Source organism: Ambystoma mexicanum, chromosome 10 (genome assembly GCF_040938575.1).
Source record: "Ambystoma mexicanum isolate Mex_15411 chromosome 10, UKY_AmexF1_1, whole genome shotgun sequence".
Taxonomy (NCBI): domain Eukaryota; kingdom Metazoa; phylum Chordata; class Amphibia; order Caudata; family Ambystomatidae; genus Ambystoma; species Ambystoma mexicanum.
In genome coordinates, this window is record NC_090932.1 from 1,090,848,301 (window position 1) to 1,090,920,389 (window position 72,089).

Sequence of the window (72,089 nt, forward strand, 5' to 3'; positions counted from 1 at the left end):
AGTAAAAAGGGACTGTTGTTATTGGATGGTAATTGGTGGGAACTGTGGGATCTAATGTTTTTTTTTTTTTTTTTAGTAAAGGTGTGACCCAGGCTTCTTTGATGCTGGCTGGGACCAGATTGGTATTAAATGAGGCATTGACAAATTTGGTAATGATGGGAGTGAGTGCATGGGCACATGATTTGACTATCTGGGCAGGTAGAGACTCCTTTACAATTTGAGGCTTTTTAGTTTGGAAATAGTATCCCAAACTAGGCTTGGGAGACTGGGGTGAAGGAGAATAGAGGGCAGGTATTCACAATGGGATTCGCAATATGATTATCACTGGATTTTTTTTGGTGGCTAGAAGTTGTTTTTTAGTGGTGATTTTGGATTGGAGGAGATTGATTTTAGCCGCTAGGGCGTCTTGCATGGTGGTGCACCATTCTTTACTGGAATCGATGGTGTTGGTGTCAGGCGTGGGGTTTTCCAATTCCCTCAGAATGGAAAACAGTTCTTTAGAATCAGACGATGCTTCGTTGATACTATTATTATGTGCTTCAGCTTTGAGGTTAATGATGGCTGTTTTGTATTTTTTGTTGGCCATGTATAGAGTATTTTCCGACTCTGCCGTTTCTTTTGATTCCTAATGTGAGTCTCCCTATTTGGAACTGGGTGTCTTGCTGGCTGTGGCAACAAAACCAAACTGCGCTTATTGATGGGGTCTGCCAATGCCGAAACATCCCTTGGGTTACTTGTGTTGCCCTGCAGAGGAAGCAGTCGGAGTTCTAGCAGTTAGGGCTCAGCCTCAGACTGACCTACAAGGCCATGCCTGAAGGGCTGGGGCCCGGGCAGACAAGCCTCAGCCTCGGACTGGCCTATAAGGCCATGCCTGAAGGGCCGGGTCCCTGGCAGACAGGCCTCAGCCTCGGACTGGCCTACAAAGCCATGCCTGAAGTGCCAAGGCCCAGGCCCAGGCAGACAGTCCACAGCGGGCCAGTTTTGTAGGCCAATGTTAGACAGTTTATGGACCTAGTACGCAATGCACTGATATTGCTTTGTCAATGGGCTTCAAAATGCACCATTTTCCATCGCAGACGTTCCCAAAAATGAGCCCCAGGTGCATCTCAAACATGTTGTGCTCAAAACTCATGAATTACAGTTTGTCAATGAATGTTAGCCACAAAGAGTGTAGCAGTCCGTTCGTGTTCGGCCACGGTGGCCCCATTGGTGATGTGATATGATATGGTATTTAAGAATAAGACTGATTTGCATATGGCTGGTCCTATTTACTGAAGGCAGACAAGTGAAAACATGAAGGAAGGGAAGCTGCACAGAGCAGTGTCAGTGGGTCTGATTAATTCATGTTCTTGCATCCACCACTTGCAGGTGTCAATGAAAAGGAGGGGCTGGGAGAGGCAAAGTAGAGGAGGAAGGCAAGGGAAGGAGGGACCAGGATGTTATGATGGTTGCTTGTAGTTACCTTCTTATTATGAGCTGAATCACAAGCCCAGGCCCTTCCGTCGGGAGACCTGGAGGTCAAAGGGTAAGGATGGAAGCTGCCCACGCTCTTCTCCAAAGAATCATTAGGGGTTTCTGTTTGGAGTCAAGTTCGCTACCGAGGGATTATTACAAGTTCCGCCCTTTTTCCCTCACAGAAGTTGGCAGGCTGCTGCGATTTACCTGGCATATCACTAGAGCGCATAGCAAGCATACCACAGCTGGGTTGCTAAGAAACCTTTTGTTGTGGTTTCAAAGGCAAGTCACGTCCAAAGGTGAAAGGTATGTCGCTGTGCAACCTCCATTCCGGAATCCCAGGCAGGGACTATCATTAATGGGCGTCGTGTAAAACGAGGTAATGCCACTATGTACTCTGGACTTAGGGGGATGGGCAAGGGACAGGGCTAAATACTCCCCCATTGTCCTTTTGCTGTCGGTCTTCATTTGCTAAAACAGATTCCTTAGGACAGCTACAAAAATGGCGGACAGACATTTCTCAAAGATGTTTATCAATCAAACATGCTCCCTCCCTGATTAGGGGTTTTGTCAAAAGTGAAACAAAAAAATCTTCCCTAACACAATATTGCAACGGGCATACTGTGTTGCTCATCTTCCTCAGCGACAACGCCATGAATTCCAGTAAGATAGCTTGGTGGGTTAATGACCATCATGTAGTGTTTTTATTTGTACAATACGCGAACAGATTCCAATCTGTCTAGTGTGATAGCTCATGGAGTTAATGTGCCTGCTGCTTATATCTTTAAATGATCTGACCATCACAGGTTCCTATTTCAGTACAAGGAAGTTGATGGAAAGAGTTGGTATACATGTAGACAAGTGGTCTTCAAGCTTTTTAGGCCTGGGCTCTCCCCCAAGCAAAATGTGTGCAGGCCAGCCCCCCCCCCCCAAATACCAAATGGACAGTAAGTCCAAATGGCTATGAACTATTGCGTTCCGTCACCACACCTTACTCCCAGTATAGTCCCTGGGCTCCCCCACCAGCTCCCATCACAGTCTCTGGGCTCCTTCAGCCCACTCCTACCCAGTCCCTGGGTACTCCCCACCCTGATCGCTCCCACCACTATCCCATGGCTCCCGCCCATCCTGCTCCCACCACAGTCCTTGGGCTCACCCACCATGCTCCTAGCACAGTCACAGGGCCAGTGGCGGCTGGCAATTTTTTAAAGTGGAGTGGCTTAAATATTTCCCCCAGATATGCCAAAACCAGTCAAGGGAATTCGGGGCGAATTTTTTTAAAAGAATGGGTTGGAGCATACTTTTTACAAAAATTTGCCAAAACTCAAACAATTTGCAATTGGCAGGCATTTATTTTTTACTGGACATCTCTAATAGATGTCCAGTAAAAAGATACCATTCCTGTCCCCTGGGCCCCACAGTGCCTTACACAATCAACATGATTATGTGTGTATGCAAGGCACTGGGGGCAGTGGCGTAATGCAAAATTTGGGGACCCTCTGCGAGCAATGCTGAGGGCCCCCCAACTCGGCAACAAATCACGGGTCACGCCACACTCTTGGCCAACCTAGATTACCATGATTGTGCAATACGCACAAACATGCTGCTGTAGGGGTATACCGCAAACAGCACTAGGAGAAAGATGTGTTTTAATGCATACTTTCAGAGAAATATTTGCTAAAAAGCCAGCGTGTTTGCAATTGTTTTGTAGGGTAACACCAATCCAACAATCCAATACATGCAAGTCACCAACAGTGCACAGGAACATTACTGCTTTGCTATTAAAAATGCCATACCACAATGAAAACATGTCCAACTGGCTGCACAATGTAGACCAGTGTAGACATGTAATAACATATTATAGTGAAGCATGCCAGGCCACATTTAGACATATCAAGACTGGTTGCACCAAAATGCCAGTCGAAGCAATAACACTTATCATGGTTATTTTATCACAGATGCCCAGAAAAATATGCAATGCCGCAGTAAGAAATGTCTAGACTGGCAGCACCCAAATGCATAATGCCTCATACACAAGTACTGGACAAGGAAGAAAAGGGCTAGGAGTAATGAAGATTACCAATAAGTAATCAAGGCATTAAACACAAGTAGTGGCGCAACACTATTGAGCTGACTGGGCTTCAGCACTCCCCCCACCCCTGAAATTTTGGGTTATGTTGACTCGACCTGGCTGACCTGCAGAGCAGTTGCTGGACAGAACAGGACACAGATATTAAACAGCACCTGGGTTTCGCTGTTAACAAAGACCCAGCAATTACTAATGTAAAGCATTTCACTGTTAGTACCTGCATTCAAATGCATAAATTTTTAGGCAATTGAAATCGTGATGTGGTTTAGTACTTGCATGCCAGGGGAGTGATTGGAACGGTAGAGACGGAACAGGAGACCGCTAATTCTCACAGCAGTCCATAATTGGGTGCTTTCAGACTTAAAGGAGAGAATGCTTGTAACATTGAAGCTGCACTAGAATAGTCTCATTAAAATGTGTACAGAAGTTAGATGCCCCCACACAAATAAGATTGCCCCTCCTCTACCGCCCGTGAAGTTAGTGCCTCTCCCAACATTTGAAGGGTTAGCCCCCCCGAAATGTAGGTTTTGTTGTGCCCCTGAACACAAGCACACACATCATTCACCATATACACACACGCACGCCCAGCCATCCATACATTTAAGTGTGTACCCTTTCACCGTAAAGGTACAGGCAGCCACCAATACATTTAGGTGTGCACTCTTTCACCACACAGGCACACCCAAGCAGCAACCCATGCATTTAAGTGTGCACCCCTTCACCACACAGGCACACCCAGGCAGCCACCCGTACATTTGGATGTGTACCCTTTCACCGTACAGGCACACACACCAGGCACCCACCCATGCATTTAAGTGTGCATCCTTTCACCATGCACTCACAGAAGCAGCCACCTATACATTTAAGTGTCTAGGAATCTCAAATCTATGTGTGCTCTCTCGCCCCTTTTCTACCAGTTTGTGAAACCTAGACCTTTTCTCCCAGTATCTAGGAATCTCAAATCTAGGTGTGTTTTCCCATTGACTGCCATCTGCAAATCCTACGCCCGCCCACCACCCAGGAACACCCAGCAACCAATGAAAGCAAGTAACGATAGCCAGGTCACTGCCCAAGTTAACTAGGAACCCATCACTCACTTCCCATATCCAACTGTGCAGTGCTCTTCCAATGCGTAGTATCCCACCAGCACCCCGCTTAGACCGTCCATCCATAGATAGAGGAACACCAGAACCTATTCCACTAATTGGACAACCACCCATAGAGGACATCCAGCTATCACATCGCAATAGGATAAGAGTCGAAACCAACCAAACCACACAAGGCCCTACAGGCGAGCTACCGCCCCTGTAGCCTCAATACCCTAAACATCCTACTACCAAGGACCACAAAATGCCCAGACACAGAGTTGGATGCAACCAAAGAGAATTGGAACAGGGAACAAACCATAAAGAACCACACCCTCACACTCCTCCAGTAGAAACTGTCACGAATACAGAACGCATCCCAACAAACACTACAGCCAACAGAACAACATCATGAGAAGAGAAAAATCCCTATATCTTACAGCGTACCTTGCATCAACTACAGCAACTCGATACTCCAATGCCACGGACAGTTCCAGACACGCTGAAAACCAACTGGAACCCTGCAAACAATGAAGGGAGGACCCCAGAAGAGAAAGGGACAACACCAAAGCCCTCACTCAGTACATCACAAAAACACAAGGGCTCTGCCAGCAACCCCATCAAAACATAGAAGATGACGAAGCAGAAGAATTCATCAACCCAACCATCAATCTAACAGACCGCCTCAATGATGAAACAGACTTCACAGATCACCAGTCAATCTACGACAACAACACAGAAGCACTCCAACTAAACAACCACAATACAAAACAAGGATCAGAAAACAAACCTAACCACATGAAAAAGATCCATTGCAACCTAATCAATGCTAGATCAATGTCCAACCATGCAACAGAGATTTACGAACTCCTGTGTGACATCGGTTTCCACATCTTATTCATAACCGAAACATCGCTAGACGACAATTACAAAATTACACTCCATAACTGCCTCCCAGACAACTTCAAGTGCTCACAAGCAGACAGGAAAAACAAAAGAGGAGGAAGACTGATGATAGCATACAAGGAACACCTGAAAATTGAAACTGAAGAACCAGTAGACATTGAAAACTGCAAATCCCAAATCCTTCGCCTAACAGCAAACCCAAAAACAAATCTCAAATTCAGCCTGGTATACAGACCACCGACATACGATGCAACGTTCGTGGGCGCCTTCACTAAAGCCATCACCAACCTAGCCATAGAGCAGGAACACCTGATAAGCCTTGGAGACTTCAAAGTCTGGTTTGATGAAAAAAACGCTAACACACAAAAATCACCAGCCAAACAACTGAAGACAATAAACAACATCAAGTAGCCAAAGGAGCAACTCACGCGGTGGGACATACACTAGATGCAATCTTCGCCAACAACATCCTCATCACCACGGCACCACCAATACAGATCCTCTGAAGTAACCACCTCATCATCCCCTTCGTGATCACGCTAGCCACATCAACAGCCAAACAACCAGACAAACTGCTGACTATCATGAAAAGAAACTGGATGAATATCAAAAATAGTAACTTAGTAGGACTACTTGAAATCAACAAACCACCGGCAACGACTCTGGATGAAGTTGACCTTGACAGAAAAACACACAACTACTGCACAAATGGATCACCAGAACAATAGATGAGATCGCCAAGGAAAAAGCTTTCACCCCATCGTGCAAGAAGCAACAGCAAAATGGTTTGCCCCGCTACTCAGCTACATAAAAGGAAGACAAAGTACTTGAACTATGGAGGAAAAATAACAACCCGGTGAAGAAATTACAATTCCAACGACAAATCCACTCATAGAAAAAGTAAATCCATAAGGGCAAAAAGAAATACTACGACAACAGAATCACCAAAGCCACAAACACCCAAAAATAACTTTTAAATCATAAACAAAATGAGAAACCCCCCTGGCTGCAACAACACACCGATACCTTCACTGAAATTATGCAACTACCTTGCAGACCACTTTAAACACAAAATCAACACCATCCAACAGATCATACATAGCAGACCAAGCAACTACAACATGCAACCTACCCTGCCATATGAGCATCACCAGAACAAACTCAGAAGCTTCGCCCAAATATCAGCGGAGACATTCGTCAAGCTACTAAGCAATAGCAACAAAGCTGGCTCCCCCATGGATCCCTGCCCCCTTCCAGACATACACAAACTAATCCTCACACAAGGAACACACATGGAATACTACAGAAACCTTTTCAACCAATCACTTTCAACAGGTAAAATACTGAAATCATTCAAATCGAAATACATCAAGATGCTCCTCAAGGACACAGCAGGAAATGTGGGGGACCTCTCCAACTACTGACCCATCTCATACATCCGTACCCAGCGAACCTACTCGAAATATACGTCTATAGAATAACACAAGAATTCATAGCAGAACACCTACTGCTGGCTCGAGCACAAGTAGGCTTCAGACCAATGAGAGGAACGGAAATGGCACTGCTCTTAATCTGGTACGATCTAAAGGCTAATGCAGACTCAGACAATAGCACAGCTCTAATACTTTTGGATCTCTCTGTAGCATTTGACACAGTCAATCATGATATCCTCATCGGGAGATTGGCGGAAATAGGAATCACCGGCCTAGCACTACTATGGATTAAATTGTTCCTAACAAACAGAACAGAAACCATATGTATAAAACCTTTCAAATCCCCTCCAAGGGGATCCACCTGTGGAGTACCACAAGCATCCTCCTTATCCCCATTGTTTTTCAATATATACCTGACGCCAATAATCAAGCTCATTAAAAAACACGGCCTCACATGCTACTCTAGAGGAGGAGCTAAAAGCCTCCACCAGAAGTCCCGCCCCTAAATTGTCTATCTGTTGGGAACCAGAAATAGTGACAAAGGCGTCACCTGTAATGATGCCTAAACCACAAGCAGCCTTCGAGGCAAAGTATCCATTAAGGAAACCATTCTTTATGTATCCACGGAGAACTGACAGCCTCCTGGGAAAGATCCCTGAAGAGCATGTGAAGACAGATGAAAGAAGAGACTGGTGACATCACATGAACCAAAGTAACACACCTTAGAAGAAGATGACAAGGAGAAGATGACTAGATCATAAACAATCTGATGACGAAGTGAGGATCGAGTACATTTTCATATATGGAATGATGGTCACATGTGTGAAGAGCACGGAAGAAAAAGACAACCATTTTATAATTGTACAGATGCAGTAACACAAGTAGACGTAGTAATCATAAGGCTGGCTATGTAGTGAATAGATTGCGGCGATGCGCCATGGTATATATATATATATATGTATATATATATTCAATGAAAAAACGTTGTTAAAGGGACGGTATTGTTAAGTTGCGCTACTAAAAACCTATCAAATTCAGTGAAAAAACTTTGTTAAAGGGACGTTATGGTTACAAGTAAAAGTGGAAAACCCCTGAAATTCGCCAGTTACAGTAAGCTAAGCAACCATAACTCGTGCCACCACCGTGCACTGCTAAGAATAACACCCATTACATCAAAGATGACATCACAAATATGATTGATGACATCACATGTGCATTTAATTTTCATAGGAAGTCCTTACAAGGGGTTGTGAATGTAATGTTGGCAAAAAAGTGTCAGGGGTTATCTGGAGATGTGTGATGAACTACATACTTGATTATGCAATGTATTACTCCAAAGTACATTCCATTGCAGTGTTGTTTCTAGAACAGGAACCCACTCATACAGAAACATAGGCATTGGCTGCAGCATACACCATAGAGATGTACTATTTCTAATTTTCCCATGTTTGATAGTAAAACGGTGAATGCTTCTGTATCACACTTTTGCATACTGTGAAACATATACTAAGTAGGTATGCATCACTTACTACATACACAAAACAAGGGACCACAATGTATACAAATATGGGGCTTATACAGAGAGAGTAAAGTAAGTAAACAAGAGGCAGTATCAGGAGCGATTTGTTTTAGTTTCCACTCATTCGGCGCATGTGCTGTTTAATATATTAAGGTTTCCTCCTTTGCTTTTTATTCCAGGTGCATGAAGAATGTAGGTCCACAAGGGTTTTGGTTTTCATTTCTTCCAAAGTTTATTCTTCTGAGTCCATCCAGTGATGGTGTTTAACAAGTGGTGCCGACACGTGTTTCGACCTAAAAAGGTCTTTTTCTAGGCTACAAATTTAGTTTTTTTGTACATAATATTGGGTAATTATATGGCGAGTGTAGGAACCCCGGTTGGGCATCCACCATTTGTGATTAAATTGACATGGTGCAATTTATTTAAAACATTTACGTGAGTGTGAGGCCATTCCCAGTGAGGTGACATAGTGTCCAAAATAACATTGTATTTATACAGGGTTTAGTATCCATATATTCAATTGCAAATTTAATACATGTTTGGTATTTATAGACCGTAATTTGGTAATAACAATGATTCATGATCAAGAGGTAGAAAAGGAGAAAAGAAAATGTATGCAAGATTGTTAAAAAAGATCCTGGATTAGCATTGTTTATAGGCTGGCAGCATCTATATAGGTAGGTCTCACCTGGTAGGTGATTGTGTGGTCTGTCATCATATATGTTAACTGCAAGTGAGTCAGGTTGGCCCAGTTGGTCCTGGGTTTTAAGGATGGTGGGGGCTGCAGTCCGTCCTGTTGTATAATCTTCATAGGTCAATGCCTAGAAAGTTCCAGCGACCGGAACGGTGGATACCGGCCCAGCAGCCCAAGTTATCAGCCCAAGCAAAGCGAGTGTGGATAACAAGGTCTCTGGACCATTATCCTCCCATTGCAGCCCCTGAAATGGGGATGAAGGCCATTAGCAACCTAGGTTCCCAAAGCGGGAACCCGGGTGCTAAAAAAGAGGATTTTTCTTCCTACACCGGGACGCCTGTGGCGTCTCGGTGTAGGAAGGAAAATCCTTTTCCAAGATGGCCATCATGGAAAGGAAAGGCGAGGGTTCCATACAGGGCCCTCTTTGCTTTCCATGGCAGCCTGCAGAAGGCAAAAAAGAGAACCCTATGACCATATCACCACAAGCAAATTTTTCTTCCCTTTCAGATCTATCCTCATTTCCAATAACTTTACCACAAAGCCAGTCCGAGGTGGACATGGCCACTTTAACCCTTTGTTTTGTCCCTTGTGGTCATGGCCAGTAGCCAGATTGTCCGGATCATGACCTTATTCCATGACCCGGACAATCTAGCCACTGCCCATGGCCACAGGCTACCCCTCAGTCACTAAAGGTATACCGCTATTTTTTGTAGCTACATTATGGACAGCACGGACAGCAATGGACAGCAGCGAAGTCCGCGAATCCAAGATGGCGGGCGTTTCCAAAAATCTGACGCACTTCATGCTCTTCACCGTCCAATCAGAAAACACGTTGCATGTCCGCAAACATGATGCAAGCCGATTAACCAATCGATGTCCTGTCCGCAGAGCGAACAGGGAAGTGTGTCCACAGAGCGGACATAGATATCACACATTTTTTGTGACCTACTTTTTGGTTGTTTTAAAAAAAACGACTAGATGGATTTTCACCAAATTTACAAAAGCACGCTTTCGGGACCAAGCCGCTGCTCCTGCCTCAAATTTGGTGAAAATCTGTCCAGCGGTTTGGGCTATAGCCGTAAGCAACGTTTTTTGGGGGGAAAAGACATTTTGCGAACCCCCCCTATAACTTTCCCCCCTGGACCAAACCTCACCAAATTTTGCAAAGAAATTCAGAGTGGGCCATATACTTTTTTTGCAAAGTTTGGTGTGGATTCGTCCAGGGGGAGCGAAGTTATAAGCCACCCAAAAAGTGCTCTTCCTATGGGTTTAGCAACTTAACCATAACTACACGCCCACTACTGTGGCCGTGTTATATATATATATATATCCTATGCATATATATATATATATATATATATATATATATATATATATGCATAGGAATCTGGAAGTTTCACATCATATTTGGGCAAACTGGACCCCATAAATAGAAGGGCTGAAAAGTGTGGCGCAGCAGAATAAGCCTGGCTGGAGATGGAGGAAGAATCCAGGAGGCCTGCCTGGCCCAGTGTCAAGGGATGAGGCAGCCAAGAAACTAGTTAATTATCATGGAAAGATACAATGAACGAGAGGCAAGAGCTGAGATCCTGGTAAGGTGCGGCAGAGGACAATGAGTGCCAAGTTTTATTGGTTTAATACCATTAAATACAACAAAGAAGTTCAAAATGTGGTCTCCAGTCATATGGTCAGATGAAAATAGACTTTGGGCAAGCTACACCAAGACCAGAAGTTAAGTCATGCTCACATTCCCTTTTATTCCCAGGAGCAGTGATACCTGCAAGGCCAAGTTCAAAAGATTATTCTCATGGTAGACAGCTTAAGTGATGATGGATGATGGGCTAATTGGGTGGGGAGGCATGACTAGACCAAACCCAGCAGCATCTGGGATACCTGCTTGCATGCTGCTAACGAGTGGAATATTCCAGAAGGGTAAAAGTGTGCCAACCAATTATAAAAGGCCACGTACCAAAGAGCCCTATAGTTTAGAGAACCTATGAGATGTTGTGTATTTGATGATGCTCACAATGACTTTAACTAGGGGTGGGCAGAGTTGTCCACCTGACGGTAGAGACCGAATCACAACACCAACCCCCATAAAAAGTATATCTAGATATCCCCATTACCCAATCATAGTCTCACATATGCTTTCTCAGTTTGCCATGTAATGTGACATCACTGATGACACATTCTTAGTGTATAAGTGTGTTTTTAATGAAATGTGCTGAGATCATACTGTCAGAGATCCGATGATGTCCATTGTACTCCCTGTTTTAGATAATTGTTATTAAAACAGACCAAGTCTTTTGCCAACTTCCTGAGTCGGTTTTATTATTGATGTTTGAGTAATTTCTCCATCCCCATCCACCCTGTAAAGGGTTACCTAGTCTTAAAGGGCCTACTGGTTCACGTGGCAGCAGAAAGGGGATGGTTAAAAAGGCCCATCGATAAGTAGGTCGGAATGTTGGACACCCTCTGCCATCCAGCTGGAGGGACGCAAACCTTTCTGCGGAGAACAGCCGATATAGACAACTTGCAAGTAAAGAAGATACCGGTGGGACGGACCCTCTTTGATGAAATCCCTCCTGGATTCCACAGGCGCTGAGCAGACCAAAGGTGACGGTGGCCAATTGGAGAAGGGGTCGATCCTGAGAGTCCGGGGCCGAAAGATGAATGATGAGTCGATTGAAGAAACTAGCAAACTGTGAAAACGGGATTGTGGTACCACATAAATAAGCAACGGAGGGTTGGTTGATATAAGACGAGGAGCATCAAGGGGAAAAAAGTGTTTTGGACGAGCCCATAGCCCTAATTCAAGGAATTCTAGAAGGAATTGCCTCAAAACCCAAGTGGATAAACTGGGCTGCGCACAGATAGATCTGTGAGAGGAGACGATTCAAACTCCTATCGGGCTGAGAGAAGAGGTGTATATACCATGGTGTGCATGTAAATAGTTGACTAGTTTGTTTGTTTGTCTTTATATTTTTTGTTTTTAAAATGTGTTGAAGAGCGACAAAGATAGGCTGTGTTAATTAGAGAAAAAGGTCATTATTTATTCCAGGTTATTGTCAGTGCCGACCATAGTGTAGATTAAGAATATTGAGAAGTAGAGGTTTTGACCGGCAGCTGTTGGTGCGTGCTTATATTTGTTATTTTTCTAAAACGTATTATGTGTAAAATCACTGTAAAGTATAGACAGTCAATTGAGACGTAACATAATGAGAGAAGTTACACCACTGATGCACATGTGCAAAATAATACCGAAACATATGCCCAAGATCAAACAGTACAGTGCAGAATGGGTAAAAGGCACAGCAGATAGGATGTTCATGCTGTCGCCACAAGGTAGATCATTGACAAAGGCAGCGTTACAACACATGACCACAGTCTTGCAGGCAGCATATATATGAAAGAAATTGGAAAAAAAGTTGGCTATTCTAGAGTTTTGGAAAATGTACCAGGAGGATCGGGAAAATCCACCCCCTGAGGAATGGATGGTTAACCAGAGCAGGGAGGAAGGTGTTAAGCCTTCTGCCCCCCTTACTCCACGGAAAGTAAATGGCGATAGTACGGAAGATGCAGGACTGTGTCCGTTATATGAACCACCCGCTTATGATAGTGACGATAGTCAAGAAGAGACTAAAAGAAAGCAAGACATATTTAAGATCTTGCAAGGCAAGGAAGAGAAAAGTGACCGACCAAAGGTATCTTTAGATATAGAACGAGAGATTAAAAGATGGAAAGGAGAAAAAGACAAAGCTAATGAGATTATGCTTGTACAGAACAAATGGATGGGTGGACAGATATTATTAAAACTCGATGGGAAAAGCCTTGAGGAGGTTAGGCAAAGGTAAGGCCAAGACAAGCAAGATAAAAAAAGACAGGGAATGAGAAAGGAGATTGATGGAAGATGAGAACAAGAGAAAGACTGGACAAAGATGAGAGCAGATGTATCAAGAGGAACAACAAAAAAGGAAGAAAGGGCAGGTGAGCAAAGAAAGTATGACAACAGGCAGAGAGCACTTGAAGAATTAGATAGGCAAGAAAAGAAGAGAGAAGTGGAAGAGGCTCAGAAATTGAAGGATAAAATAATGCAAAGATAAAAAGGAGAGGAAATGGTAGAGTATACGAACACAGGGAAGAAAAAAAGACAAGAATAGAAAATGGTTAGATGGGAAGCGAAGAAAAGAACGGAATTAGACGAAGAAATGTATTGAAAAAGGAGGCAGAGGAAACGCTATATTGAGCATATTCGAAAGGGGTTATTGAAACCATGTCTAGCAATACCATGGGGCTACATAGAGAAGTTTTTCCCATCACAAGGGGTAATGACGGGACCATCTGGGGTAAACCTTGATGATAATTTTGACATAGGAAGCATTGGAGATAGGATTGATAAAGTTTATCAAGGAATGAGGGCAACAGGTGAATTGGGAAGCAGAGGAAAAGAGGATCAATCTTTAATTGACCGGTCACAAGGCAAAGAAAGAAAGCCTGTTTAGTCTCGACTATAGAGCCTTGTCTTTGGACAGGCTAACCTTTAACAGAGATGAAAAGGATGATAGCCGTACTAGTTTGGGACTAGACATGTCAGACAAAGAGACAGAAACCTTCCGTGGGGAGGAGGGGGAAAGTGCATGTGGTCCTGAAGGATGCATACTGCCAGACAAGGAAATAAGATGGGCTAATCTGGAACAACCTAAGGATAGGATGCCAGATCCCGTAGCATATGAAGAGCATCCAGAAGGATGATCACGTAGTGAGAAAAAATTGCCACCATATGTGAGAAAGTTAAGGACATTGCCAGGTAGAAGGCATTGTGGAACCATTGTCCCTCCTATAGATAGGCAAACAATCAGAGCTGATTGTGATTTTTGGTTCACACAATTCCCGTTATTGAAGAAGGGAGGAGATAGGCCACAGTATATTCCATGGCCACAGATGGATAAGGATAATTTAAGATGTAAACTCCCTAGTTTAAAGGCGGGTGCGGGAACATGGATGTATGAACTAGAAAAAATGACAGGAGGAAACACACTAGCCATAGGGGACATTACGGGACTCCTAGCAGCCATTCTCGGTGAGCAGACTAATGACATTTGAACATGAGCAGGCAACTCCAGTGTCACAGTGCAGAAAACATCTCATGATGGAACGCCATTTAATAATTGTAGAGCAGACATTTGGAGAGCTCTTAGGGTACAGTATCCTGACACATCAGATATGGGTGCAATTATGGCACGTAAGATGCAAGAAGGTGAAGATCCACTTGCTTACATTGAAAATATTCAGGAACAGTGGACTTTGGAAACTCGTGAGCGATGGGGGAAATCAGTGGCAGTATTTTACCACATTTTATGTCAGGGACTACCGGAGCAAGTACAGCGAGACAGCTCAAGAAATTAGTGCGAATAGAAGCAAGGCCTTGAGAAGAGATACAGTTGACTATAGTGCACCACTATCGACTATTTCAAGAGAAAAACAAGAAGAAGGACGAGGCTAGGTAGCTTGAGGACCCAAGTTAGTTCAGAAGAAATTGTCAAAATACACCATAGAAGGTGCAGTATTGATAAGTGGAGAAGGGCTGGGAATTCAGCAACAAGCTATGGGTGCATCACAGGCAAATAATCAATGCCAGATGGACCAAGGAGGAAATGGGTTCATGCCAAGAGGCCAAGGAATGGGCTTCAGAGGGAGAGGTAATTTTCAAAATAATCAGAGTGGCTTTCAGAATATGAAGAATGATAACCAGAATATGCAAGGAGGGTTTAATCAAGGAGGGCAAGTTAGAAGAGCAACTCCTATATGTTGGACGTGTGGTATGGCAGGGCATATTGCACGCATGTGTGGAAGCCAAGGGTATGTACAGAATGGCCAATTTGCAAGAGGGGGACAGCTTATCCTCCATCATATAGCCCACAGGTTAGGAATGGGCTTGTACAAGATCAGACAGTGTGTCAAGCACAAGCGCCGCAAATACAGCAAGCACCACAAATACACCAAACACAAGAGCCGCAGCAAGCACCATTGAATCCACCGCAAGGACAGTCACAGCATGCACCCATGCAGATACAGCAGAATGCGAACACAGGGCAGTTATTGACTCCTAGAATAGGAGGTGTTTCTGTGGTGGGAAGAAGTCCTTTCACAGGTACAGGGATGAGCATATATCCACAATAGGACAGCTCACAGGGCAACTTGATTTCAGTACTATCGGTGACACCAGACCCCCAAGAGGAACCAAGTGTTGATGTGTCGATAGGAGGCAAATCTTTTTCTTTTTTGGTAGACACTGGTGCAACTCACTCATGAATACAAGAGGGAAAATTTCCCTTATCGTGAAATGCCATGAATGCTCAAGGGTTCTCTGGAGCTACAAGTAGAGTTCCTTTTACTAATGAATTACCAGTCTCAATAGGAGAATGTGACATATCTGTTCCATTATTGTATTCACGGCAGATACTGGTTAATATTCTGGGATGAGATTTAATGACAAAGTTTAATATGACGATCTCCTTCACTGATGATGGCATAGTGTGTTCTACCCCAGGGATACACTATTTAAATGTGGGCAAATTTATTATGGCATTTACAGGGCATATGGCCCAGTGCAGAGTGTCAATGGTACCTGAAGTCTTCCATTATGGGGTACGCATTCTGTTAAGATTGTTACCCGGCTTAGTGGGAAAGACTATGAGAATACCTGATGAGTTTTTATTCAGACCATAGATACATATGGACGAAGGGGGAGGGGGGTTTACAGGTTCCTCTAGAACTAGTTGGAGTCATAGTAGGAGGGGAATTGGCCATGCTCGAAGGATTTGACAAGGACACGCCATGAAGGACAGTCATTGCCATTGAGGAAGAGTAAAGACTGACTGATGTCACTGATGACAATATGTTTAGAAATGATCCAGCAGACATTGAAGTAATATTTGAAATGAACATCACCAAGTGGATCAAAATAGAGAAAAGAGAGGTCCCACAGCGAATGATGATAGTGCGACAGCGTCCAGTATATTTTGTCGAGGACTTAGATAAAGTACCAACCTCGTTATGGACTACAGGCCCCTATGACGTAGGCCTATTGAAGGGGGTAGCAGAAGGTAAGATTAAACAATTTTACCTAGAGCAAGACAGTATCTCAAGTCTCGATAGGCGGATGAGGGTATTTTTAAAACTATTTCTGCACTAATTGAACAAGGTATCTTAGTGATGTCAGATTCACTGCGCAATACCGCTGTGTACCCTGTGAAAAAATCAAAGTGGAGGTCATGGTGTTTAATTCAGAACATGAGGCTGATTAACCAGATTGTAGAGGAAGAGTTTCTCTAGTTCCAAATCTTGCGATGATATTATGTAGTATCCCTGTTGAGGCCTGATATTTCATGATGATTGATTTCAAAAATGTGTTTTATTCAATCCCGTTGCATAAGGACTCCCAAGATCTGACATCATTTACTTTCCGCCAGACTAAGCTGAAAAACACTTGTTCACCCACAGGGTACTGCGAGTCTCCATCTATCTTTAATAGGGTCCTCCAGATGGACCTAGGAAATATTGATTTGAAGAGTGTTGTTTTGCAGTACGTAGATGACATTCTGGTTTGTAGCACAAAAGAAGATGAGTGCAGGCAAGACTCGATTCAGTTAATGATTATCCTAGCAGAGAAGCGATATAAAGTGGACAAGGAGAAGTTACAGTATTGCCAAGAAGAGGTGTTGTATATATGTCAGTTGATTTCACATGAGGGAAAAAAGGTCACACCTGAAAGGGCTGAGGGAATTTTAAAAACAGGAAAACCGCACACAATAAAGCAAATGCAGCAGTTCCTGGGACTGTGCAACTATGTTAGAGCATGGGTATTTCATTATAGTTCATACACAAGACCACTTTTGCAGGCTCTAAAAAAGGCACAGGTGAATAATGAGAAAAAAGAATGGACTTAGGAAATGGAGGAGGGGTTTGAAGTATTAAAGAAAGCAATTTGTACACCTCCAGTTTTAGGAATTCCCAATTATTCTGAGGAGTTCTACCTGTTTTTGCACATGAATGGGACAGTTATGACAGCAGTGCATACAGAGAGGACTACACGGGGTACAAACATCTGGCATATTGCTGAGAGATTTTAGATCCAGTTATGAGAAGACACTTTCCTTGCGAATAATTGCTGGCAGCAGCCGCATTCGCTATTGAGAAATCTATGAGCGTAGTGATGGGGTGTTCCATGACATTATTTGTTGAGCATGCTTAATTTGCCATTCTGGAAAAACCCAAGGGTACGTTGACATCTCAGAGAGCATCTGCATATGAAGTTGTTATATCTAATCCTGCGATTAAAATTGTCAGGGGCAGAATAGTGAACCCTGCCACATTTGTAACTGAACCCGTGGCAGAGGGTGAGCATGTGCATGACTGCACTAGTTATGAAGAGTCATATGACGACATACTGCGTGTAAAAGAAAACACGCTGTCAGAAGGAGAGATTCTCTTTTGATGACGGGTCATCAAAAATCAATCATATTAATTGAGAAAGATTGACTGGGTGAGCTGTGGTGAGGCATAGAGGGAATGGGGAATTTGAAATTGTGGCAAACATAAGGCTGCCATCTCATTGTTCGGCACAAGCAGCAGAATTGGTGGCACTTATAATCACGCTTGAGAAATACAAAGGGGAGGAAGTTATGGTGTACAGTGACTCCACCTATGTGATGTCAACCATACACGCAGGGGTAGCACATTTGAAGAGGAGGGGCTACCTCTGAGCAGACGGCACTCCTGTGCAGCACGCAGCATTATTGGACAGACATATTTAGGCACTACAGCTCCCAAAAGCCATTGCAATAGTTAAATGTGCATTAAGGCTGGTGCTTGAACAGCTGCACAACCCTGTGCATATAACGAGGGAAAGCCTTGCAGCAACTATTGCAGAGGATTGGTTTCTGCCAAATTTGTTAGAAAAGTTGCATTTTATGTAGTAAATTGCATTGCATGACAAAAGTTTACTGCTGGGCAACCATTGCGACCAATCACGGGAGTAATCCCTCGACCGAATGGTCCTTTTCAGCATTTACATATCGATTATGTTGATATGCTGCAAGTTTGTAATGGATACAGATATATGATAGTGTTGGTGTGTCCCTTTTTGAGATAGATTGAAGCAGGTCCATGTACACACCCTGACACCACTTGTGCAGCAAAGTTTTTAGTACGAGAAGTATTTCCAAGATTAAAGAAGGGATGGCTTTATTGCCTGCCCTTAGCATTATATGCATTAAGGAATCAGCCGTGGTCAGACCACCACCTCACACCCCATGAACTAGTAACAGGGAGGTGAACGAGAATGCCTCTGACTTCTCCATCGCGGATTAGAAGTGATGCCCAGAAGACAGCAGAAATGTTAAGAAATTAGTTACTTGCTTATTTGACATGCATGACCACTAGTATCTCTGTCATTTCATATAAAGGGGTATCGATCTCAGGACACAGATGAAGACCATTCAGCAACCAGACCTAAAGAACTTTTATCAGTGCCAACACCTTTCGAGGGAGACGCTGTGTTAGTTGGCAACTTCAATAGGGTAGGGTTCACTGCACGAGCCCCGTTTCAGTGAACCCTACATAGTGGAAAACATTACTCCCTCAGCAGTAAAGCTCCAAGAACGACGTGCATGGATTCATTTGGGTGACATCAAAATGTTTGCTGGTGAGACAGAAGCCCCCCACCCGGTTCAGAAGCAAGTCAACAGGAAGTAGTTCAGCACGTGCAGACTCTATCGATGACAAGGAAGAACGATGCTGAACCTGTTAGTTGAATGAATGCAAGTGTGCATTTGGAGTGTGACTTTTGAAAATTGAACTCTAGAAAGTACTGATGTAATGAAAAATGCCAAATCTTGAGTTTCTATTTGAAGATTGGAAAAGGGAGCAGTTCCCTGACTCGTTCCTTACTGAGTTTCTTTTTGGTCAAGATTAATGGTCCTATCAAACATCAACACCCATAGATTACTTATTATGCTCTTTTTAAACTTAATTTGAGTTCATCCTTATCTTGTTTGTCATAAAACCAACACGTATGTGTTTCTGCAAGACCCTATATTGTCTGGCAATTAGTCTGCTACTTTTGGAAATAATCAAGCATATCCAGCAACTACCGGAGCATTTAACGAATCTGCCTGAATAAAAAGGTTTTTTCTTTCCTTAAAAGCAGTATACAGGCATGGATGTGGGGAATAATGCGAGAGCAACACCATGATGGAAAGTGAATGAGCCCAAGAGACACCAGAAGGGCACAAGTGGTGGGGATTCATATGTTGGCTCGCAATATTCATATGCACCATTATGCTTTGTGCTTTCCTGTTTCTTTTGATTTATTACTGTATTGATCCAAAGAAAGCAGCAGTCCCTCTGATCCTTCCAACACCAGTGACCCTTACAGACATAACGGTTGCACGAAGGCCAAGACCATAGGTGATTATCCCTACAACAGTGACACATGTGAAGTCACCCATGTCTCTGACAAATGTTCCTATGATTCCCTTTGAAGAAAGGTCCGTTTTGATTAACTCCATGATCATTGGGTGCACCCTCAATATACAAGAAAGAGATCCAAGAGAAGTGTAAGAGAAGATGATTATGAGTTAAATGATTATCTAGACAGTACAGCACACTTTGGGAACAACATGTATATCAACACATGAAAGAAGTGGGAATAGGGACCTCTGAGGAGAGCCTCTATTTTTGTGCTCTCCTACCCTATCCATTGGGGAATTCTAAGATATTCGTAGCTATAGAAATAGACATTCAGACAGCTCATTGCCTAATGCACCTCGCCCTTTGCCATACGAGAGGTCAATTTCAGTGTCGAACAGCATCCTTGGTATGGGTGAGAGAATGGTCAGCACCAAAAGAAGATGATTATGTTCAAGGTTTGAAAACAAGAGCAAGACCACACACAAGAGATTACATGATAAGATATGAACAGCCTGGAATGAAAGGAGCAAGAATCAGATTGGAGATAAACAGAAAGCTCAATTGGCAAGGAAAGACTGATGAAGAAATACGAAGATGCAAGGAGAGAGGCCAAATGCAGATTTGGGGAACAGTACTTTCACTAGACGGCTGGGAAGAAGGCATAGTCATATGTAGAGCTTTGGCAGTAACTGGACATCACAAACCAGTTATAGACCATGTGGAGAAGGGATGCAAACCTCACTGGTTGAAGCTTGCCAAGCTGCCGACATGGGTGGAAGATAGAGGAGGCCCAGTGCAGAGCTATGCTTCAGAAATAATGGCACAAGAAAAGTTGGAAAAAACCAACAATGTGGATTAATCTTTGATGTGCCAGGAATGAAGGCTGGGACAGTCTTATAATGGACCATTACTGGGCTTGGGGGTCCTAAACTTATAAGAAGCTACCCAGGGACTGGGGAGGACTGTGTTCCATAGATTTATGTTCCAGCATTAGTGATTCCGAAAAGTGACTTGAACATTGGAGAGTTTCCAATGGCTGATGCTCATCTAAGGAAGAAGAGATCACTTGAGATTCTCAAGAGAACACAGAGGGAGAACTATTTCTCAGCTAAATCAATATAAGCTTTTGAGGCCATTCCATATGAACAACAATTGTTCATTCAGACTTCAGCAATAGTCACGACAATCTTCATGCCCAGGATTCAGGTGATGATGAATGCCAAATGGTTACAGATAACCAGATGGGAGCTCCTGCAACACTACCATAAAGGGATTCAATGCTATCAAAGAAGAGCTGAGAGCCTTAAGACTGATGACACTCCAGAATAGATATGATTACAGCCATGGATGGAGGTGTTTGTGCCAAGATCAGGGATTCATGTTGCACATTCATACCTGCTCACGATGAAGAGAATGGGACCCTGATGGAGGCCATAATGTTGTTGACAACTTTGCATACCAAGATGGAAGATGAAGTAGAAGATATTGCAGATGACAGCTGGTTTGCAGCAATCTTTTCATGGGTACCACAATGGATGCCAAATATCTTCAAGTTCCTTGGAGCACTACTGCTGATGATAATGGTTGGATTCTGTGTGATCAAGATAATAATCACACAGTGCAAGAAGACAGCAAAGAAAGCAGTAGGACTGAAGATCATGATTGATTTTGAATCTGGATTTGAACCCAAAGAGCTGACTTGTGAAGAAATCAGAGACTGTATAAAAGCTAGCATCCTGTTATACCAAAAAAGTAATCACATAGCCCGAATGATATGAATAGTATGTTGGCCAGAAGCAAATCGCATCATGTGACAAACTTTGCAAACTGAGAAACCTGAATGTGACCATAGGGTGTCCATTTTGAAAAAGCCGGCAATTTTCTTTTTCTGTTACGTTTGGCAAATATATTCTATGCTTGAGATCCGCACAAGGTGCAAGGTCACAGCTTGTACTCTGAAATTCTAACGTAGACAGGAATGTAGAGCCGTGCAGAAATACATTGTTTTCCCTCTCACTGAAGCTTGAGGCTGTGCAGAAGCTGCGCCTAATCAGTAGCCCAGGTGCCGGTTTGTCTTGCAAGCGCTGTTGTAAAAGGCAGTTAAATATGAATTATATGCAACTAGCGGTGCTCCTTCACGAAGGATGGTATTTTCTGCCTCAGAACTGTCTGACCCTTAGCTCATGAGCAGCAGCAAACAGATAACGTTGTATTGAATGTCTCTCTGCTAAGAACAAGATATCCTCCCTGTGCCAGTGCTCCATGTTCCTCATAACAGAAAATTGTCTGTGCAGCCTTTGCTAGAATAACTAATGTTTAGACTAAATGAAGACGTGTCATAACTGTCAATTAACAAAAAAAAACCTAGCCTGCATGACCTGTATAAGGGCGGGACGAATAGCATTAGCAAATGTTTATGTATTATGTATATATATGACTGCTTGAGCACTGTTCTCTCTCTCTCGCATCTCATGGTGTCTAGAAACACACGTTGTGAGGCGTTGAGACCCAGTAGGCCGACTGAGATACTTTGAATAAAACCAGACTTGTTTGGAAATCGAACCTAACGACTGATTTGTCATTGAGTATATGGTTATTGTGCCTTATTTCCATATATGGACTAACAAAGATGGCGCCCAAATAGGGCCCCTCCCTGTGAGGCTCCATCGCATATGTTGAAGGCAAGGATGAGTCGAGGACGAAGCTGCCGGACTGGGGTTGGAAGGTGTTTGGGGCACCCCTGCAGAAGTGATTAGAGACTCCACCGCAGATCTGTACATTACAGCCGATCCTGATTGACGAGCAGCAGCCAGAGAGCATCGAGGCGAGGGTCCTGGAAGCGAGGCAAATTGTGCCAGACACGTTGTCGTGATGATTCTTGGTTGCGCCTGTATACTTGGGCGTAATTATAGGGGGGACAGACAGAGGGTTTTGTCCCCCCCAACTTCTGTGGCATGCCTTTTTGTCACCCCCAACCTTTGGAGGGAGGGCAGGGAGGCCGCAATCATCAATTATGTAATTGGACAGCGCAAGCCCGACTGGGGTGCCCAGCAAGGCTTGCGCTGTCTCATTACATAATGCTGAGATGCCTGGCAGCGCGCTGCAACACATTCGGGGCTGGGATGCCCTGCATGGCTGAGTCCCTCACCCTTGCTGGCCTGACTCAAAGTCAGCAGCCAGGGTGCTGAACTGGGTGTTGCAGGGCCTGGTGCCTGTGCGTCCATGCTCGCAGCAACACTTCCAGGGGCTGCAGTGCAGAGAATCGCTTTCCGGCTTTGTGTTCATGCGACACACAGACAGGAACTAGGAAGCTCATTCAGCTTGCTGGTTTCTGTCTGGAGGTGCGTGAGTGCAAAGAGGTTAGGACGGTCTAACATGAGACCGGCATTTGAAAGCAGAGCGGAGGTGCTTTTTAAAAAAATATAATTTTAAATTGTGTTTGTGTATGTTTGTTGGGGGGCTGGGATGCGGGCTGACCCTAGTGAGAGTGTGTGTCACATTTGGACAATGTGAGCAGAGCTCACAGTAAACATTAAGGCCCCAGGTATGAAGACACACTAACAATAACAAATTATCCATTCTCTGTGGCAAGCCATCGCTCTGCCACGCCTCTAAAATGATTCTTGCCACTTTTCAGATGCTACTAAAGCACCACCATCCTAATTTCAAAATGAATTTGGTGGAAGGTGCACCCTCCCCAAGTAGAGTGGAAAATATCAAGCTGAGGAAACTTGTGACCCCAAAAATGTGGTACTCTGCAAATTCTGTCAAATGAATTTGAGTGCTATACGCCTTCCAAACATGGTGAACTTTTGTTAAGCAGTTTTTGCTCTAGGTGCGCAGAAGGAACCATATGGGATTTTGTGTTAAAAGCACACTTTTAGGAACCCTGTTTAACTTTTCCCTGTGCCGCCTAAATAATCTTAACCAAACTGGCAAAAAGTATTTCGAGTTTTGCAGACACTTTTTCAGGACGGTTTGGTGCAAATTAGAAAATGGGTGTCATGGTTCAGGTTACATGCCACCAAAAACTGCTTCACTTACCAAACTAAGCAGGCGAGTATCCAGCATTGTAAGAGTGGGGGGTGTGGAGGGGGTTAGCAACGACATGTAGTGTGTGGAATTCCACATGGTCTCATTGGCGCCTCCAAACCGCCCACCCCTGCTCCAATCTACATTTTTGGTAACATTAGTGGAAGATGGCATTTTAACACACAACAAAAATAAAAATGCAGGATCATTCCAGATGCAGGAAACTCATCTATTAGAACTCTGTCCAAGCCCTCTGAGACAAAATACATGCACATTTCCTAATTATTTTATGGATTGCACCAACAGAAGTGACTTCACAGAAAATGACATTGCAAGGCGCATCATCAGTCCTTGATACTTGGAAGCACCATGGAAGTGACTTTAGAATAAGTTGCCATAAATAAGCCAAGTGACAAATAACTTTGTGGTCCAAAATGCCTAAATTGCACTTTTGTCATATGTGGAGCAACTCTATAGTCATTAGGCTTTTCCATTATAATACCATTATACATTAGAAGTGAATCATAGTGCAGAGCTGCAGATAAGACACAGTGTGATTAAATGATTTACTCAGGATCACACACTTGCTTAAATGGTCAGGGCATAAAAATGTCTCAGTAGGGTTCTCAGGTTGACCAGTAATTAGTCCAGTTTCATAACCAGTGGCAATCACACTAGGTCTATTTACTGAATCTTGCCCGTTTCTTTTGACAACAAATTTGAGCGGAAATTTGTTGGGATTGAATCTATTGAAGAAATTGAATGCAGTAATTTATTGTTCTCCTGCTGGAGTGTACTTGACGATTTTGCCACAACAAACTCCTGTATCTCAATTTGTATCCATGCCATTGCCGACTGAATTATGTGAAGTGCCGGCTTGTATATGGGCAGTGAACGATAATGATGTTGGATGTTTGAAAGTAGAACCAGGAAAAATTGTTTTGAAGGAAGGAATTACATTACCGCGTATTCCGCAACACAAAATTTCGAGCGAGGGTGAAAGAGCGTTGAAATATATTGTGTCAGATATAATTGCTAGAAATGTAATTGAAGAGATTTCTGGTAGTGCTTGCAATAGCCCAATTCTTCCAGTTTACAAGAAAGGATGTAATGGTATCCCTTACTGTTTTATAATTGATTTACGTGCGGTTAACAAAGTAGTTGATCCCCAATTCCCATTAGTCCCCGATGTAACCACGATTTTGACTATGATTCCAGCTTCCACATCACACTTCAGTGTGATCGACTTGAAGACCGCGTTTTTTAGTGTTCCCATACATCCAGGCAGTAGATATTTGTTTGCTTTTACATTAGGAGGGCGCTCATTTACATTCCCACGTATTCCACAAGGCTACACTGAAAGTCCAAGCATTTACAATAGAGCAATGAAGGAACAACTGGACATGTTTGAATTGCCGCTAGGGTGTATATTGTTACTGTATATTGATGATCTGCTTATAGCAGCAGACTTGGAGGACATTTGTAAAGAAAGCACTGTCGCATTGTTCACACATTTAGCGGCACACGGTCACAAAGCATCATTGAAGAAATTCCAGTATTGTCGACAGGAGGTGGCCTATTTGGGCTACCTCCTATCGAAGGAGGGAAGAAGATTGACACCAGAACGCATAGAAAGCATCTCTGGTATGCCTATTCCAAACATGCAGAAGGAAGCCAGGGCTTTAATTGGCATGGCTTCATATTGTAGGCAGTGGATTGCTAATTTTTCAATGATTGTGAAACCCATAGTGGCATTGACAAGGAAGGATGTTGCCTTACCTTTGCCATGGAACATGGAGTTTCAAGAAGCTTTTGACCTGCTCAGAGCTGTGTTATGCTCAGTTCCGGTTTTGGGCATGCCAAATTAAGAGAAGTGTTTTATGTTATTTGTGCATGAAAAGGATGGATGTGCTTTGGCTGTCTTGACACAGCAACACGGGGGCAGAAATAGACCATGCGGTTATTCCTCTTACACGTTGGATCCTGTTGCATGTGCTTTGCCACGTTGCTTGCGAGCTGTAGCTGCAGCTGCAGGGTCAGTAAAACAAACCGAGGGGATGGTTTTACCATGATGATACCCCATTCAGTAGACGTTCTTCTAAATAGAACGCAAACACAACATTTCACATCCACCCGACTAACAAGGTATGAAATTATCCTTTTTGCACCGCATATTCGAATTAAGAGTTGTTGCGCTTTAAATCCGGCCGAGTTATTGGCCCCTCCCAGTGAAAAAGGGGGGAGTGAGAAACAATTATCACATGATTGCTTAATTATTACTGAGCAAGAGACAAAAGGAAGAATTGATGTAACTGATACTCCCCTGAAAGAGCCAGATGGAAAACTTATTTGTGACGGCTCTTGTTTTAAATTACCGAATGGCACATCAACTGCTGCTTATGCCATTAATACAATGAAAACTATTGTAGAGAGCAAACGAATCCCATATAACTCAGCACAAGCTGCGGAAATAATAGTGTTAGCCAGAGCATGTGAAATTTCTGCAAACCTTACTGTAAACATATACACTGACAGCCAATATGTTTTTGGGGTGGTCCACAATTTTGGCCAATTATGGGCTGAAAGGGGCTTCCTGACATCACATGGAACTAAGATTCAACATGGCACTTTAATAGTGAGACTATTGTCAGCATTTGGGCTTCCCAAATGGTTAGCAATAATGAAATTTGATGCATATAAGAAAATAACGTGTAATGTAGAAAAGGGAAACGCATTTGCAGACCAAATCGCGAAACAAACTGCCATTGATTTGCACACAAAAATGTATGTTGAAACAGCAGAGAAAGTGTCCTGCATGATAGAGGATGGAATTGAGGAGACAGTTAAAGAGATACAAGCAGAAGCCACTCCAGATGAAATAAAACAATGGTCCGAGGGTCCTGCAGAATTAGATCCCGAGGGTTGGTGGGTGGACAAAGGAAATAATAGATGGATGTTGCCAAATGAATATGTTATGGCAATGGTTACCATGGCCCATAGTCCAACACATATATGTGCGAAAAAGATGTCCCAGCACCTTGATTCTGTATGGTACAATACCAACATTAAGAAAACCACAGAGAGATTGGTTCAGAATTTCATGACTTGTTTACAACATAACATTGAGAAAGGAACAGTGACACCACTAGGAAGTTTTGGTCCTCCCTCTATGCCCTTTGAGGTCATCCATTTTGAATTCATAGAAATGGTAAGATGTCATAACTATAAATATGTCCTCGTAGAGGTCTGTGCATTTAGCAAATGGGTGGAGGCCTATCCCCTGAAAGATTGTTCAGCCATGTCAACAGCAAAATCCATGTTAAAAGAATACTTTCCCAGATTTGGGCTACCCTGTGTCATATGGTCAGACAATGGTCTGCATTTTATAGCGGCCGTGATATTACAGATTTGTGCAGGCCTCCGAATCGATAAGCGATTTCATTCAGCTTGACAACCAATGAGTGCCGGTTTGGTAGAACGCCAAAACGGTATCTTGAAAAACAAATTGGCCAAGATATGCGCCGAAAGCAATCTAAAATGGCCCGATGCATTACCACTAGCTTTACTGTGCATGTGCATGTCTGTGCAGGCAAGGACTGGCCTCACCTCATATGAAATAATCATGGGGAGACCAGCCAATGTCTGGAATGTGCCACGTCCAAAGAGATTGAAGTGTGTTGAATACCCATTGCTCATTGACTATTGTAAACAGTTGACTCAAAACTTGCGTTTCATTCATCAGCAGGTGCAGGAGACTCTTCGCTTGCACCGCGCTGGAAGGGACCATATCAGGTGTTATTGGCCACACAGACTGCAGTCAGAGTGAATGGTCGAAAGCATTGGATCCACGCAACACACACAAAAAGAATCCTGTTTCCTTTGCCACATGAGAAAGAGATCGATAGTCCTGATGTCGAAAGTAAGACAGCTGTGATTGATCACAAAACATCGCCAAATTTCAGCCAGAAGTCCTTCCTGAGCTCGAGAAGGGGCCTAGGGAGATTGCAACAAAAATTGAAACATCAGTGTTACCTCAGCATTGTTCGACTGCTGACTCATCATCATGAATTGCATCACTGATTGGCACTGTTTCTGCATCCGCTGCAAACAACGACAGTGCATTGTTCATCGACCACACTGTACCTGGAGCTGTAAGGTACAATCTGCGTTTACAAAATCGGAAGTAATCAGCAGCTTTTGTTTTGCCTTTGTTTCTAGCTCACAGACAGAGCTGGGAACGGAGGCCTAGGGAAAGGGAGCGTATGAGCCCTATCGGATGAGAGCTCTGACGTGCCGTTTCCCGGTGCTAGCATTGAAAGTGGAGGCCTTTGCAACCTAGCGTGAACAAGCTGGGGCAAAAGGTACTGACACTATAAAATTGATATTGATACTTTCTCCTGCCTTTTTGAAGCTGTCGAGGTAAACATCAGCTTGCTGCCATCTTAAGCAGGCTGAACTGAACTTGTTTGAACTTTGCTGCCAACTTGTGTTGTTGTGGAGAACTTTTCCGACGGAGACTGAGAAACTTTTCTTGAAATAAGCTTCATAGATCATGCCTGTATTCACTCCTGCTGCCGCCTGCACTGATGCTGCCATTGATAGACATATAGACATTGACATTAAGTAAGCCCCAAGAAAGACTTGGTCTACAAAGACTAACCTGCTCCTGATCACCATACCTTTCTGTATTGTATTTACATTGATCCCAATGTTTTGGTACTTGGAAACTATGCATCCCATGAACACTCTATTGCCAACTGTCAATGCTCCCACTATAAGTACCCCAGCTTATGTGCTTTCTTACACTCTTCCGTCACAAGATTTGAAACACAGAAAAGGTTATGATAATAGAACTTTATTACTGATTATGAATATGACTCATGTTATCTTGAATAGATCCAATTGCTGGGTTTGTTCACATTTACCCCAGCACGGGGAAAGAGGAATGGGTTGGTATATACATCCTCTACCGCCTAGTACTGCCTGTTATGCATCATTAAAAGCTCTATTTTTTGGAAGATGGAATGATAGTGTCACTGGTAACTTTGATGGAACAAACATAAATGAATTCGAATGATTGGTATTAGCACCGCTAGGTTGTTCCGTGTTCACAAATAGGAGCAAAATGAACACTGCATCGACCAGTCCCATAGATAGACTCTCTAGGCCCTACCAGTCCCTGATTACTTTCAAAATGGCTCTGGTTGGAAGCAAGGATGCTATACCTCCCTCCTATACTATTAATCATAATCCACATTCTGTTACATTTTGCTTAAGGAAAAAAGGTTCCCACCCAGTGAGAACATTTACTAGATGCATGAATACTGCTGTACTTGAGCAAGAAAAGAAACCATTATATATAGGAGGTTCTGTCTATTTTGTGTGTGGAGACCAAGCTTCTCCATGGTTACCTAGAAGCTGGGAAGGAACCTGTTATTTAGGGATTACTTTTACCTGGCGTATTCCTTGCCAAAACTTCAGAAATAGCAAAAATATATAGAACTCGGCCCCGACGAGATGATACTGCTGGGCACATTTTTGGGGATATAGCTGAATCGTTTATACCTTTTTGAGGACAGGCAATAAACTCATGGAATATAAGAAAACTATCCATGGTATTACATAAAACAATAAATGGAACCACTGACATACTTTACAATATGACAATGGAGCAAAAAGCAATCAGCCTAGTTGCACTGCAAAATAGAATGGTTCTTGATATTATTTTGGCTGATCGTGGAGGTGTATGCAAATTAGTGGTATCAGTGTGCTGTGTATTTGTAAGTGACTCCTCCCTTACAATATTTGAAGCAATTAAGAAATTACATGTCCTAAGTTCTGAAATTCATGTCCCCACAGGTAGCTGGAATCTAAACATCCAATCATGGTTCTGGGCACTATTATGTTCCTGCAGATGGAACCTAATTGCAATTTTGGTTATGATATTGGTATCCTCAAATTCTGCTGCTGTTGCGTACAATGCTTGCCAGCCATTGGCTCCAAAATTACAAATGAATGTGTACAGACAATTAGTACAACGATTGTGTAGCTTCCTCCTCGTAAGATAAATGAAGGTCCGAAACATGAAAATAAAATAATTAAGGAATTTATGGCAATCAATATTTCTGATGTTGATGATAGTGACCTGGGTAGTTCAGAAAGTGACACCTGGTCTGAAGAAGATGCAATGTTTGGATGATGATGCTATTGGCTTAAGGCCAAAATGAGGTTTTGTTATACCGAAAAAGTAATCACATAGCCCGAATGATATGAATAGTATGTTGGTCAGAAGCAAATCGCATTATGTGACAAACTTTGCAAACTGAGAAACCTGAATGTGACCGTAGGGAGTCCATTCTGTAAATGCCGGCCATTTTCTTTTTCTGTTACGCTTTGCAAATATATTCTATGCTTTAGATCCACACACGGTGCAAGGCCACAGCTTAAATTCTGAAATGCTAACATAGACAGGAATATAGAGACGTGCAGAAATACATTGTTTTCCCTCTCACTGAGGCCTTGAAGCTGTGCAGAAGCCATGCCTAATCAGTAGCCCAGGTGCCGGTTTGTCTTACAAGCACTGTTGTAAAAGGCAGTTAAACATGAATTATATGCAACTAGCAGTTCTCCTTCACGAGGGATGGTATTTTCTGCCACAGAACTGTCTGATCCTTAGCTCATTAGCCGCAGCAAACAGATAACGTTGTATGGAATGCCTCTCTGCTAAGAACAAGATATCCTCCCTGTGCCAGTGCTCCATGTTCCTCATAACAGAAAATTGTCACTGCAGCCTTTGCTAGAAATGAAGACGTGTCGTAACTGTCAATTACCAAACCCTAGCCTGCATGAGATGTATAAGGGCGGGACGAATAGCATTAGCAAATGTTGATGTATTATGTATATATATATGACTGCTTGAGCGCTGTTCGCTCTCTCTCGCATCTCACGGTGTCTGGGAACACACGTCGTGAGGCGTTGAGACCCAGTCGGCCGACTGAGATACTTTGAATAAAACGAGACTTGTTTGGAAATCGAACCTCACGACTGATGTGTCATTGAGTATATAGTTATTGTGCCTTATTTCCATATATGGACTAACAATCCATACACCTGAAGGAACGAAGTTCCTGTGTTCAAGAGACCATAAGAATTATGTGGGAAGATGGATCTACTGCAGTCCAAGTGGACAATGCAGTCTTATGACCTGGAGTGTTCATGAACATGTAAAATCAGCAGGATCTTTGAAAGGTGTGATGAAGATATGGACTCCTAAGAAGCACTTCTTCAAGAGAGGATGTCTAGATGCGGGGACTGGTGAGAGAGTGGTAGATGAATCAACCAGAGGGGGAGTGTAGAGGAGGAGCTAAAAGCCTCTGCCGGAAGTCCCGCCCCTAAATTGCCTATCTGTTGGGAACCAGAAATTGTGACAAAGGCAACACCTGTAATGATTCCTGTAACACGAGTAGCCTTCGAAGCAAAGTATCCATTAAGGAAACCATTCTTTATGTATCCACAGAGAACTGACAGCCTCCTGGGAAAAGATCCATGAAGTGCACGTGAAGACGGATGAAAGAAGAGACTGGTGATGTCACATGAAGCAAAGTGGCACACCTTAGAAGAAGATGACAAGGAGAAGATGAATAGACCTTATAGAATCTGATGAAGAAGTGAGAATCGAGTAAACTTTCATATATGGAACAATGATCACACGTGTGAAGAGCATGGAAGAAAAAGACAACCATTTTATAATTGTACAGATGCAGTAGCGCAAGTAGACGAAGTAATCATAAGGCTGGCTATGTAGTGAATAGATTGTGGAGATGCGCCAAGGTGTGTGTGTGTACACAAGAGCATGAGCAAACCCCCAGGACGTCCCATTGTGACACTCTGTGGGGCTTTATATGAGAATATCTCTAAATTTGTGGACGAGACTTTGGTGTCTTTTGTCACTACATTACCATCGTATTTGAGAGACACCAAGGATTTTTTGAACAAAATAGATGGAATTACTTGGGAACCCACATATCTACTCACCACTTTAGATGTAGTATCCCTATACACCTCTATCAAACATGTAGATGGTTTACGAGCATGTGAACATTTTCTTCATACAAGGTCTATGAACTTCCTGTCACACAGCCGTATGATATTGGATATGACTCATCTCTGTTTGACAAACAATTGTTTCTTATTCAACAAAGAATATTATGTGCAACTTCAGGGAACTGCTATGGGGACCACATTTGCTCCGTCCTATGCCAATTTGTTTATGGGATGGTGGGAGAAGTTTGTTGTTTGGGGAACAGAGAATAATGAATACACAGCTAAGATAATTCTCTGGTTGCGGTACATAGATGATCTATTCATCATTTGGGATGGTACTAGTTTAGAGTGGTTAGAATTTGTCCAGAAGTTGAACATCAATGAATTAAATCTCCAGTTTACGGAAAGCCACCACAAGACTGCTATCATATATCTCGATATTCTTGTCAAGGTGGCTCAGGAAGAACTTACTACAGAACTTTATCGCAAACCGACAAGTTCAAATATACCACTGCATGCGAAAAGTAATCATCCTACCTCCCTCAAATGGTCCATACCATATGGTGAATTTATTCGCATAAGAAGGAATTGTTCCAAACTAGAGACGTTTGATGCAGAGTGTGCATACATGGCTCTAAAATTTAAACAACGGGGGTATCCCAAACGCATACTCGAAAGAGCCTTTCACAAAGCTAGGGACTTAGACCGCTCCTCACTGTTAACTACTACAGTGCAGTTACCATTAAATGATCAAACTAGTGAGACACGACTCATACTCACTTATGGTACCAATTCCCAGCAAATACGACGGATTATGCGGAATCACTGGCATATCCTACAACTGGATGAACATTTAGGAACGATCTTGGGCGACAAGATGAACATTACATTTCGACGCTCTGTCTCACTTAAGGACAACCTTGTCTCTAGCTTTATGAGCCCTTCTACTCCATCTATAGGCTCCACTTGGCTAAATACACCAACTACAGGCTTCCGCAAGTGTAGGAAATGTAAGGCCTGTAAGTATGCAACAGATGTCTCCAATTATGAACATCCGATTTTGGCCAAGAGTGTTTCTATTATGACACGTATCACTTGTGACACTGAGTATGTGGTTTATGTGCTCAGGTGTCCTTGTGACAAGTGGTACGTAGGCAGCACTATAGGCAGACTCAAGCTACGAATGCTACAGCATATCAGGGCGATCAAGAATATGGATGTTACTTACCCCATGGCAATGCACTTTCAAGAAGTACATAATAGCAAATTGGATGGTTTTACATTTTTTGGCATTCATACCATAGCCAAACACCCGAGAGGTGGCAACAGAGAATTGGCATTGAGACAATTGGAAACTAAATGCATTTTGGACCTAGAAACTAAAAAACCAAGAGGCCATAATTTGGATGAAGAACTTTATACTTTTTTAGGAACTTAATTATGACCTTTATGCATGTTTCCTTTATTTTATATAACACCATTTTGTTGATGCATTTGTCTCATGCTACTGTAAGAACTACTAGATTAGCAGATTAATTTTCTCTTGTTTCACTCTTTGATAGATTTTTTGCAGGTGACTTTTTGCAGGTGATTCTTTTGCAGGGAATCCATTGTAGAATTTTTTGCATGACCTGTTTCCAGTTTGTTTATTATTGTATGATTATGAACAAGTTATAATTCAGTTATATACTCCAACTTATGTTTAAATGTTGGTTGAAGATTTTTGTAAATTATGATGTTAGGCTATCATTGCAGTTTGCACATTCAGCTTGTTCTCTTCGAGTTGGGTTATGTGTTTCCTAGTTCTGGGCCGTTTAGGTTCTTCGTAACTGGAGGGTTCATAAGTGATCGCACTGTTTATGTAATTGGGCACCTTCTCTCTTACATTTTAGGAGGTCCATTGCCCAAAACATATATATATTTTTTGTCATCTTCTTTACATCACAGAGGAAAATATGAAGCTTAGGTGGCCCTTTTTTTAAATTAGGACATACGCACGTATGTCCTATTTTAAACATCTATTTAATTTTTCTGTTCTTTGAACAAGTGTATTTGGGCTCATACAAATTTAGGTATATACCTTTCTTTGAGATTTTCTTTTCTCTTTCCCCTGTTTCTTCCAGACTATATATTTTTTCTTTTAGATTCTATTCCATTTATAGGCCCTTCTTTCTGCACATGCTTACGATTGATTTTGTGGGACCATGTGGTTTTGCTGAATAGGTTACCTTGGGTTAATATATTTTTTAAACAGTATTGGGTAGAATGGAAATAACAGGCATTAGATGTGTCGAAATATCTTTTTTGCTTTTATGTATAGATCAGTTATTAGATGCTAACTAGATGTTTACATGCACTATGCACTTTATTATGCACTATGCACTTTATTACATCTTATTCTAGTATTACATCTAAGACTAGGTTGTCTTGCATATTTGCACGGATTCAATATTTAGGTAATGAATGCACCCAACACTTTAAACATCTCCGTGTAGGATACATCAGTAGCTGCTAAATTGCTAATTGCAGTCTGACCATTGAGGTTGGTTATTGCATATTTGCACATCCATGCATATTTGCACGGATATAATATTTGGGTATTGAATGCACTAAGCACTTTAAATACCTCCATTTAGGATGTATCATCAGCTGCTAAACTGCTTACTGCAGTCTGACCATAGGGGTTGGCTATTGCCAATTTGCAAGTTCAGGTATTCGCATTTTTTATTTTCCTAAATGTGGTACATTTGAATAAGTTTGCAATATGTACTATGCACTTTATTAGCAACAGACTGGTCTATGCTGGAATATACTTTTATCCAGCTAAGCATCAGGCATTTTACTTATTTACTAATGCCAGTTAGTCACGTGATCTTCAGCAATAGAGATTCTTTCATTGGTTACCCATTTGTTTATTATCCATTGATAATGGTAAGCAACTTTATAGCCAGCATCTATTTTGGGGATATTATGCTATGGTTCCTATACTTTACATGCTGCAATGATTTTGTTGATATTACGAGCTGTTTGGCGCAAGTGGCATCCTGAATTATATTGCCCTAGAGCAGCATTTCTATACATTAGCTCTGAGAGCTCTAATGCCCGTACTAACTATTAATGCTGGACAAATGGTTGTAACTTAAGAATGTTGAGGAATGTTTTGAATTTAGCATTTCATTTTCTCATCACGCACCTGTGAGCATTTGGTTTTGCAATTATTTTACGCAAACAGAAATCACTACGAAAACATGTAAAGCGCTGGGAATGAGTTTGATATGCATTTACTATGGGCATTGTGCAGTGTTTTGTAAGGGTTAAGATGTCTGCTATGTTAGTATTGAGACAGCAGTCAATTGTCTTGGAGACACTCTACATTGTATACTGGGGATAGAGTTACATGAGTCCATATATAGTCACCTTGTTTATGTTTACACCGTTTTACGTGATCAAGCGGTCTGTGTGCCGTGAAACGCGTTGTGTTTTGAACTTTTTCCTATCCATGCTGACTTTAAAATAAAGGCATGTCAGTCTGGACTAATTGGGTTTTCTTTGCCTTAGTATAGAGAGTCATTTAGGCTTTCTATATTCGAGTTTTCTTGGGAGTGCATTCCGCTTAACACATCCCGTTTCCAATCTGGATCGGGTAATGGGTTTTTTCTAAATATATATATATATATATATATATATATGCATAGGAATCTGGAAGTTCCACATCATCGTATTTGGGCAAATTGGACCCTGTGAATACAAGGGCTTGAAAGTGTGGAAACAGAAGAAAAAGAATCAAGTTGGCCTGCCTGGCCCAGTGTCAAGGGATGAGGCAGCCAAGAAACTAGTTAATTATCAAGGAAAGATACAATGAATGAATGAATGAGAGGCAGGAGCCAAGCTCCTGTTAAGGTGTGGGGGAAGGACAATGAGTGCCAAGTTTTAATCGTTTAATACCATTAAATACAACAAAGAAGTTCAAAACGTGGTGTCCAGTCACATGGTCACATGAAAATAGACTTTGGGAAAGCTACATCAAGACCAGAAGATAAAGTCATGCTCACACTTCCTTTTATTCCCAGGAGCAGTGATACTTGCAAGGCCAAGTTCAAAAGACTATTCTCATGGTAGACAGGTTGAGTGATGATGAATGATGGGCGAATTGGGTGGGGAGTCATGACTAGGCCAAACCCACCAGCACATGGGTTACCTGCTTGCATGAGGCTAACAAGTGGAATATTCCAGAAGGGTACAAGCGTGCCAACCAATTATAAAGGGCCACGTACCAAAGAGCCATATAGTTTAGAGATCCAATGAGACATTGTGTATTTGATGATGCTCACAATTACTTGCACTAGGGGTAGGCAGAGTTGTCCACCTGACAGTAAAGACCCAATCACAACACCAACCCCCATAGAAAGTATATCTAGTTGTTCACCCTTACTCAATCATAGTCTCACATACATTTTGTCAGCTTGCAATGTAGATTGGCATCAGTGAAGATTAAACTTTTGTATATAAGTGTGCTTTTTATGAAATGTGCTGAGATCTTGCTGTCAGACATCGGATGATGTCCGTTGTACTCCTTGTTTGAGATAATTGTTATTAAAACAGAACAAGTCTTTTGCCAACTTCCTGAGTCGGTTTTATTATTTATGTTTGAATAATTTCTCCATCCCCATCCACCCTGTAAAATGTTACCTCATCTTCAAGGGCCTTCGGGTTCACTACAACTACGCTGATGATACGCAGATCGTCTACAAAATTCAAGCTACACAGGAAGGAAACACAACGCTGGAAGACTGACTACAAAAACTCTATGGCTGGATGAACACTAACAGCCTCAAACTCAACCTAGGCAGAACAGAATTAATGATCACATCCAAAATCAGGGAAAACAATCACTACATCCCAGGACCGACGGAACTAGGAACGGCACAGACTCCATCAACGATAGTAAAGAACCAGGGAGTCTTGATGGACAACAAACTGTTATGCTCACCTGGCTCCCACAGGGGCGTCGATCTGAACTGGACAGCTGCGGTCTCCACCAATGTGATGCGTAGTGCCGAGATGACAGACTGGACTGGCCCACCTAGCTTCGTTTGCTTGGCCCGTAGGAGTATTCTTCTGCAAATGGAGAAAGGGAATTAACCACCCGTGGAGTTGAGCGTTAACCCCCACCCCCGATGTTCTCCCCACTGATCACCTTTAATGTCCCCTCTTATAGTCTCACCTGATGGTTTGGAAAGGTCAGCTCTCCATCCTGCATTGAGCGCAGGGGCGCGTAGATAACCAGTTGCTTCACTGGTTCGAAGGAATAGGTGAGTTCCAGAACAATATTGACTCTGAGATTTCCGGCACGGCGCTGTAGGTATATAGTTCGTAAGAGTTCAAATGTCTGATTTTCACTCTTGTCCGATTCCTTGCAGGTTGCAGCTTGACCGTAGCGAAGAGTTCCTCGTGGCAACCGGTAACATTCAGGTAAGGATTTGTATTATCCAACACAGTTTGATAAAATAATGTCAGTATGTAACCTGTTGTTTTCTCCCTTATTCAGGTGCTGAGAGAAATTATGAAGTCTCGGGGAATAATGCCTCCGGCGGTAAAATTAGGTAAGTCTATTGTGGTGAGGAGAATTCCCCTTGTTTGTCCCCTTGTTTCACTTTGCTGTCCTTTGGTTTCCCCTTAGGGGCCGGGGTACGGCAAAGATGCGGTGGAGGCTGCGCCGACCCGTGAAGAGGAATAGTACCCCTGGCGGTAAAATCAGGTAAGTCTATGGGGGGTAACTAATATTGCCTCTGTTTATTCCCTGGGCTCACCTTGCTGTTCTTGTGTTCCCCTTAGGTGCCGGAGTGCGGCGGGAACATGTAGAAGGATGCGTTGAATAGTGGAGATGCTGCGAAGGCCGGTGAGTTCAGCGCGGCGCTGCAGCAGGCGAGGCGACGCGCATAAAATAACTTCTTTCTTCCAGCTCAAAGGCGCGGTGGATCGGGAATTCAGTTAAGGATTAAAGGTATTGCTCTTGTTCTAACCTTTTCTCCTTCTTTCTCCCTTTTCCTAGGAGCTCCAGACTCGAGGCAGGTGTGGCAGAAGACTGGATGCAGACTTGCAGGCACGGTGAGCGTTACGCTGCTGGATGCAGAATAACGCGAAGCGTGTGCTGCTCTTCGGGCGTGGTTTAAATAGCCTCCAAAGTAGTCCCAGCTAAGTGTTCCTCCCGACCCCACCCGAGTAAAAAATAGTCCCTAGGTAAAGTAGTCCCTTCCAAGCCTCTTTTGGCTTGGAGCTCTGCAGCATGGTCTGCATCAGGTACGTTTTAATCTATGAGCCTGGCGCCTATGGCGCCAGGACTGACTCTCCATATGAGCCTGGCACCATAGACTGCACCCAAATGGCCCCTAGCAGGGGTTGTTGGGCTTGCTTGGAATAACTTGATGCCTGCTTCCGGGGCTGCTGGACTTGATCTGGATCCCCGGGGGTAGGCATCATGACAGCACTCCCCGCCAAGCCCCCTCCTAAAGTCATTCTTCCCCGTGGTTTTGGTTTGTCTGGGAAATCTCGGTGGAATTTTCTCACCAATCAGGGTGCATGAACATGGTCACTAGGTTCCCATGACCTTTCCTGTGATCCGTAACTTTTACAGTCGATTAAATAAAAAGCTTTGACTTCACCAGCTTGGAGTCCAGGATGTTCTTAACCTCAAATTCGGGTTCCCCGTCTATAAGGATGGGGTCTGGTGGCTTGGTTAGTCTTGTCCCTGGGTGCACTGGTTTCAAAAGTGACACATGAAAGACGGGGTGAATTTGCATATTAGCAGGTAAGTCCAACTTGACGGCCACTGGGTTGATAATGGCCTTAATAGAGTAAGGTCCCAAATATCTGGGGTTAAAGGTCTGTGTTCCCTTTAGAGGTATGTGTTTTGTGGCCAACCATACTTGGTCCCCCATCTGGTATTGTGGAGTATCACTTCTTTGCCGATCAGCATTTTTCTTGTATTTTTCTTTCACTTGTTTTAAATGTGCAGTTGTTTCCTTAAAGGCTTGTGTAATCGTAGCGTGCAGATGGTCCACTGCAGGCATTTCTAAGTGTTGGGGTGAGTCAAGGTCTGAGGTTCGAGGATGGTGCCCATATAAGGTATAAAAGGGGCTTTGTCCAGTTCCAGAATGTACTGAATTATTGTATGCATATTCGGCTATCCAAAGAATGTCTTTCCAATTACTGTCAATCTGATGTAACATACAACGCAGGTATTGTTCAAGAGTCTGGTTGGTCCTCTCCGTTTGACCATCGGTTTGGGGGTGGTGACTGGTCGATAACCTCACATAAATTTGCACCAATTGACAACATTTCCTCCGAAAATGTGAAATGAATTGACTGCCCTGGTCAGAGACCAATACGGATGGAAATCCATGTATGCGAACAATGTTTTCGAGGAACTCCTTGGCCAGGATTGAAGGTGAAGGTAACCCCTTTAAAGGAATAAAGTGGGCCATCTTGGAAAAAAGATCCACAATAACTAGAATGGTGTTAAAATCATTGCATGAAGGTAGATCAGTAATAAAGTCTAACGATAAGGTGTGCCATGGTGTAGGTGGAATGTCCAAAGGTTATAAGAGTCCAGCTGGTTTTCTCTTCTAACTTTTGTTTTGGGCGCAAATGCCACAAGACATTACAAATGATTTAATATCCTTTCGCCAGGTGGGCCACCAGAATTGTTTCTTAATTTTAGCTTCAGTCTTTGCGATACCTGGGTGGATCAGTTTCCACTATGTATGGAAGTTCAGGGCGTGGGTGCTTTAGCACAGGTGCAGACGTGAATTTCGCTTTCAGCTCTAGGAAGGCATTTTCAGCTTCTTCAGTCCACATAAAGCGTTTGTTTTTTCGCAAGAGTGCTGTGATGGGATGTACAACATGTGAGAAATTCGGGATGAATCTGCGGTAGAAATTGGCAAAACCGAGCATGCTTTGTACTCCTTTAAATTAACTCGGTGATGGCCACTTAAGAATTGAGCTCACCTTTCGTGAGTCCATTCGGACTCCTTTTGGACTCAGGATAAACCCAAGTAATTCAACTTCTGTGGCATGAAAAACACATTTTTCCTGTTTTGCATATAGTTTGTACTGGCGCAATTTCTCAAGGACTGCTCGGACGTGCTTCACATGGTCAGATTCTGAAGAGGAGTACACTAGAATATCATCGATATATACGACAACACAAACGTCAATGAGTTCACGAAGGACATTGTTCATGAAGTATTGGAAGGCTGCTGGTGCATTGCACAACCCAAAGGGCATCACCTGGTATTCGAATAACCCGTACTTAGTGCGAAAAGCAGTCTTCCATTCGTCGCCCTCTTTCACACGTACCAGATGGTATGCCCCCCGGAGATCCAACTTAGTGTATATGCAGGCGTCCTTTACTTGGTCTAGTAGTTCGGGGATCAGAGGCAATGGGTATCGGTTCTTAACAGTGATCTGGTTCAATGCGCGGTAGTCTATGCCTGAGGTCACCTTCCTTTTTGGGCACGAAGAACAAAGCTGAAGATGCAGGGGACTTGGATGGGCGAATGAAGCCATTAGCAAGGTACTGGTCTAGGTATTGCCGTAGGTGAAGGTTCTCAGGTTCCGTAAGGGCGTAGATCCTGCTACAAGGGGGTTGTGCACCGGGTATGAGATCGATTTGACAATCGTACGATCTGTGAGGTGGTAAGGTATTTGCCTGTTCTTTTTGGAAGACATCCTGGAATTCTTGATATTCTGGAGGTAATTGCACGACTGATGTGGTGACTGTGGCCAGGCCTGCGCTCAAGTTTTTCTTTGGGTAACAGGTTTGTCCACAATCCGGGAAGGTTATTCTCTTCTCTCGCCAATCAATACAAGGATTATGTGTTTCCAACCAAGGTATCCCCAGTATTATTTGGAACTGTGGGGCTTTGATTAGATCAAACACAATAGTCTCTCGAAGCCCATCCTGACCCAATAGTGTCATCTCTGTGGTGGAATGAGTTACAGAACCAGAGGCAATTTCCGTTCCATCTACTGTGGTGATGACATCTGAGATGGTCTTTCGGCAGAGAGGTAGATTCATCCTGGAAGCCAATTCGTAGTCCACATAGTTTCCTATGGCCCCGCTATCAATGTATGCCCTTACTGCGTGCATAAGCGATGGCTGCCTTGGATCTACGAGGACCATTGATATGATGAAATGCGAGGTCTGAGTATCCTTCTTCAAGCTCGGCAAACGGACCTCTATGCTTGTCAGGCGTGGTCGTTTCCCGAGTCTGACTCCATATGGCTTTTATCAGCAGCTCCTACCACCTTCTTGGGTGGTTTTACAGGGAAATCCCATAGAAAATGCCCAGAAGTTCCGCAATATAGACACAATTGCATTTGCCGTCTCCTTTCTCTTTCCTTCTGGGTTAAGGGTCCTTTAACCCCTCCGATTTGCATGGGTTCTGAAGCATCTGCTCCTTTGGGGTTAGCGTGGGTTTTGACCAACACCCGATTCTCAAACTTGGCTCGATTAGCCTTTCTGTTCTGAAGTCTGTGATCTAACTGGACCACTAAGTCTATATATTCAGCGCAGTCTTGAGGTGGGTTCACAACTTGAGCCAAGACATCCTTGAGTTCTCCTCGAAGCCCTCGATGAAATAACATGATTCGTTTTACCTCGGCCCATCCAGTTTCCACTATCAACCTATTAAAGGTTGCGATGTAGGATAGGAGGTCCTGGTTACCCTGTCGTAGGGACAAAAGTTCATTATCCAAGGCCTATCCTTGGGAGTGCCGGGCAAATAGTCTTTCCATGCTCATTTGAAAGCCCTGAATATCCCGAAGAATTGGGTCATCCTGAGTAACTAGTGGAATTGACCAATCAGCTGCACTGCCACTGAGATATGACAATACAAAGGGTACCTTGGCTTGATCATTTGGGAAGGCTCCAGGTCTGCATAAAAAGTGCAAGCGGCATTGGTTCATAAACACGGCAAACCTTTTGGGGTCCCCGGCAAAGCGTTCGGGCGGAGTTAATGGAATAGTTCCTGGTAGGTTTATTTGCACAGGGTTACTCGATGACACAGGAGCTGGATTTCCCCGAGTCCTGGTAGGGGTGTTTGTCCAGCCTGGCTTTGCAGTAGTTGCCTAGCAAGGTCATCAGTTCGCTCCTTTGACAAAATCAGTTCTCTCCTAAGAGCATTGGTTTCTTGACGGGCGGAATGCACTTCAGCCCTCAGTTCCCCTAGTAATTGGGCCAATTGGTCAGTTTCTGAGGTATCCATAACGCCCGGGTGGGAATTTGTGGGTAGGCTTCGTGTTCTGTTACGCTTACCTGGCTCCCACAGGGGCGTCGATCTGAACTGGACAGCTGCGGTCTCCACCAATGTGATGCGTAGTGCCGAGATGACAGACTGGACTTGCCCAACTAGCTTTGTTTGCTTGGCCCATAAGAGTATTCTTATGCAAATGGAGAAAGGGAATTAACCACCCATGGAGTTGAGCGTTAACCCCCAACCCTGCTGTTTTCCCCACTGATCACCTTTAATGTCCCCTCTTATAGTCTCACCTGATGGTTTTCTCATTAACCCAATAAACAAGATAGCTGCTCCTATATTCAAATATATGCTAGCTAATATCGGGATCTGGCTCATAATCTGGATTTAGGCAATAAATAAATTTGCCTGTCTGATTTTTGCCCTTATGTTTTATGGGCTTCATTTTACAAAAAACTGTGTATCCTTTTAAAGGACACATTTTCCCTAAGGTTAACACTGTCAGACCAAGGAGTTACAAATAAAAAATGACAAACAAACATTGTGACAGATCGAGAAAACAAAAGAGATGTCTTCTTCTTTTGTTGTTCTCCTTCTGTCTTCTCAGTGCATCCGTAGCTGGAGAAGACACTGCTGGCACAGGTTCTTGCTATCTGAAGAAAACCGAAATAGAGGCAAAGTAATTTGGGGACTGGCAAGGGGGTCAGGTTTCTCCCTAACATAGACCGTTGCTCCCTTCTATCTACAAAAAGAGGTTTACTAAAATCATCTCTTACTACTTCCAGCCCACTTAAATATAGGCTTGTTCTTTTTGGGTTGTTGGTACACATTTAAAAATAGTTTTTAACGTATCACTCAGGCCTGTACTTGGCTTCTTCCTACTTAGCTGAACGTTCTTCTCTTTTCTTTCGAAATCTTCCTTCAGGTCACGTAGGACCACGGCCATCTCCTCTTATTTACTGTGCCTTGATCCTGTTAAAATATAATACATATTTTGCCGCGTGTCGCATGCTGCTTTATCGCTTAATGCTTGCTGCTTGCCCTACGCTAATCTAACCTACTCCTGTTATTTGACATCTAGCACTGTACCTACTAAGTGGCTACGAGTTTTGACATAAGAAACACAGTATTTGCCCATTCTAAACATGTCCTTCATTTCTGCCAAATCTACCCTTGCATATTTGCATTTCACCAGTTGTCAACATTTCAAAAAGATATTCTTCCACCTTTTACCTGAAGTTTTCTGCATCCTTTGTCGTTAGAGATGGCCATAGTTGAATATATATGCTACCCTATACTCACACCTGTTTGCACCTATCTTGGGAAAATGCTACATATTTGAAAGACTGTATCCCTTAGTGCCCTTTTCTGTACTCACCTGGATACTCTTTCTCCTAATAATAATCAGCAGTGTAAGCACACACTGCAATGTGAACCAATATTCACCTCTTTCTTCTCTACCTGTATGCTAAATACTTACCTTTGTCGTAGTATAATGTCTCTCCCTTTAATAAGGCCATATAGACATTACTCCCATGCACAAGAAAGAACAATAAATTTCATATATAAAACAAAATCATCATTTTATACATTCAAAAAATTATGTTTTTATTACTTACTCTTATATGTTCTTTGAGTCAGTCCTATAGAAAATTCTCTTAAATAATAAGAACGATCTTGGGCCATCATACTCCTTTGGTCCTTTATTAATCAGATTATCTTTTTTACTAAAATACACTCAATTTTTAAATTATGGCCAGCAACCTCAATTGCTGCTCTTTATTTTTCCAATTCTGAATGTTTTGTTTATTTACACTTCTTGCTACTTTAATATCCAATCATTCATTCACCCAATCATTTATTCATTTATTTATTTATTTTTATTGGGCTCCTTGATTTCTTTTTTTATCAAACCTTACATTTTTTGGATTTCTTACTCCTGTGCTGTTTAAGGTTAATTATTTATTTGTATCTTCCCCTATTCATTTTACTGGACCCATGCCATAAGGGCCCATAGTCCACAGGACACCTGGCACTTTCTCCAAGCCTTCCTGAAATGATGCTTCATGCTGATAAATTATTGCCATCTGCTAAAAGATTTTTCCTTTTCCTTTTCAGTATGTGATGCTCCTAAAGAAACACCACTTCCTCTTTTGGTCGCTCTTGTCTAAATATGTCACCATCAGTGATGTCAATCAGCCTAGACCCTTCTTTGAGAACCATCACTGTCCTTTACGGTCCGCTATTATTATCCACTCCCTTGAACAGTGCCATTTTCTTTTATACTCATGGTTGCATCTAATTTCAGGGGTGTTATCTGTCCCCCCTCTTTGTCCTTAGCTATCCATAGTTTTTTTAAACAAAAATTTGTCAAATGTTATCACCATTTCCTTTGCAATGCCAAATAGCTATGTTTAACACAATGCGTATGTCATAATACTAAAGACCTCTAGCTCCTACTAAAAGCATCTTGCAGAGCGCCACTTGCCCTGCAGATGCCAATATAAATGAATCCATGCTCAAATAGTGCATTCCAAAAGTAGAGCACACTATCCCTTGATTAATTAAACCATCATGTTAGGCTTTGTCATCCAATCCCTTCCCAAAACATTGGCCGGTGCCTGTCGACAATATAAGAAAGATCAATCATAACACACTCTCCATCAAAGACTGATAATTCATTAATAAAAAGGAACTCAACCTGTGGCTTCCAAATAATGCTCCATTTTCTGAAAATTCCCATCGTTAAAAACACCTTTCCGTCTTTGTTCATGGATGTGCAGTCCCAATGTCTACCAATAGAGCAAATATTATTTCCTCCTACAGCCACATTAACTCTTGACACTTCTTGGGGCTTAGTGTCACTAACAATTCTGAGAACATCAAGCTTCTCAGTGAGCTGCATTTTTGTGGGTGCATGCATACTCCTGTTTCTGTGAAAGGATTTCTTCCTACCATAGCGGCACCTCCTATCCTGGGTGTCACTACCTATCCTGAGTTCGTACATCACTAAATCTGCATGAGGCCTAAAAGGTTGCATTTTAGGTCGATCAGGCTACGCCAGGAGCTCTGGCATCCTCGGTTTAGGTAGGTCCAGATCTGACCATGTCACTTCTTTGTCTGTCTCAGAACACCCTCTGCACCCCACGTACCAGCGCCCTGCTCCCCTTGAATGGTTGCCCTTTCTTTGTCTCTCATTTCTTGTCCCCAACTAGTATGGCTATCACCTTTTTAGTCTCTATTTCAAGTCAGCCTGTCCAAAGACAAGGCTCTATGCTCGAGGCTGAACAGTCCCCCTTCCTCTGTAGGTCATTCATTTATTTTGTGGCATGAATTCATTCCTTTCTTGGCCCATCTGGGACAAATTATTTGCTTATGATGGACACACTACCTGCCTGCATTCCCAATTTTCCTTCACTCGTCAGTACAGCCTTTCATATGGAATACCTTGATATTCTCCCTGTGAACTATTTTGGCTTCCTCAAGCTTTTCTTATTTTTCTCTGCTTGCAACAGCCTGCAAAAACGTGTTGTAGTCACTGTATCCTTTCTCATGACCTTGCCTTTTACTTCCTATTGCTTCCCAAACATCACTGTACCTACTTCAAACAGTCTCTGCCATAAACTGCGGTGAAATATAATTACTGTTTTCCCCTTGCTTTTCGTTCTGTGAGAATCTCAGTGTTCCTAAATATAAACACACAAATCTTAGACTTTTCATGTACACCTCTTGAAAAAGTCCAGCTATCATTATTTTATTTCAAATATAACATAAGGTTCCTATCGAACACTCAACATATAAAACAAAAGCATTCTGTGTTTGTGTATATTCTTATTACCATATTGAATTCCTTCTTCCGACTACCCATATATATTTCTTAGATGCATTGACTCTAGTGCACTGATCACCTAAAGTTCCATAAAATCATGTATGTGTATGTGTATGTGTGCCTTCTCACGTATGTGTGTGCGTGCGTGCATGCATGCATGTGTGTGTATATGTGAGCTTGCATGTATGCGTGTGCAAGTATGCGTGTGTGTGTGTGTGAGCTTGCATGTATGCATGTGCAAGTATGCGTGCGTGCGTGTGTGTGTGTGTGTTTTCAGTCTCAGTGTGTTTTTGCAAGCACTTCCGTCATTGCTTACTACCTTTTTATGCTAAACACAAAAAATCTAATTTCTTCATGCATTCCTAATTTTTTCAAAAAAAGCATTTTTTTCTCATTTATTCTTGTAATTCCCCATTGGTCATTCACTAATACATTGGCCTGCTTCTTACTGCAATTTGTACTCATAATTACATTTTAAATCTCGGCGACACTTGTGACCCTGGAGACATTTTTTGTTTTTCAATTTTTCAACTAAATGTCTTCACACTTCAGATACATAATATATAGGGAGAGAAACATTGTTCACTTGCTTGCTCCTCTCCAATGTGCTCCAAGTGTTGGTGCAAATGTTTTAAGCTTCATGTAATACATATCCCATGCCTTCTCTTTATCCCTTAATTACTAATGTTGTCACCACTCTGGTTACCCAAAGCACTCCTCTTGTGTTTCTATTTGTCAATCTGTCTTTTTTCTTTTCATAGCGCACTGAAGACTATTTTAGCAAAAAGAATATTTTTTCCTCTCTCCTTCTCATTTGCACAATTAACCTGTGCATGTCTCAATAACTCATGTCCACTCTAAATGTCCCATTCCCTTCTCAATACGGGATGGCTATTTGCCACATATAAAATCAACAACTTAGTGGTACTTCTTAATATGTGCTCAATAATAAAACATCCATCATTACCACATTTGAATGACCAGTCAACCCCTTTACAATGGGAAATAAATTATTCAATCCTTTGAATCGGCCTCATTACGACCCTGGCGGTAGCCGTGCTGGTAAAGACGGCATGGCAGAAGCGGAGTCATTCATTTTCCGGCACCTGGCAATGGGGAATTACTGGGGCATTATGACACCGGTGGTCCCGGTAATTCCCCATAGCCAGGCGCCAGAAAAAATGACTCCCCATTCCATTGAGTCCCATAGGACTCAATGGAATGGGGAGGACGGAAGCACCGGCACCGTTAATAATGGTGCCAGTTCTTCTGTCAAAGTCTGCGAGCGGGTGCCGTTCTGCCCGCCAGATCAGACCTGGCGGAAGGGACAGCAACCTCCTGCAGGACTCGGAGTGTGCCGGTCCGGTAACAATGATGCCAGTAGCTCACTGGCACCGTTGTTAGCAGGCTGGCATACTCATAATAAGGCCCAGTGTCTCAGTAAAGCCCCCTCTCAGCTCACACATATTCAATATCCACGGATAGACTTCAATACAAAAAACAATATATTTCCAGACACAGTTTCACCCATATAGCTCTTCAACCTAAAGCAACAATTCTTCAAAATACACACTTTAATTCGACCCCAGTTCTGTTTTTCTTGCTTAAGCTGTCTAAGCTTACATTAAACTCAAAGAACTATCCCTGCCATCATAAATTACCCTCCGGAATTTAGCATCTTATCTCTCAGTCCTTGAACGGGGCATCATAGCTGCTTTCAGAGCAAGCTTCAAACATGTATTTACTGCATGCGCCTGTACTGGCCATCTGCCAAGCTTCACATATCACTTTAAGAAAGTATCTCTTTTTCTACTAATTTTTACTTTTAAGACATGTACTGAATCTTATTGGCTTCGCTCTTCTGAGCAAGACAGGAATGTAAATGCGGATTTGTACTTCACTTTGATTTAAACATCCTTATATCACTTCTTCTGTAACTGCGTAGCTGTCTGTTTGAAGCCAAATTAACAATTTTCCTTCTCTGTCGTACTTTTTATCTCTCTTCGTTTCTGTGAAAGGAAGTGTGGATTTATGTTGTTCAAAGCTCTCTGGCTAGCCAAGAATGTGTAGTACATAGGTATATAAAAATCAACCCTCTGTCTGCCTTAACATTTTTGTCTTAAGGGTGTAAAGCAGCTGTACACTTTGGCTGCAAACTCATTATTTTCTGAATTCTTTCTTCATAGTATTTAAAAACAATACATGTGAGTGCCCTTCATAAAATGTCTTTACTCCTATCTGTCTTCTTTTTTTCATTTATTCTTCACCTTATTTTTTGGATTGGTGCCAATTATTTTTCTTAAATGAATACTCTATTTTCTTAACCTGTTTCAATTATTTACACCTCATTTTTACCCATCTATACATAAAATACATACAATACACACACAGACAGACTGATCGGCCCCAACATCAATCTCTTTCTCCGCCAATGCTCCTCGTGGCTTATCTCTCTGCCCCTAGAGGACTCCTAATGGGGAGTTTAAAATATCTCCTTTAACAGACCTGTCTGTTTGTCACCTATATTTCTACTTAGATTCTGAGATATCTTCTTCTAGACGTCCTTGATGTAGGATAAAATGGGCTTAAACTGTGACACTCGTCATCTCACATCATCAATTAAACAATAAGACAACCCCCCGTTACAGACCCCTTAAAAAGACATGCTTTGATTCTCTCCCTCTTTACCATAGCCCCATATACAGACCCGAATCCACATGTGTCAGAAAACACCCTGCCATGCTGTCAGTCCTAGCAGACTCCTCCCGGGAAGGTGTGGGCATACTGCAGCTTCATTTACTTACCCTTCCACACTTACCAGGGCTCATCTGCTAGTCCTGTGAGCATGTGCCTCTGTCTGGATCCTTGACCATGGAAGCCATTTCCTCAGGGTCTCTTCACTGGTTGCCAAGTGAAGAAGAGGGCCCAACACCCTCCCTGATGGCACCTGTGTGGGGAAGCTTAATTGAAGTCAGGCGTGTGTGATGGTCAGTAATTGCCTGACCTTGCTTGACCATTGTATTGGGACATGTCAGATATACTGCTCGGGTGTTAGTCTGTTTTCTCTCATAGCGGGCTGTCCGTGTGAAAGAGTTGGTGTTGTGAAAGGGGGGTCTACCCCCTTCTAAATATCCTACCTGGTAGGATGGGGTAAAGGTGTTACAGGGAAGGGGATACTGCGTCTCATGATCTGGTGTCTCACTCCCACTCCCCGAAGTCCCCTCACCCAGGTGATCATCTCACACTGGTCAACCCCTAGACACTAGATCCAAAAGCGATAGCTGTGTCCTAGCCATCAGGGTGACAGATTCCCAGGGACTAGTGGTGAGACACCTTCTGGTTTCTAACACAGTGTTCACAGAACTGATACTCAGTCACCAGTATGCTTTCGGGATTTGTTTTAAACTTTTTGTTCAAACTAAATCAGAATGTGTCAGGATGGGGGCAACATGCAATAAACAAGGTGTCAGGATAAAGGTGTCTCAAGTGTCTGAGTGCAATGGGAGGGAAAGGCCAGCTCCCTCAGCAATGGGCCAACAGCAAAGGGTTTCTCCCCTTGTTCCAAATGGGGTCCATCTTGCCAAGTTCCAGATATCAAATGAAAACAATCAAAACCAGGTGACAAGTGCAAGGCACAGTGTTCTGTAATAGTGGCAAGGGAAATATTATCAATCTCCCTGTTTACATACAAGAGGAACTGGGCCCTGGAAATCCCCTGCCCCAAGACGACACAGACATAGGATACAGTTAACTATCTTTATTAACAAATCAATGAAATGGATTGCAGCATGAACAAATTCTCCAAGTGCTCTCAATCTCCAGACACCTGAACTGAATAACCTCAGCCCTTTAAGATGAGTAGCAAATACACTGAAGATGGTTTGGATTGCAGATATTATTCATACATCAATAATCAAAACAACTCAGGTAGTTGGCAAAAAGGATAACTGTTTTAATGTAAATTATCTAAAATAGGGAGTACTGTGAACATCAACGAATTTGCTCCATCCTCTTACTCAACGAATTTCATTAAAACAACTGAGCTTTTATATCCAAAACTTGTCATCATTGATGTTGACCTACATCACTACCGACGTTATCCTACGAGGCAAACTAGGACAACCTAATGGCAACTGTGATAGGCTCTTAGTGAACATCTAAGTATATGTTCTATACTAGTATGGGACAGTGAAGGAAAGTGAAAGGTTTCTTAACATCAGGTGGGACAACTAAGCCCTCCCAACAAAATGCCCACTATGAACGTCACTAAATACACGACGTCCCATTGACTACACAAACTATAGGACCCTTAATTACGGGGTCCCCTACAATTGGTTGTCACTCTAACCTTCATCAGTACTTTTCCACCTACGTCTAGCAGCACGCAGATTGGACCTCCAGGTGCTGGTGGGTTAAAGTCAAAAGTTTATTACCCAACCATTCGGTATCAGCAGAATCATGCGGGGCTCCTTTGGAACCGTTGGAACCTTAGGAATCAGTCCTTATGTTCAAACTCGGAAGTTTGAAGTTGGATTATTATTATTATGATTATTATGATTGATTCCCGGTACTTAGTTGTATGTACCCTTCTGTGCCAGGTATCCTGTGTGTAGAGTTGTATATGGTATGTTTGGGACTGTGTCATACTTACCTTTTATATTCTACTTTTGCATTGTATTGTATTAATTTAGTATTGTATTGTGTTTGATTATGTATATATGTATAATTTCTTTTAAAAATGTATTTAATGTATTGATTGTAATACGTTTGTATTAAGTCATTTTATGTACTTGTATATTTTGTGTAAAGTTCAAATTTGAACTATGTCACAATAAATGTATTATTATTATAGGACCCTTAATTACGCGGTCCCCTACAATTGGTTGGCACTCTAACCTTCGTCAGTACTTTTCCACCTATGTCTAGCAGCACGCAGATTGGACATCCAGGTGCTGGTGAGCTCGTCTAAAACAGAGCTTCCCACCAATTAGCATATCAATCCATCAGTGGTCTGTTGGCAATTAAGACTTTCAACTCGTCCTTGGAAGTGTTCTTAGCTCTGGAGAATTCAAGGGAGTGAAGAAACGCCGTGCCCTCATGCGTAGGTGTGAGCATCTTGCTCGTCCAACTTCATCCTTCCACACGACTGTAGACCATGATTTCAAGCCTTTTAGCTTATTAAAATACTATTTTCTAATAGACCTCTACGTCTTCCTTGTTTTGTTCATGCCTTCTGAACAGGAGCTTGCTCTTTCACACAATTTTGTATCCAATGTTAGCTCACTCCAGCCTAAAAAGACATTGGCTTCTTAGCTTGGCTTCATGGCTCATCCAGCCTCGCCCTTCGAGATTCACTTTTAATTCATGTGTTTTCTTACTTGACACACTGGGAAGAGGCCTTTCTTTTTGAGTCCAACTCTGCTATAACACATAGTGGAAACATCCATCTTTTACTCTTTATGCGTATATGTATACATTGGTGCATATCGCAATCTATTCACTATAAAGCTAGCCTCAAGAACACTTCACCTGCTTGCGTTTCTTTTGCATCTGTACACATGTAAACTGACTTGATATCCTGATCCATTTCATGGCATAAGCTTCTTCACCTTGATCCCAAGATGTCATTTATCTTTGATACTTTCTTGATGCCTTATAGAATATCTGTATTCTCTAGTCTCTGCATCTCTTCTATGTATGTCAGCTCAGCTCTGTGTGATGTCACCAATCGTCTTGACCATTCATTTGCTCTGCTTATTCCGGGATTTCATTCAAACAGCCACCATATTTTCTTGTATGAAGGTACGATTTTCTCAATGGGAACCTTGCCTCCAGGATTCTCCTATGCATTGGTATTTTCACTCGTACCGCTCAGCCTTGTTCCATGTCATGAGTCTACATTGTCCATTTGAACTACAATAGATCCATCTTCCCATGTACTTCTTATGATTCTTTGGATACAGGAACGTTGTTCCTTCCGGTGCATGGATACTGGCCTTCACAAAGTCTCTAATTTCTTCATCTGTCAAGTCTTTGGCCTGCCATTCTGGTCGATCATAATCTACATCCCTAATGCTTTCTTGGCTGTTTTCTTGCATTGGGAGATTATTATCTTGATCACACAAAATTCAAGCAAGATCATTAGTATCAGAGCTCCAATGAACTTTAAATGGTCTGCCATCCATTGTGGAACCCAAGAGAAGAGTGATCCAAACCAGCTGTCATCAGTAATGTCTTCTACTTCATCGATCATCTGGCCGTGGAGCTTTGTCAACATACATATGGCCTCCGTCAAGGTTCTATTCTCGACATCATAAGAAGGTATAATGTGCAACATGATTCTCTGATTTTTGCACAAACACCTCCATCCATTGCTGCGATCATGTCCAAAACATATCTGTTCTGGAGAGTCATCAGTTGTATGGCTCCAACTCTTGTCTGATAGCATTAAATCCCTTTATAGTTGATTGTCTGTAGCAATTCCCATCTGGTAATCTGCAGCCATTTGGTATTTGCTCCAACCTGGACACTCGGCATGAAGATCAACGAAAACACTGAAGCTGTCTGGATAAATAGTCTGTGCTCATAGGGAATAGCATCAAAAGCTTCTATAGATTTTGCTGAGAAATAGTTCTCTCTCTTCATTCTTCTTATGAGCTCCACAGATCTCTTCTTTCTCAGGTGAGCATCTGCTTTTGGAAAACTGTCAAGGTTTAAGTCACTTTTCAGAATAACCAATGCTGGAACATGAACATTCACTAGTGAGCATCGTCCTCCCGAATCCTTGGGTAGCCTCATATATGCTTTGGATCCACAAGCCCAATAGTGATCCATGATTACTGCTGTTTCAAGTATCATTCCTGGTACATCAAAGATTCCACCACAGTTCTGATTCTCTCCAAATGTTCTTGTGCCATTAATTCTGAAGCACAGATTTGCACTCTCCAAAGGCACTATCTGTAAGGGTCCTTCCCTGTCTTCGACCCAGGTCAGTAGTTTAGCAAGTCTTGGCCATAGTGGCTTACAACCATTCTGCACTATGTCAATGGTTGGTTTGTAGAATCCAATGACCACTCATGCTCTGCAGATCATCACTCCTTCTTCCCATCCATCTGGTGATAACACTGATCCCCAGATCTGCATTTGACATCTGTTCTTCCATCTAAGAATTTCTTATGCAGATTTTTCTGGACTCTCCAGTCTTTTGTTTACTTCCCATCTGATTCCAGCTCCTTTTACTCCAGGCTTTTCATATCTGATCACATGATTCTTGGTGTGAGCTCTGTTTCTTGTCTTTGTGTCCTGGACATAGTCATCTTCATCCGGATCTGTCCATTCAGTTGCCCATTTGAGGGCATCATTATTGATCACTTCCTTAAACCTTTGAGTGGCAAAACTAAATCGTACATTCGGGATACGATGCACACCATTCAGGTATTTGAAAATCTGCCCTTCAATTGTTCACAACAACTCCTAGTAACAATGGATATCAAGGCATTATATACTTCTATCCCACAGGATGCAGCGATAGACTGTATATATGAGCACTTGACTCGAGAATATGCCCAACCCGGTTCATACAGGGTACCACCAGAATTCATTATTGAATTAGCGACCTTTGCCTTATGCAAGAATTTCTTTACCTTTGACAACCAGTTTTATCTACAGATCAATGGCACGGCAATGGGTGCAACGTTTGCACCCAGCCTAGCAATTCTATTTATGGCCTCATTTGAGGAACCGTATGTTTACAGTCAAATCAACCAGTGGAACTCCAAAATCTCCCACTGGCATCGTTATATTGAAGATATTATCTTTATCTGGACAGGCGATGATATATCCCTTCAACACTTTTTGGAATGGCTCAATACTTGCAACAACAATATTCAATTCACAATGGAATATAATACTGCATGGATGCATTTCCTGGACCTGCAGATCTCATGTCTTGGCAATAAACTTGCTTGCAACCTATTTAGGAAAACTACAGACCGAAACACACTTCTACACTATCAAAGTGACCATCCACAACATATTAAACAAAATATCCCATATGGGCAACTTTTGAGGATTAGAAGGAACTGCACCTCTCTGAATGATTTCTACGAGAACGCCAACGCACTGGACATGCGATTACGTGCACATGGATATCCCAAAAGATTGATGAACACTGTGGCCAAGAGGGCTAGATTCACCAACAGGGAGTCACTTTTAATACCAAGGACAGAATCAGACAAACACAAAGAAAAAAGACTAACGTGTGTGATTACACATGATCCCAATACTTTTGATTTCAAAAAAGTGATTTGCAAATACTGGCCGATAGTTAGACTACAACTAATTGACAAACCTATACCTCGGTTCGCCTTTAAAAGAGCGAGGAATATTAGGGAACATTTGGTTCACTCCTCATTTACCCGAGTTCCACCACGCACAGGTCTTTGGAATGTACGTAAAGTCACTGGCCATTACCCGTGCGGGTCATGTTTGGTGTGTAAATTCACCAAGAAAATACAAACGTTTAACATTGGTGACAGACAATGGGTCCTAAACAACCAATCCAACTGCAAGAGCAGCCAAGTTATATACTGCATTGAATGCCCATGTGGCCTTCGATACGTGGGACAAACCATGCGTAGTGTAGGTACCCGGATCTCAGAACATAGGTCCAGGATCCGGTGCAAGAACATCACCTCTCCTTTGGTCTCACACTTCTTGACCAATCATCAAACCCCGGATGACATCCTCTGGTGGGTCCTTGACAGGATATAAACAGGCCAGAACATACAAAATAGACTCCTTGAACTAGAAAAGAGATGGGTCTACAGACTTGACTCTTTGGAAAACAGGCTCAACGAACAGTCCCCATCTTAAATCTGGTCTCATCTGTGTAGATCAGGCCTACACACCTTGAGTACAGCCCTCTTATCCGTGTATCTGATTGTACCCTTGTCACAAGGGTCACTTATCATCCATAGACCAGGGGCCCTGCACCCACTCGCTCATATTTACCCAACAAATCATATCTTCTTTGTTGGTTTTGCATCATAGACAACTTTGGGGTCCCCCTCAGGACACTATACAGCCTCATTTATTTTGATTTTTCCAGGCTGGTACAGCATGCCATGCTTACATCTCACAATACCATCACATACCTGGTCCAAACATATACCTTCACATACCTAACGGTTGGATATGGTTCCCAGATGACAGCTGACCAGATACACCCACGGACTGAGCTCAGTGGTATTTGCTTTTCTGTTTTCTTTTTTCTTTCTTTTTCCAGCTAATTTTTTGCCCCGTTGGAACCGTTCGTTTTTCATACAGGATTCAGGTTTCCCGTTAAATTCCCAGCCCCTCCACTGGGACAGGGCTACACTCACCCGTTGCATCTTTCGGGTTATGCCCTTAGCAGCCGGCGGTTCTGCCAGTAGATCTATCACTCGCTTCATTGTTCTTTTCTACATTTATTCAGTGCCGGCACTGCAACAGGCTTTTCTGATCCCCGCCCCACCAGACCACCATTGGCTATTCGAGACACACTCCCACGTGTCACTGCTGACCTGGGCGTACCCTATTGGTCGCCGCACACCCACCAGGCACCAGTCTACGTGCCCAGCTTCCACACGTCACGCCGTTACCGCAGCAACGGACATTCTTTCTTCCGCATTCTTCTTTTGACTCGCAGCAGAGGTCCCAGCGCGGTCCGCTTCCAGCCTACAGTTGATCCCTTCCCTCTCGCTTGCCTGCATACAATGGAGTCTCGGTTCTCCTTACAACGAGGTATTTTCAATAATTGTCATTGATGCCTCCCTCACGGCCTCCATGACACATTATCAGGCTCTCACATGGGAATTTTCACTTCTGTGTCTCATTTCGTTTTCTTGTCTCTGTCTCCTTTCCCGCAGAGTCACTGTCCAGAACGCCACAGTGGGGACGGTTTAATTGATGGTTCCACCACAGTTTTGATACCGTACAGGATATAGGGCTCCCACCTCTAATCCAGGTGGTTTCACTTCAAGTTGACTCGCAGAGAGCGAAATACAGGTAATATTTTTCGGTTACCATGCTCCGTCTCCAACCTTACTGAGCCGTATATGGCTATACTACGTGTATGACCAGAACAAACTATTTTTTAAATTCAAATACATATATCTTTTTCCTCAGGGTCCAGGTATTCTTTCTGGAGATGTGGACACCCATTACACCCGACCATTGGAGCTTCCCCCTTCCACTCCTTGCCTGCATTCCCTTTCGCTCCCTCAGCCTCCCGCACCACGTGGGTTTGTTGGACTCATGGGGGGTGTACGGGGACCCATGGGATCTATCTTCTAAGCAGAAAACGCGCCATTATCTTTATTTTCCCGGGGGGACTCATCTGCACTGTGACAGAGAATCCCCTGCTCTCAGGATACTGAGACATGGCATTGAGGTGACCTGCAGACATGACCACGGTCTTGGATCTGCAACCAGATGATTGAACCTTGTCTACATACATTTCTTTTAAAAATGTGTATATACCATCATTTACACCATGTTAACTTGACATTCTATCTTTCAATCACTATTTTTCTTTTTTCAAACTTTTTTATTTTTTAAAGTTTTCTTTTCTTCATCCTTTTTCATAACACTGGATCCTGCTACCTACTGCCCTGATGAAGGCAGAGTATGTTCTTCAGTTGTGAAGAATATTTTTCCACCCACTTCTCACCGCCGAAACGCATTGCTGCTAAGAGGGGATTGGAGGTCCTCCATAGAATACCCTATCCAGTTTGGACCTCACACCCATTTTTTCAGTCTACTAGTTGGAAAGGATACTTCTCTCAGAAGCTCCTCCTAGTTTCTTTCCCCCTTATGCGTTGGCAGACCCAATCCCAGTGTACAATAATCTTTACCTTGGGATTTCACTTCTAATAAATATGACCATACATTTGAAAAAAGCATTTGTCATATTTCAGGTTTTCAATTTTCTGTAACAACACAGTCAGAAATATTGAATTGACTTGCAGAGAAACTTAATTTTTTTGTCTGAATAGGACGAACTGAGCACTAAAGTGACAAGTATTTTTTGTTGATGTTCAGATTTGCTTTGCTTCCCTTATGCCTTTCCTTGTTTTCTCCTTGTTTCATTTTCTATACACGTTTTGAAGAATTTCATATCCATTTTTAAGAATGTAAAATTATGTTGTTGATTATATATGCCCCCACGTGTTGGGTTCCACTACATGCACAATCTTTTGATATAAAGTGTTGTTTCAATGTATTGTTTTGCTATATACAATTATATGTAGAAGTTATAACTCATGCGGTTATACAGGGCTGGACCGGGTAAATGGTTCTAATTTATTTACACCTTACATGGGCCAATCCTTGACGCACCAGTGCTCCTCTTTTTTGCCCATTTGAGATAAGCATTTCGGCCCATAAACTGGCCTCTTGTTCAGCAAAGTGCTATGTGGGAAAGACAATGTGCTGTCTGGACGTCTATTTCAATAGCTATGAAAATCTTGGACTTCCCCATACTATAAGGCAGTAGTGCACATACAACGCATTCCTACTTTGAGGGACTTCTTCCTACTTCCTTTATATGTTGATACCATATGTTGTTTCCCAAATATGCTGCACTATCCAGGTAATCATTTAGCTCAAAGTCATCCTCCCTGGTATCTCTTTTAGATCTTATTTTCCTCTTGCGACCTTCCACCAATATTTCATAAAGTATATCAGCATAGTTTCTTCTAACTGGACCAATCACAGGAACACTCGTCAGTGAACTAGATGTAGTTGCATGCATTAACTTTGTAGATTCACCTTTCAACACCCATTTCTTTTGTCTTTGTTGTAAAGCCTGTCTCTGGTGTCCAAAAATAATCTCTAAGACACTTTTCACATGTGACTGATTGTCAGTAACATTTGCCTCAGACTTAGGTGATTCCTCATCATTCATTGGAATAGGGATAACTACATAGGTTCTTGTTTGCCTAGTAGTTACCACATTTATACCTTCCTTCTGTTTAGGAAGATTCTCATGAGTTTTTGCTCCTTGTGCATCTATGTAGTAGGATGTGCGCACTGTGAGTGAAAGCAGTTTTATTATGAACAGAATGCAACCATAAATAATACAGAGATATGTGAACGTGCAGCATCGATTTGTTACATAATGTGGATGTCTCTCTTAATCTGGCAAGATGATATTGCTACTAATGCTGCCCATTTCATTGCCAAAGGGATGGAAAAAAAACCATTTAATATAGAAACATTATGTACTTTTTCTGAAAACTGCTGATCTCACTCGGTAACCTTTTTTGATCAGCCGACTGTTTACTGGACGATGAACACAAATTCCCAGTGGACCCCACGAATCGGCCTTTCACCAGATGACATGATGATTTTCTTTCAGCATGAACCAATGGTTCTTTTTAGCCAGCAATCCCTCGATCTGTCCCTCGAAGGAAAGCCTCACTCTGATCTCAGAGTTCTCTCAGAATAAATATTTACTTGCACTATAATGTCTCTCAAAATCTCATTCAGTGCTGCATTATTTCTCGGTCCCTTAAAAAGGTACGGACATCTGTGTGTCTATTAACAAGCTGTGGACACTCTTCAATCAGGTAGTAAAAGACTAAAGTGACCAGTCTGTGCGTGTTATCAGCTGATAGGGGCATTTGTACTTTCCCCACTGTATTCAGGAAGCAGCAGAACTTGCTCAATAATTTCTGTGAGCAATCTCCTTACGATCGGACCATTCTTAGGATCTTGCAGGAAAACGTGAACGCTAGTAGTTCTCCCTACAATTGCAGGATATGTGTGTAACACAAAAAGAAAAACTTCAAATATGATCTGTGAAACATTGTCATTGGGTGCCACCATGATCAAATCCAAACCGGAACTCAGTGAGAAATGAATCTGGGTACTGTACCCTCTTCTTTTTGTCGAAAACAAAATCAAGATCCGGCAAATTTTCCTTCTTATCAAGGCTTAAGCATGCCTCAGTCCAATGTCAACAAAGCTCCTGTGGCTCAAGAATAACTATCTTCTCTTGACTCTCTCCCAAATGACTGAAAAGAGTGTTCGAAAAAAGCCCTAGTCTAATGAACTCTTTGTCTTTACTCGATAGTTTATGCGTCCTTCTTTCTCGTCATAGACCTAGTCTGCACGTGCTGAGGTTCTTCCCCGATGCTTATTTCCAAAGGGTCCGGGTGTGATGGATCTCTCCAGCATAGATCTTTACATCTCCAAGGAAGGTCCGAGCGCATCTGCCCTGCACTCTGACTGCAGACGGCGTGACATCCACTACAAATCCCCAAACTCACTCTCATCTACCATTGTCTGTCTATTCACGGCAGGAACAATATTTACGCACCACCTTCTTCCTGGCAGTGACTGCTCACATATGGTGGTGACCCCCCCCTCTCACCATTGGGTTGTTCTTTAGGTTGATCTGACTGCATCAATAATTTTGACGCCCGAGGTATAGGTGCGTCTAAATCTGATCATCTCACATCCTTATCCATTGTAAAACAACCCTCAGGACCACATACGTCACCCCTCTCTTCTCGACGGAAGGTGTCTCTGTCTTCGTCTAACATTTCCTGTGCCTAACTCATATAACTTCTCTCCTCCTCATCTCTGTGTAGAGTCAGTCTACCTAAAGACAACTCCTTGGGCCTCATGCTACATGAGGCTCCCTCTATATCGTACAACTGTATTCTCTCAAGTCGATCATTTTTTCCCTTCCCTTTTAATTCTTTCTGGACTCTCATGTCACGATAAACTTTATCAATCATTTCCCCAATGCTTCTAGAGTCAAACTCGTCCTCTAGATTTATTGTAGATGGGCCTGGTAGTGACTCGTATTCCGGAAAGAACTCGTCTATGTCCTCCCATGCTCCTTCTGGATCAGAATTCCTTACCTCCTTCTCCAGGCGATCGAGATCGCATGCTCTTTGCCTTCTTTTTCGTTCTATATCATCATCAAGCTCTCGGTGCTTTCTTACTTCCTCCCTCACTCTGTCTTCCTCTTTTTTCTTCATATTCCTTCTTTCATTTGCCCTCTGCATCTTCTCATCCTTTCGTCTTTGCATTCTCTTATACTTTAACTTCTGTTCTTCATCTTCTATTCTTTTCCTTTTTAACCTTTCCCTCTCATCTATTGCCCTTTGTCTGTTATCTTGTTTTCTCTGCTCCTCTCCTTTTTCCTGCTTCTTCAACTGTTCATCTTGATATAACTGCTCCCTTCTTTGTCTATCTTTCCTTTTCGCCTCTTCTTCTTTCGATCGTTCTTCCCTTTCTCTATCCTTTTTATCTTGCCCATCTTGATCTTCTCTTTGTCTTGCATCCGTGATGCCTTTATCATAGAGTTTGAGCAGAATCTGTCCACCCATCCATTCGTTCTGTAGAAGTGCTAACTCATCAGCTTTATCTCTTTCTCCCTTCCATCTCTTTATTTCTCTTCCTATATCTAAAGATGTGCTTGCTCAGGACCTCAGGAATTACATCCTTCTCAGTATTTTTCTCCGAGCCCTCGTCACTGCTTTGCGCAGGCGACTCATATGCCAGGTTACTATACCCTATTGCTGCTTTAAGCTCCCTCAATGGGTATAACCCACAGTCTTTCTTGTTTTCGCCATCTATTTACGCGGGCGTGGGGGGAGCAGAAGGCCCCTCACCCCCCTCTTTGCATATATTAAGGATCCAATCTATAGGAGGCGGCTCTTCTCTTTCCTCCTGGTACATTTTCCAAAGTTCTAAGCTCGCTAGTCGCTTGTCTAGCTTTTTTCCTGTATACGCTGCATGCAAATATGTCATCATATGCTGCAGGACTACCTTCAATAGTGACCCTCCTTTGCGGCCACAGCATAAACATGTTATCTGCGGTTCCCTTAACCCATTCCACACTATACTGTCTAAGCTTGGGTGTATTTTTGCAGAGGTGCACACGTGGAGTAACATCCTCCATTTCTGACTCGTCACTCCTGACTATAAATACTCATTTGCCTTTGTCACAGATTTGAAAAACAATACGTTTCAGAAAAACAATATAATATGAGCATGCACCAATCGTGGCAGGCTCCAATCCCTTTTAATCACGTTTTTGACTTTAATCTTGCTAAAAAACACAATCAACTTAAATTCAAACAGCCAATTCAATTTTCCAACCTCGTGTTTCTCCTTTTTTTTTTTCAAGAATCACTTTTAACTATTACGTCATCACCAACACATAAATACATAAAACGAACAGACAAACAGACATACTCGACTGGTCACATATAACTCTTATCTCTTACAATCTTTTCTCTAAGACTTGTCTTGCCCTCTAAATCAATACTCCTACAGAGTTTAAATCAACCTCTTTAAGTTACGTCTTTAACCAAACTCGTCGTCTACTTCTTCTGCTATGGGATTTTAGGTTAAGATCTGTTACGTTCTTTAAAACACAGGCACAGGGCGTATTCTATTAACGTGGCACTCTCCTCACGATACCTCTTAATTGCTTGGCCTCCAACAAGTCAATTTCTATTCAATATTTAACACTCTTATTCTCAAGTTACGTTTTATCCCACCTTGTCACTCATTAACCATGCACAGTTTTGGCATCTTGCTCAGTTTTTACTCACCATTTGCATGGTCGTCTCCCGACTCTCTGGATTGTACGCCCCTTTTACTGCCTCTCCAACTTCCCGTTCATTCAGCTTCTCGTAGACCGTGGGAGGCGATTCCATCTGAAACCAGAGGGTCCTGTCACACCCTACTTGCAAGATTTTAGCAATTTAAACGAAGCCACTATCTGCGGGGAGCTTCATGTCCTGTTAGCCGAATGGCAGAGGTTGTGCGATATTGCCGGGACTCCAAAGTTTATTTATGTCGATGGATTTTTTAAACCCTCCGGTACGAAGTGAACTGAATAACCTCAGCCCTTTAAGATGAGTAGCAATTACCCTGGAGATGGGTGGGGATGCAGATTTTATTCATACATCAATAATCGATAACTGTGTTATTGTCAATTATATAATACAGGGAGCATAACGAACATCAATGAATTCGCTCAATCCTCCTACTCAACGAGTTTCATAAAAAAGGGAGCTTTTATATCCAAAACTTGTCATCATGGACCTTCAACTACATCACTACCAACGTCATCCTACGTGGCAAACTACAAAAACTTAATGGCAACTGTGATAGGCTCTTAGTGAACATCTAAGTATAGGTTCTTTACTAATATGGGACAGTGAAGAAAAGTGATAGGTTTCTTAACATCAGGTGGGACAAGTACGCCCTCCAAACAAAATGGCCAATATGAACGTCACTAAATACACAACGTCTCATTGGCTACACAAACTATAGGACCCTTATGTTCTGTCCAGTATCTTAGGTTGGAATTGGGCTTGACATCTTTGAAAGGCATGGCATTGAGAGCTTGTGGCGTGTTCTATTTGAAAGCTATTTCCTCCTCTTCCTGCAAATTGCATAGTTTAGCCAGTACCAACTTTGATAATGAAAGGTCACCCCTAGTAATAAGCTATAAACAGTTAAATGAATCTCTCTTTACTGATATAGACTGGTCCCATGATAAGAAGTGGCTAATGCCATTTATCCATCAAAAAAAATCTTTTATACAAAAAATTAATAGATGGGACTGGACCCAAAACGACATACACCTGTCAACTTTGAAGGGGTACGAAGCTGTATCTCATGTAATCCACAGATACAGAAAGCCCCAACAATACCTGTTACTTTGCCCAGATCCGGAGGTACGACAATTTATGTTAAGATTGCGGACAAACCAGTTACAGGTATTAGCGGTTATTGGGCCACGATTATGTATTCTACCGAAGGACAGGAGCTGTCGTATCTGTGAGAAGGGAGAACATTTAGAAACTACTAGACATGTCCTGCCTATGTGCCCTCGTTTGGGCTCACTGTATATGTGCATGCTAGGAAAGCTGGTAAACAACTATGAGACCATTAAGGGAGACTCCTTTTGGGATTATTGTTTAAATTCCGATTCAACTAGGACTCAACTGGCACTATACAGAGTATGGGTTAAAGTCAAAAATGTATTACTCAACCATTCGGTATCAGCAGAATCATGCGGGGCTCCTTTGGAACCTTTGGAACCTTAGGAATCAGTCCTTATGTTCAAACTCGGACGTTTGAAGTTGGATTATTATTATTATGATTATTATGATTGATTCCCGGTACTTAGTTGTATGTACCCTTCTGTGCCAGGTATCCTGTGTGTAGAGTTGTATATGGTATGTTTGGGACTGTGTCATACTTACCTTTTATATTCTACTTTTGCATTGTATTGTATTAATTTAGTGTTGTATTGTGTTTGATTATGTATATATGTATAATTTCTTTTAAAAATGTATTTAATGTATTGATTGTAATACGTTTGTATTAAGTCATTTTATGTACTTGTATATTTTGTGTAAAGTTCAAATTTGAACTATGTCACAATAAATGTATTATTATTATAGGACCCTTAATTACGCGGTCCCCTACAATTGGTTGGCACTCTAACCTTTGTCAGTACTTTTCCACCTATGTCTAGCAGCACGCAGATTGGACATCCAGGTGCTGGTGAGCTCGTCTAAAACAGAGCTTCCCACCAATTAGCATATCAATCCATCATCACCTCAGTGGTCTGTTGCCAATTAAGACTTTGAACTCGTCCTTGGAAGTGTTCTTAGCTCTGGAGAATTCAAGGGAGTGAAGGCACGCTCTGCCCTCATGTGTAGGTGTGAGCATCTTGCTCGTCCAACTTCATCCTTCCACGGGACTGTAGACCATGATTTGAAGCCTTTTAGCTTAGTAAAATACTATTTTCTAATAGACCTCTGATGTCTTCATTGTTTTGTTCATGCCTTCTGAACAGGAGCTTGTTCTTTCACACGATTTTTTATCCAATGTCAGCTCACTCCAGCCTGATGAGACCTTGGCTTATCGGCCTAGTTTCATGGCTCATCCAGCCTCGCCTTTTCGAGATTCACTTTTAATTCATGGGTTTTCTTACTGCGACAAACTGGGAAGAGGCCTTTCTTTTTTAGTCCAACTCCGCTATGACAGGTAGTGGAAACACACCCAAAAACAAAGGTGGGGACCCCTACATGGGCATCTGGGGTGAGTTCAGTATATACTAAACAGTATATTAAAGCACCCTTTCTCAGATGAATTCTGTTAAGCAAATGGAAATGGAATTATGGGATATGTAGTTTCACACATTAGAAATAATAAGCCAATTGACTATTCTTCATTCTCTTCCCTCCTCTTTCTCTTGGTAGTTATTTACTGTTGAGTGAATTCAGTAACAGGGAAGCAAGCGTGCCCCAGCTCGGTAGAAACGTATTGAAGGTAAAATTACTTTTTTCCTATGCAAAAATCAACACTAGCACTGGAAAGACCAAAAGCACAAAGGTACTATATCGTTCTTGTTAATCAGATACGGTACAACATCGTTTTTTTTTTTCCTAACTAGAGACACAATATGCTTCAACTAACATTTATCTATTTTATACTATTATATTCACAGGAATTATTTTTAGTGAAATACTTTGCCTTTGAGGCGGAGCTATAAATATTTCACTCGCTTACTGAACGCTAGTGGAAAGACGCAGTGGGAAACCACAGGAATCGGAACTTTTTGCAAAGCTGCAAAGATAAAACTTTTTCTAAATGGACGTTTAAAGGTACAAATGAGATTACCTTGCTTTACAGATATCTTTAACCCTGGCCCTATGTATGGTGCACCCTTTAGGGGCTTATAATTGCTTGAACTGACAGGAATGTACAGTAAGGGGGTTTTCTTGGTTTTTATTTGAAAACAGTTGGGGACTTAGTGGCCCAATTTTAACAATGGTAATTCATTTACCCCTGTTTTTTGCATTAGGAGTTTTACTAACCCCAAGCATCTTGGGTTCCAGTTTACAACAAAATTGAAGTTTGCTCCCCATTTATGAAATAACAGTAGCATACTGAGGGAGCTCAGAGATTGTGTTTTTTAACAATGTTGTTTGTCTATGTTTTTAAGCATTATTTAATGTTTTAAATCATGGTGTTGTTGTTTTATATGTTGTAGCACTGATAAAGCCTTTGAATATGTCTACTAATCCTGAAGAAGATGTTGACCAATGGTTCTGTAAAATCTGGCCAATTGATGTCAAGTCGAAACTATACAAAAGGAAATCCAATGATGAGAGGAATACTACTAGAATAATCTTGGATACTTATAATTGATACATAATGGTGGACTGTCAAAGTAGGAATATTACTACTGTAAAAGTTATTTAGAATGTCTCTATACAAACTAGATTTGATTGTGAAGACGAATGGTAGAATGGCGTGTTAGTGATATACACATAGGAGAAATGTCTACACAAAAATGCGTTATTTGCACAAGAAAAGTGTTCACAAAAATATATGTTGATTGGAAATGAATTGTTGTCTTATAATTGTTCAAAAATGATGTATTTTATGAAATTGTAACAGAATAAAATGATATATTTTTAATAAGAACACACTCTCTGGTCCTCAGCATGCGCTTTCTGAAACACATTTATTTATTTTTTCAGCACATAGGGCATTCTCTCTGTTTAGTACGTAGTGGAAACATCCATCTTTTATTCTTTATGCATATATGTATATATTGGCGCATGCAGCAATCTATTCACTATAAAGCTAGCCTCAAGAATACTTTGTCTGCTTGCGTTTCTTTTGCATCTGTACACTTGTAAACTAACTTGATATCTTCATCCATTTTATGGCATAAGCTTCTTCACCTTGATCCCAAGATGTCACTTATCTTTGATACTTTCTTGATACCTTATAGGATATCTGTATTCTCTAGTCTCTGCATCTCTTCTATGTACGTCAACTCAGCTCTGTGTGCTGTCACCATTTGTCTTGACCATTCACTTGCTCTGCTTCTTCTGGAATTTCATTCAAACGGCCATCATATTTTCTTGTATGCAGGTACGGTTTTCTCACTGGGAACCTTGCCTACAGGATTCTCCAAGGTATTGGTATTTTCACTGGTACCGCACGGTTTTCACATCTGGCCTCCGAACATATAGGCAATATGGGTGAGGTGGTTGAGGTGGGGGTACTTGGCTTCTCCTCTACACACCTGACATCCAGTTTTGTTAAGGTCTGAGATCACAAAAATTAGGTTATGTTCCAAAAACCTAACATGGGAAGGGATTGGTTAGGGAGGTGAACTACATATATATTCTTTAATGGGTTAGTGCTATCATTGGGTAATCCATATCTGGTGGTTCCTCCTGGGATCACCTATATGTGTTACAAATACAAAGTAACAGGTTAGCGAAAGGTAATTGGCCAATGCAACATCGTGTAAGCTTAGCAAGGAAGGTGATTAAGGATTGGCAGCCTTGGAGCTTTGAACAGTTACTAGGCCAAGTGCAACTATTCAAGGCAGTGGGAACGACCCTGAAGGTGCTGCATGTTCCCAATAAATTACCTTCTCTGATCTCCTAGGGCTTAAGACAGAGCATTCGGCTTTGAACCTATGTTAGGTTTGTATCCTCCTGCCTCTGGTTTGATGGGAACAGACTTCATGTCAAACGTATCTATGTCATGATGTCAGTCATTACGTCATTAGCATTCTTCGAGGTTGCAGTCAGTTAACTTGGTCAATTGATGACAGCTGTATCTCTTCAATACTGTCACCTGTGTATGGTCTGAATGGTTGTCTGAGTGAGTAACGCTTCTCACACCTGCGATACATCAATGATGGGGAAGGAAGGCTCGGGAATGATGTGCACCTCTTGTTTCTCTGCTGCTGAGATGACAGTGGGATAGGTCGAATGAGGGTCACGTTTGGGTCTCTTTCTTCAATCGCCCCTTTGGTCAAAAAGTTTACCACACTTCCTTGACAACCTTCTCTGTTCACGTGCAGCCTTGGGATCCATACTTTTGCTATTCCTCCCAGATTTCCATGGTATCTCACATACTCATCTAAGCTCCAGGTAATATAGCAGCAATCTCCATCGGGTTCGTACCACACCCATCTTCCCAAATAGTTGTGTGAATCTGGGCAAAAGGAGAATCTTGTACTGGCGGGAACAGAGGACATTGCTTCAGGTGTGTTTGCAAAATCCCGAGAGTGTGTTAGTGTCCCATTCTCTCCATCGTGGAAAGGCATGTACATGCAGTAAGAAGGTCCGATCTTGTTACAAACGCCACCTGCTCTGATAACGTTAAACCCCTCGACGGTCAAGTTTATCATCTTCAACAATTCCCATCTGGTGATCTGGAACCATTTGGCATTCACATTGGCCTGAAATCCTGGAACGACTGAGGCAAAGAACATCTCTGTCCTGCTGAATAGTCTGTGTTCTGGTAGTATCATGTCTAGTGCATCTTCCATCTTTGTTGACGCATAGTTTCCGCTCTTTACTCTTATTAGCTCTGCGGAGCATTTCTTCCTTTGGTGTGTATTCAAGTTGGAGAATCCATCTACTTGTAGGTCCTTTCAAGGCACCACCAAGGCTGGTGTGTTTAGTTGCACCAGAGAGCATATTCCTCCCCAGTTTTGTGGTAATTGCATGTATCTGTTGGATCCGCAGGCCCAGTAGTGATTCATTAGCACTGTGGTAGCAACCTTCATGCCTGGTATTTTTGATATTCCCTTGCATCCTTTGTTCTCTGAACCTTCACTGGACACTCATTCTGGAAACACAAGGAAGCATTCTCGAGTGGTATGATTGGCATGGGGCATGCTTCATTTTCCACCCTTGTAAGCAGTTTTACACTTGCTGTTGTAATTTTACTTCTGTACCACTTCTAAGGTAACTGTCAGGAGTGTGTGTGCTTTGCACCCTACCAGTCCCTCCTTCTCCTGTAAATATTTGTCTGTATACTATTAGCTGTGGTCTTTCCCAGAATCCTGGCATCCCTCCTATCTCTTTGTCCTGTTTCTGGGCATTGCAACCCCTTCTGTGTCACTAATCTGGCCTCTCCTTTGTTTGGGCCATCAGGAACGTATTCTATGTTCTTGTCAGTACTCCAGCAGTCATCTATCATCTATCATCGCCTGGGTCTTGATGTAGCTATCTTCATATGGGAATGTCTTTTGCAGCATCCACATTAGTGTAGCCCATCTTCCTTGGAATCAGGCTCTTGTTGTGTAGATGGACAAGTGCATCAGGCATTGTGCTCTGGCTGTTGGGAGTTGTGTGGCTATGAATGTTCTGGAGTACTCATGGCATAGGGGATGAGAAAGCACACATAGCAGTTCATTGTCTCTTTCCCCACCTTAGTCATGTACTTGTACCACACATTATTGAACACGGGTGCTGAATCAGCCAGGTATGAATTTACATGTTCAAAATCTGTATCTGTGCTTTGCCTGAATCTCTTTACTTCTCGGGCAGTGCTGGTTACCCGCCCAGATATGGCTTTAGTGAGAGCATGAATTGAGGTTCTGATAACATGTACCAAAGCATGTGCATAAGTCAATACAACCTTTTGTCGTTCAAAGAGATAAAGAGGTAGAGATTACAGAGCACAAACGATATCAACACAATGGATCTTTTCACAGTTTCCATCTTCTGTAATGCCAGATGTATTTTTATATTGTCTGTAAAGTTTATGAGAGCACTTGAAAATGTTTTGAAATACATCATTACTATTTCATTTTGTGTTAGTTAAACTCTCTTGTAGTAATACTGAGCCAGTGCAACAAAAACAATCGCTCCCTCCCTGGACTTTGTCGCTTTTAAATAATGCAATAGGAGGTGTGTAGCCTTGAGTTAATATTGGTATGTGTGTGCTAAGTAAAGAAGGAATGCATGAAAGAACACCTTAGGTGGAATCATGTGTCTGAACATGGCTACACATTACAAAAAGTGCTCCTTAAAGATTGTGCAGGTATAGAATCGTTAGCCGAAAATCAGTCCATACTTTCACGATGAGTGTCTAGTGTAGTGTGCTTAATCTAGCTTTTCATTCTGTTCTTGTCTAGCTCTAGTCATTGACTGGGTTTGTATCCGCTGAAGTGTTTTTTCTTCCTCTTGTTCTTCTTCTTGCATAAAATCATCTACGTGTTGGGCCGAGGAGGTATCGCCTCTGCAAGGCTTAATGTCTCCAACGTAGTTCTATGCCTTCTTTCCCATGAGATTGACGGCTTTGTCCGTTGCTTGTTCTATTAAATAGGGCCCTCACACCTGGGCGTGTACCAGGACCAAACAAAATTACACAGATACACCATGTCCCCTTGATAGAGAGGTGGTTGCTTAAGCAGTTCAGAGTCTGTTACTGGTGCATTATCTTTCTCATCCTTCTTCAACCTCCCCGATTGAATCTGTTGAGCGATAAAAGAAGCACTAGCCACCATTGAAGCGAGATATTCATGCACTAAAACAGTGGCTGTATTCTGGACATCAATGCACTTGTGGGAGTTGCATGCGTCATCCTGTCACCACCTCATGATGGGTGAAATGGTGGCTGGATCCAGATTGATTGCGCAATGTGAAAAATGCTAAGGGCAGGCAGTGCAGCCATCCGTTTTTGAACAACAGAGTGGTTGGAATAGGGTGGCTCGCGCTCTGCCTCTTAATAAAAGTAAGCTTTTGGTTGGTACAAATATGAGTCTTATATATCCTTAGAAAAAATCTTCCAATAGATTTATTAGCAAAGTAGGTCAGCCGACACGTGTTTCGACCTTAGTCATCTTAAAGGCTGACAGAACAAATCATAGTCACAATAATTCAAAATTTCTTTTCCCATGTGTGATCACATCAGAGTTGGCAACAAAAGCATGATAAACCATAGATATGCATATATAATGCATAACATGTGTGATTACAAGGAAATTGATATGTGCATTGTTAAGACAATTATTTAACAATAAGGTCTGTAGGTTACATATCCATGAAAAAAGCATCTGTGGGGCTTAGCACAGAAACGGAAAAACAAAACAAAGATAAATTTACATGAAAAAATATATTTCAGTCTTAATTGAGATTTTATCGCATGAATTAGCTGCAGCTCAGCTGAGTGATGCACCTCACCCATGTCATATCAGTCAATGCTTGGACTATCAGCTCTACATTGCTTGTATGTGCGTGCTCTCATATTTAAGTGTTAAACACGTGGCGCACCGGTGCTGGTTATTTTTAGTATATAATACCTGTTGTTGGTACATCTGCCCCATCATCTTTCACAGTCCCAAAAGTTACAAACATAATGGCACCCAGTGAAGTCCCAAAATGTCTTGTCAGTTTAGGTCCATGACCTGTGCCAATGAGACAAATAATATGTTACATGAGTATAGCCCACGTAAGTATCCTTAGTACCTACGAAAAGTAGCTGCATTAACCGCTGAAGTATTATGGAATAACCAGTATTTTGTTACAGTCCCAGGTTTAACTACCTTCGGCATCACGCACGAGTGCCGTGCGATGCCGCCATTCTATTTAGAATCACAATCCCATGCATGTGACGTCACGCGCACTGTGATGTGAGTGCGCGCGGCATCACACGCATGATGTCATATGTTTACCTTTGTGTTCGCGCATGCTTGATGCAAAACAGTGCTGTGATTAAATCTAACATTGCCAGTATGTGCAACAAAAATGAAAGTGTAATGCAAGCATGTGCAAAAACATCTAGGATTGCAGTGCTGTTGTATAAATTAGCATACACACATGTGAAATGATATGCAGAAACAAATGCATTCCATGGCCAGAGGCTGCACAAATTCCAATGCCCTCCAAGTTACGAAAAGTGTTATTGCTCACAGTTATGCATATTGCACATGTGATCAACATTGTAAGCAAAGTGATTATTTATTGCTATAAGTCCATAGTATTGTTGCTGGATTGGGAACTAATGGGAACTCTGCTTTAACAATATGGTTCAGAGGGCACAAGTCCTGAATAAAATGCCATAATCACCCTGTCGCCTTCTTCACCGGGTACACAGCTGTGTTGCAGTGTGATTCTGAAGGCACCAAGATCCTTTGCTGCACTAACACAGACATTGAGCCTCATTACGGGTCCAGCAGTAACTGTGGCGGTGCTACAGGCAGGTTGCCGCCGGACCCGTAATGATTTACCAGTGCCTGACTTCTCGGTAACACCAGGGGATTACAACCCCTGTAGTCCGAGAAGTCAGGTGCCTGCAAATGGTAAGTCCCCATTCCCATAGAATCCTATGGGACTCTATGAGAATGGGATCACCGAAGCACCTACACCATTAATAACGGTGCCAGCGCTTCCGTGAAAACCCTGCAGGCGGGTGCCCTTCTGCCTGGCAGATCTGACCTGCCATGCGGGACAGCACCCACCCGCAGAGTTGTAATATGCCTGTCTGGAAACAATGGTGACGGTAAGTTACCGTCACTGTTGTTTCCGGACCGGCATAGTCGTAATGAGGGCCATTGACTCAAAAATGCCTTTTTCTGCCTCCCTGGACAAGGGTATTCTTTTGCCCTTGGTAAGATAGCCCCTGGCTTGAGCTTTAGTTTAACAGCTCCTACTCCCTTTAGAAGGCCGATATCATGCAGACTGTTGGTCCATAAGATACTCAGTACTTGCGCTAGGTCATCTTCAAGAAATTGCGGTGGTGCCTTTTTCAGTAAGGCCACTCTCTGAGGCACTTCCCTGTAATGAATTCTCACCCAGTAGGTAATGCTCATACAGAACACTGTCTCAATGTCTGGGTGGTCATCTCAGAACAGTTCTTCGTCTGTCAAGTCAGTCAGTCTGTGCACTTCTCCTACCACGATTACTGCTCTCCCTGCCCGTCCTGTGTCATCAGTCACGTGCAGTACTAGCCTCTCGTCCCTCACTATATCCGTCTCTAGTTCTAGTGGGAACACTTGTCCCTCCTTTTCATTGAATGGGGTCTCTGGTCTGAACAAAAATGTATTAGTTAAATGAAGTAGTTTTCCCTGTATCCCTGGAAACCATGCTAATAGGACAGCCACTCCATATTGGAATAACGTGAAGTTCACTGGCACCACCCTTTGTACAGTCTGACTGCTCAATACCTGAATGAGTTCTCGTATGTTCATGTAGTGAATTCCTTTTGAACTTACTATGCCCTGCTCAGCAAATGAAATGGTCATGTTCAGTCGACTCATCATGTCCCTACCCATTATGTTGACCGGCATCTGTTGGGAATATAACAATGGCATGGTAAAGTTATGTTCCCCTGTAGAAATCGGAAGCTCGTCAGTGAAAGGAACCAAGTCTGTAGCCCCAGAGAATCCCTGCGCATTCATGGCAGTGTCTGACATTGGATC